This window comes from Primulina eburnea, chromosome 12 (genome assembly GCF_022965805.1).
Source record: "Primulina eburnea isolate SZY01 chromosome 12, ASM2296580v1, whole genome shotgun sequence".
Classification (NCBI taxonomy): Eukaryota; Viridiplantae; Streptophyta; class Magnoliopsida; order Lamiales; family Gesneriaceae; genus Primulina; species Primulina eburnea.
Window position 1 is genome coordinate 21,159,104 of NC_133112.1, and position 72,089 is coordinate 21,231,192.

The 72,089-nt window shown below is 38.9% G+C and overlaps 1 protein-coding gene and 1 long non-coding RNA gene across 3 annotated transcripts; both read left to right on the plus strand.

Moving 5' to 3' along the window:
- The first annotated feature begins 14,340 nt into the window (after positions 1-14,340).
- On the plus strand, positions 14,341-32,891 carry LOC140807777 (uncharacterized). Its single transcript, XR_012112758.1, has 3 exons — positions 14,341-14,364; positions 22,028-22,075; positions 32,703-32,891. It is a non-coding gene; the product is annotated as an uncharacterized lncRNA (long non-coding RNA).
- An 8,965-nt stretch (positions 32,892-41,856) lies between these two features.
- Positions 41,857-46,539, plus strand: LOC140807089 (rab GTPase-activating protein 22-like). Of its 2 annotated transcripts, none has more exons than XM_073163767.1 (5): positions 41,857-42,357; positions 43,743-43,878; positions 44,012-44,061; positions 44,643-44,696; positions 45,251-46,539. In XM_073163767.1, the coding sequence occupies exons 1-5, from the start codon at positions 42,104-42,106 to the stop codon at positions 46,488-46,490; spliced, it is 1,734 nt and encodes a 577-aa protein (XP_073019868.1). In that variant the 5' UTR covers positions 41,857-42,103; the 3' UTR covers positions 46,491-46,539. The 2 variants fall into 2 exon arrangements, with proteins under 2 accessions (XP_073019868.1, XP_073019869.1); XM_073163768.1 differs by having other exon boundaries at positions 42,150-42,636.
- Positions 46,540-72,089: the final 25,550 nt, after the last annotated feature.

Genomic DNA, 72,089 nt, shown 5'->3' on the forward strand with positions numbered 1-72,089 from the left:
TATATATATTTATATATATATATATATATATATATATATATATATATATAAAATCTTCAATTGTCCATAAAATTTGAAGGAAGAACCGAGAGAGTTTCCAGGGAAAGTGTTAAGCTTTTATATACTAGAATTCAATTTGAGAGAAATCCGTCCGTTCGATTTTCTATCCGACTCCAATACCGTGTTTCTATCGACAAGACATTGAGTATTGACAGGTTTCGAATTCGAGACTTTGAATTCGTCATATTGACAGAAAGAAAGGTATAAATCAATGTTAACCGGGAGATCGACTTGAGTCAGATTGGACTTGGGTTTCCCAAAAACCACATACCTTATTTTATTGCATTGATGTTTGCAATTCATGAGATGATATGCTTAGTCTATTGATTTATATCAAAGCGTGTATTGAGTCATAGGCGGAAATGCCTAATCATTGGCGGAGATGCCAAGTATTTGGCGGATATGCCAAGACACTGGATGGTTGGTTTATATCGATGTTTCGTAGGAACAGATCGGCTTCTATTGCAGAGATTCGATATATTGTGCCAATGTCCTAGAACCAGGATCCCTAGATTAGAGATGAGTTGAGTCTGAGATGACGAGTCACTAGTTGATTTACAGATTTTATCGATTCATGTCTTTCATCATTTTGATACATGTTATTGATATCTATTTCATGCTTTTATATCTGTTATATGATTGCATGTATACATTATTTATACTGAGATTATATTCTCACCGGAGTTATCCGGCTGTTGTCGTTTCTGTATGTGTGCATGACAACAGGTGGGACAGGATCAGGGTCAAGAAGAGGATGAGATATTGCAGTTAGCATGGAGATCCGGATCAGAAGCAGATTAGGATTCAGCACTTAATACATAGTAGTTGAACCCTAGTTTGATTTTAATGTAATTGTACAAGACTGGTACTTTTATGTTGATGTTTTTATCAGATTGATTCCATTACGTTCCGCATCGTATTTAAAAAAAATAGACCTTGTTTATCTTAATTGATATAATTATTCCCAAAGATGATTAAGAAATGAATTAGCGTCCGCGTCCCCATAGTTATACATTTCTTTCTGATATGATTTGATTGCCTGTGATTTCGAGGACGAGATCTTATTTTAAAGGGGAGAAATGTAATGCCCGAGAATTTTGTTATTGTAATCTGAAATGATTTATTGATAATTGATGTGATTATAGACGGAAAGGATCAGACCGGGAAAGACGAGCGAAGACATGAATTATGTGCGAGGTAGGCAGCGAACCTCGCACATATGTGTGGCACCGTTGCGCGCATATGCGTGGGTATGGCAGAGGACCTCACGCATATGCGTGGAGGTGGTTCGTGCATATGCGCGAGCTGCCAAGAAGGCGTGCGCTGTCATATGCGCCGAGGAGGGTCGCGCATATGCGCGAGATTTGAAACACAAAGGCTTAGCCACATGGCTTGGACATGCACGAGATATATATAAAACCTCTTCATTCCCTTCATTTCCTTAGCAAGAAATCGAAAGTGCCTCAGAAAGAATTTCTCAAAACCATCGTCGCTTGAAATTGTGATTTTGAAGATCCGTACGTCAGAATTTTGATCTGAGTTCAGTACCGTTCTCCTCTCGTTACAGGCTTCACACAGATGTAAGGTCTCTTATGTTTTGATACGATTTGAAAATATTGAAGGAATCAGACATGATTGATATATTGTGTTCTTGATATATTAGACATCGTATAATCGAATCCGGATTGAAGAACAGATACCGTACGAAGTGGTTATGATTTTTCAGAGTTGATTTGATTGAGATTATACATATTTGATATCATATTATGTTTGTCGATCGATTATGAGTTGAGATTGATATCTGTTGATATTTGTATTGCTGGGTATATTGAGATTGTGCAGTTATGCCGTTGAAACAGACTTAGATTGGGTTTTGATTATATCCAGTATTTATTTGAGTTCTATATTGATATTGTACTCCTCGATATTGTCATTGCCAGATTGAGTATTGACAGGCTTCGAATTCGAGACTTCGACTTCGTCAGACCGAGAAAAGAAAGGTATAAATCAATGTTAACCGGGAGATCGACTCGAGACAGATTGGGCTTGAGTTTCTCAAAAATCACATATTTTATTTCATTGCATTGATGTTTAAAATTTCATGAGATTAATATGCTTAGTCAATTGAGTTATAGAAAAGCGTGTATTGAGTCATGGGCAGAGGTTCCTAGTCTTTGGCGGAGATGCCAAGATACTGGATGTTGGTTTATATCGATGTTGCGTAGGAGCAGATCGGCTTCTATTGCGGAGATTCGGTATATTGTGCCAATGTCCAGAAACCGGGATCCCTAGATTACAGATGAGTCGAGTATGAGATGATGAGTCACGAGTTTATTTACAGTTTTATAACGATTCATGTTTACATATTATGATACATGTTATTGATATATGTTTCATGCTTTTATACATTTTATATGATTGCATGTACACGTTGTTTATACTGGGAATGTATTTCTCACCGGAGTTATCCGGCTGTTGCTGTGTTTGTATGTGTGTATGACAACAGGTGGGACAGGATCGGGGTCAAGAAGAGGATGAGAGAGTATAGTTAGCGTGGAGATTCGGACCCAAAAGTAGAATAGGCTTCAGCACTTGATATATAGTAGTGGAACCCTAGTTTGATTTTAATGTAATTGTATAAGACTAGTACTTTAATACAGATGTTTATATCAGATTTATTTCATTATGTAATATCCAAGCTTGGTGATCGGTATGGTTTAGGATTTCTTATGTTTATTGACTATTTGGGTAAGTTTAAGTATAGTTTTGATGTTAAGGATGACGATTTATGATTTATAGTATTGTTGATGATAGATGTTGTGTAGTTCGATTGTAGCGTCGTTACGATTAAATTCATGATAATTCGTATGTTGAGCCAATTGGTATGAGGCCAATTGGAGTGGTTAGATAAGACATAGAGGTATAGCTTTCTTATTTTGAGTTTTGTTCAAATCATTGTGGAAGGTAAGCCAAAAGTGCCCCGAAATGTGTCGTGTGTTTCGGCGTTCCTCCAGTGACACATGTTGGGAGATTTAGCCTAACTTTTTACTCAGACCTACAAATGATCTGAAATTTTGAGAGGTTCAAGAAAATACATAGAGCTACAATTTCGCAGTTTACCATTTTTCCAAATTATGACGGGAAGAGGCGTTTCGGAGGAGATCTTTGGAGAAGCTGTGCGCAGAGTGGAGAGCGCACCCGCGCTCTAAAAGATGACCGCACCCGCGGTCTACTGTTTCAAATTTTTGGATGAGTTGCCGAAGGCATAGCGCACCCGCGGTGCATGGGCTAGCGCACCCGTGGTCTGTGAACAGTGAAGTCGTGTTTTTGGTGTTTTAAGGTATAAAACAGGTGGAGACTTCATTTTTCCTCATTCTTATCGGTTTCTTCAGAGCAAGGAAGCTAGGGTTCCTTTTCCTTTCATTTCCTTCCTTTGATTCAAGAATTTTGTTAGATTATTGAAGTGAGATCCAGATAGTTTTGGGTTCAAGGAAGCTCAGGTAAGCTTTTGGTCTAGTTTATTCTTAGTTTTTGGTGTTGGAGATGATATGGGTTTGTTGATGGTGTTGGTTTATGGATTAATTGATATGGGTTTTTGATTATTGAGATATTGATGGTATTATATATGGTTTATTGTTGTAGGAATGCAATCAAGGGTTTAAATTGAAGGCGTTCTTGTTGGTTGTAAGTGGAATTTCATTCCTTGTGCTCACATGATAATATATTTATGGTATTTCAGTGGTTTTAATGTGCTATTCCCTTCATTTGATTCATGATTATGTATTGATACACTTAATATATATTGGAGGCATTTTATGTCTCAATTCTGAAAAAGGGAATACAAGATAAAGAGTATGCAAAGTGTTTGATAAAATGCCCAAGAGAGAGTTCAAATGTTTTATGGATTGATAGATACATAGTCAGAGATTACATGCAATTAGTTGATCAACGACCATAGGCTTATATCCCTCAGAGTTATCGATTTATATCGATGGGATATAGGTACAGAGACAGAGATACTATATAGATATCAATTCAATAGAGAAAAGAGAAATATCATCTTATTGTTATGTTATTGCTATGTTATTCATGTTTCTAGAGTTGATGGTATTTATTGATTTCAAAGCCTTGTTTTCAGAGTATGCTATGTATCATTGCTATATAAGAGTTCCACTTGCTGAGTTTTATACTCATTTCAGTTATTCATGTGATGCAGATAAGAGTGACGGACCAGGACGTTGATTGGAGCCGATGTCATATGCATAAGAGAGGGAAGGAAGAAGAGTATTTTGCTAGCACTTTGGCATGATCATTAAAGTGATGTTTTGTCTTTTGTTGCATCATTTGATTGATCATGTATATATATATGCACTTTTGGTTGTAAATATTGAAAATGTGTTTATGTCAAGAGAAGTTTTAAATCATTCCTTCCTATAAGAGTAAAATTTTTAAATTCTGCTGTTATTTTAAGAGATCAGAGTAAGAGGTGTTACATTTAGTGGTATCAGAGCAACGTTCTTCGGACCAATGCATATGACTTCGTCTACTTTCAACAGTCCGGGTATGTCTTCTTCTACATTTATTCATTGTTATCTATTATATGTATTATGTGAGCACATTGTAGGAGTTATGCTTCCTAAGAGAAAGGCATTAGAGGGTGAGGATAGTTTTTCATCTAGAGTTGTCGATGAGTTCGGCAAGTTATTGAAAGAGCAAGCCAAGGTCCATAGTGAGCAGATCCAACAGTTACTCCGTATGCAAGGTACAGGTCAAGGTAGAGGCCAAGTAAGAGACCAAGTGGTTCAAACAGTTGGAACCGATGGGGTATTTATTGCTTTCAAGAGAATGGATCCGCCTGAGTTTGCAGGAGGCACTGATCCATTGGTGGCTGTAGAGTGGATCAAAGCACTTGAGGCGATCTTTGATCATCCACGTATATGGTGGAATGCTACCAAAGTAGGTGTTGATGTTCCGGCAATGAAGTGGCAAGAGTTCACTGATCTCTTCTATGACAAGTACTTTCCAGATGCACTTCAAGCTAGGAAGGTGACTGAATTTTTAGAGCTTCGCCAAGGAGATTTGAATGTTGGTGAGTACATTCTGAAGTTCGAGGAGGGCTGTCTGTTTGCCTTATATATTGCCTCCAATGACAAAGACAAAGGTGCTCATTTCATTAGAGGCCTTCGAGCAGAGATCAGAAGGGACATTAATATGTCGAAGGCTGTGACATTCAAAGAGATTGTGGCTAAGGCTTTGTTGGCGGAACAAGATGAGAAGTACATTGCTAGAGAAAGACAAGCGAGGCAGCAGGCCATTGCTCAGAGAGGCCAGGGTTCGAATCAAAGAGGAAAGGATCGTTTCAAAGGAAAAGGCAAGTTAGAGCCGAGTCCTAAACCACCAGCAGTTCCATTTGATCCCGAGAAGCCATTGTGTCCCAAGTGCAGTAGGCATCATCGGGGAGAGTGCAGGTTTGGTTCTTATACTTGCTACTGATGTGGCACTGCGGGCCATATTGCCAAGGATTGTCCGAGAGGAGCGAATAAAGAGAAGGTGCAGGGTCGCATCTTCACCATGAAAAAGGAAGGTATAAATCCTGATTCTTCTGTGATTTCTAGTACTATCTTAATTTCAGGCAGAGTAGCTACGACATTTATTGATACAGGTGCTACTCATTCTTTTATGTCTGAACTATTTTTCAGATCTTTGGGTATAGTTCCTTCTGCTATTCCCCTCCAGTTTAATGTTGTATTGCCTTCGGGAGATGTGTTGTGCCCGACGTCTATTGTGTATTCATGTTCTGTTCAAATCGATGAGCGGGTGGTTTATGCTGATTTGATTGTTATTCCGATGGTTGCGTTTGATATTGTGCTTGGCATGGATTGGCTATCAACTTACCGTGCAATGATTGATTGCGTTGCCAAGATGGTAAAATTTGCATATGATGGTAATAAGGAAGGTATGCTTGCCAGTTCAGGTACTTCGCTGGTTTTTCCTTTTATTTCGTGCCTTGAGGCTAAGAAGTTGTTGTTTAGAGGTTGTGATGGGTTTTTGGCTTCGATTGTTGATATGGATAGAATTATGAAGTTGAATATTGATGATATTGATGTTGTGAGAGAATTCCCTGATGTATTTGAGGATGATGTGCCGGGTTTACCGCCGAACAGAGATATAGAGTTTGTGATTGATCTAGTTCCGGGTACGGTTCCTATTTCTAAGGCTCCGTATAGAATGGCCCCTACTGAGATGAAAGAGTTGAAGACGCAGTTGCAAGATCTTTTGGATAAAGGTTTCATTCGACCGAGTTCTTTGTCTTGGGGAGCTCCGGTCCTTTTTTGTCAAGAAGAAAGATGGGTCCTTGCGTCTTTGCTTTGATTACAGAGAGATCAACAAGGTGACTATCAAGAATAAATATACGTTGCCACAGATAGATGATTTGTTTGATCAGCTACAGGGGGCTACCGTGTTTTCAAAGATCGATCTACGATCTGGCTACTATCAGTTGAAAGTTAGGGAGTCTGATATCCCTAAGACGGTGTTCCGGACCAGGTACGGTCATTATGAATTTCTTGTGATGTCTTTTGATCTGACCAATGCTCCTTCAGTCTTTATGGATCTTATGAACAAAGTGTTTAAGCCTTATTTGGATAGCTTTGTCTTTGTTTTTATCGATGACATATTGATTTATTCCAAGACCAGAGAGCTTCATTCAGAACACCTCAGAGTTGTTGTTCAGTTGTTGAGAGAGAAGAGGTTGTATGCTAAGTTGAAGAAATGTGAGTTCTGGTTGAAGCAGATTTCTTTCTTAGGCGATATTGTCTCGAAAGATGGTTTAGTTGTTGATCCAGCAAAGATAGAGGCGATACAGAAGTGGCCTATTCCTACCACTGTAACAAAGGTACGCAGTTTTCTTGGTTTGTCGGGTTATTATCGTCGCTTTATTTTAGATTTTTCCAAGATTGCCCTGCCGTTAACCAATTTGACGAGAAAGACTGTGAAGTTTGAGTGGTCCAATGATTGCCAAATTGGATTCCAAGAGTTGAAATATAAGTTGACGACAGCTCCAGTACTTGCATTGCCCAGTGGTACAGAGGAATTTGTTGTTTATACCGATGCGTCAAAGAAGGGTCTTGGTGCAGTGCTGATGCAACATGGAAATTTTATAGCTTATGCTTCTCGTCAATTGAAAGATTATGAGAAGAATTATCCTACGCATGATCTGGAGCTAGCAGCTGTGGTTTTCGCCTTGAAAATCTGGAGACACTATTTATATGGCGAAAAGTGTGAAATTTTCACGGACCACAAGAGTTTAAAGTATTTGTTTTCCCAGAAAGAGCTCAATATGCGGCAGAGACGGTGGTTAGAGCTTGTTAAAGATTATGATGTGACGATTAGTTACCACCCAGGGAAAGCGAATGTTGTAGCAGATGCTTTGAGCCGTAAGTCAAGTTCTTCTTTTAGTTCTATGATTCAGAAGCCATTGTTGTTGGACTTGCAACGAGAGGAGATAGCTTTAGTAGTACCGGGGACCATTGCTCGCTTTTCAGCGTTGGTTATTCGGGCTACATTGACGGACAGGATCCGTAGAGAGCAAGCCAATGATGTACAGTTATCAGAGATGAGAGCTAGAGCAGAGGAGAGGGGTAATTCAGAGTTTGGGATGAATAGAGATGGTTTGATAACATTCAGAGACCTTATATGCATTCCTAATGGTGATGATATTCGGCGAGATATTTTAACAGAGGCACATACTGCGCCATACTCGATACATCCAGGTAGTACCAAGATGTATCATGATCTTCGTAGACTCTATTGGTGGCCAGGTATGAAGAAAGATATTGCCGTGTTTATTTCTCAGTGCCTAACTTGTCAGTAGGTGAAGATTGAGCATCAGAGACCTGCTGGGACATTGCTTTCACTGCCGATTCCTCAATGGAAATGGGAGCATATTACGATGGATTTCGTGACTGGTCTTCCCAGAACGCAGAAAGGTTATAACTCTATTTGGGTTATTGTTCATCGATTGACCAAGTCAGCGCATTTTCTTCCAGTTAAGACAACGTATTCCATGAACCAGTATGCCGAAGAGTATATAGCAGAGATTGTTAGACTTCATGATGTTTCTATGTCGATTGTGTCTGATCGTGACCCTAGATTTACTTCAGAGTTTTGGAAGAGTTTGCACAGAGCTATGGGTTCACGATTAGCGATTATTACAGCTTATCACCCTCAGAGTGACGGTCAATCAGAGAGAGTTATTCAGATTCTAGAGGATATGCTCGGAGCTTGTACTATCGATTATCCTGGTAGCTTGGGATTCCAAATTGCCTCTTGTTGAGTTCACGTACAATAACAGTTACCAAGCGACGATTGGCATGGCACCGTATGAAGCACTTTATTGCAGGAAGTGTAGATCGCCCTTGTATTGGGATGAGATTGGTGAGAGGAAGATGTTGGGTCCAGAGTTGGTCCAACAGACGGCTGATATTGTTGCTTATTCGAGAGAGGATGAAGACAGCACAGTCGAGACAGATGAGTTATGCTGATGTGAGACGAAGGCCGTTGCAGTTTGAGGTTGGTGACCATGTGTTCTTGAAGATTGCACCTCTTAAGGGTGTAATGCGGTTTGGCAAGAAGGGAAAGTTGAGTCCGAGATTTATTGGCCCATTTGAGATTTTGGACAGAGTTGGTGATCGAGCTTACAGGTTAGCCCTACCACCAGATCTTGATAGAGTTCACAATGTTTTTCATGTTTCAATGCTCAGGAAGTATATTGCGAATCCTTCCCATGTTCTTCACCAGAAGCCATTGGATTTGACGCCGAATTTAACGTACCAAGAGATTCCAGTTCAAATTCTGGATCGCAAAGTTTAAGTATCGAGAAACAAAGAGATCGTTATTGTTAAAATCCTTTGGAGGAATCATTTGATTGAAGAAGCCACGTGGGAACCATAGGATGAGATGAAAGAGAAGTATCCTGAGTTGTTTGCACAGTGACGTCAATTTCGGGGACGAAATTCCTCTAAGGAGGGGAGATTGTAATATCCAAGCTTGGTGATCGGTATGGTTTAGGATTTCTTATGTTTATTGACTATTTGGGTAAGTTTAAGTATAGTTTTGATGTTAAGGATGACGATTTATGATTTAGAGTATTGTTGATGATAGATGATGTGTAGTTCGATTGTAGCGTCGTTACGATTAAATTCATGATAATTCGTATGTTGAGCCAATTGGTATGAGGCCAATTGGAGTGGTTAGATAAGACATAGAGGTATAGCTTTCTTATCTTGAGTTTTGTTCAAATCATTGTGGAAGGTAAGCCAAAAGTGCCCCGAAGTGTGTCGTGTGTTTCGACGTTCCTCCAGTGACACATGTTGGGAGATTTAGCATAACCTTTTACTCAGACCTCCAAATGATCTGAAATTTTGAGAGGTTCAAAAAAGACATAGAGCTACAACTTTGTAGTGTACCATTTTTCCAAATTATGACGGGAAGAGGCGTTTCGGAGGCGATCTTTGGAGAAGCTGTGCGCAGAGTGGAGAGCGCACCCGCGGTCTACTGTTTCAAATTTTTGGATGAGTTGCCAAAAGCATAGCGCACCCGCTGTGCATGGGCTAGCGCACCCGCGGTCTGTGAACATTAAAGTCGTGTTTTTGGTGTTTTAAGGTATAAAATAGGTGGAGACTTCATTTTTCCTCATTCTTATCGGTTTCTTCAGAGCAAGGAAGCTAGGGTTCCTTTTCCTTTCATTTCCTTCCTTTGATTCAAGCATTTTGTTGGATTATTGAAGTGAGATCAAGATAGTTTTGGGTTCAAGGAAGCTCAGGTAAGCTTTTGGTCTAGTTTATTCTTAGTTTTTTTGTTGGAGATGATATGGGTTTGTTGATGGTGTTGGTTTATGGATTAATTGATATGGGTTTTTTTATTATTGAGATATTTATGGTATTATATATGGTTTATTGTTGTAGGAATTCAACAAAGGGTTTAAATTGAAGGTGTTCTTGTTGGTTGTAAGTGGAATTTCATTCCTTGTGCTCACATGATAATATATGTATGGTATTTCAATGGTTTTAATGTGCTATTCCCTTCACTTGATTCATGATTATGTATTGATACACTTAATATATATATATATATATATATATATATATATATATATATATATATATATATTGGAGGCATTTTATGTCTCAATTGTGAAAAAGGGAATACAAGAGAAAGATTATGCATAGTGTTTGATAAAATGCCCAACAGAGAGTTCAAATGTTTTATGGATTGATAGATACATAATCAGAGATTGCATACAATTAGTTGATCAACGACCATAGGCTTATATCCCTCAAAGTTATCGATTTATATCGATGGGATATAGGTACACAGACAGAGATACTATATAGATATCAATCCAACAGAGAAAAGAGAAATATCATCTTATTGTTATGTTATTGCTATGTTATTCATGTTTCTAGAGTTGATGGTATTTATTGATTTCAAAGCCTTGTTTTCAGAGTATGCTATGTATCATTGCTATATAAGAGTTCCACTTGCTGAGTTTTATACTCATTTCAGTTATTCATGTGATGCAGATAAGAGTGACGGACCAGGACATTGATTGGAGCCGATGTCATATGCATAAGAGAGGGAAGGAAGAAGAGTATTTTGCTAGCACTTTGGCATGATCATTAAAATGATGTTTTGTCTTTTGTTGCATCATTTGATTGATCATGTATATTTATATATATATATATATATATATATATATATATATATATATATATATTTATATATATATATATATATATATATATATACTTTTGGTTGTAAATATTGAAAATGTGTTTATGTCAAGAGAAGTTTTAAATCATTCCTTCCTATAAGAGTAAAATTTTTAAATTCTGCTATTATTTTAAGAGATCAGAGTAAGAGGTGTTACATATTATGTTTCCACACTTGTATTTAAAATAAAATTAGACACAGTTTATTGAATTAATCCAATTATTCCCAAAGATGATTAAGAAATGAATTAACGTACGGGTCAGCACAAAATCTCTCATCACTCTGAGTGCTATTTCCCTGTTGTCATACTCTTTCCCAAGAGCTGCTAGTTCATTAACCAGGCTGCTGAAACATTCATCAAATTCGTTTAGAGTTTCTCAAGCTTTCATTTTGAGATTCTCGAATTTCTCCATTGCTACAGACAGTTTATTCTCCTTCGTCTGCTCATTTCCTTCATAGATTTGGATGAGTTTCTCCCAAATCTCTTTAGTAGTGGAACACATCTTGATCTTGCTGAAGGTATTATTGTCAAGGGTTTTGTAAAGAATGTCCTTCGCAACCATATGACATCGTTCACCTTTACGTGTCAAGCCTTACCCATCGATGTTGAACCTTAATGGACGGTCGCCATGAGTTCCCTCAATAATATGAGCCGAAATCATGGGAGTTCCACGTATTTCACATCAATATGTCAATGGATGTCATAGCTTTCCGGCACCCAGGGCTCCCCCAATAATATGAGCCGAGCCCTGACCACGGGTAGCGTTCATCATGTACCCATTGTCGAAGGAAGACATGTAAAATATAAACAACTTTATAATTCCTCTTTTTGGGCTTGATATTAATTTTGAATCTTATTCAAAATGAGGGTTTTAAATTTTGAAAGATCTCATCATTAATTTTATTTAAAAGCTCGTCATGTTTGATCGTATGTTTGCCGGATTCATGCAACTTTGTTATTATCATAATAATAACGCACAAACTCATTATTTATAACATATCATGCATATATTATAAACAGCAAACAAAACAAGGATGATCAATCTCCCCAAACTAACGGCCCGTGTGAGCTAAACACGGGCCTAGGTCCAATCCTAGGGAAATGCATGAGATGCAAATGCAACTATTACATAAGCTTCCAATATTTAAATGTCTTCGATCTTCATAATCTTCAACGCCACCATCTTCCAATCTTGATCTTCCACTTTACTAATATTTACAAACAAATATCCATGGCAAATAGAGATACAAAAACCAAGCCCACTTGAAATTTGATAATTATTACAATCATTCAACACAAAATATCCTAGCAAATTGGGCTTGGTCTTTTGATCATCCATTAATGGTGTGTTATATGTGATATTATATATCTTGATCCAATCACTAACCGCCACGATTATAAAATAATTAACAAAGTATACAAACTTTTTTGTTTACTTTCTAATTAATTTATTTATAACCGAATTTCTTGTAAATCACAATTTACTATAAATAATTAAATTCCAACTTCAAATATTTATTTTATGAGATAATATGTACAACTTTTGTTGATTTAAACTTAAGGGCCAAAAAAATCATTTTTCAATAAAAAATATTTTGGCCCATTTAAATTCACAAATTTTGTTAGTCATCTAATAGCCTAACAACTTCAAGGCTCATGACACTTTGATATTCCAAAACACTTTTGGAAACCCTAGTCGTCATCGCCGTCGTCGGATTCCGGCCAACAAGCAAATTTTTTTTTATTATTTTCGGAGGGGGGCTGTTGGGGAAACCCCTCGGCTGCCCGAAATGACCCGCCCCAATTTGGCCTTGAATTCGTTGCAACAAATCATCTCATGCAGTTAGAAATCGACCTCAATATAATATCATATATAAGCTACACAAACTAATATCCATAGCTCTTGATACCACTTGAAAGGGGATCGATTAAGGTGCCCTAAAACCGAGCACCCTAATCCTATAATGTGTAGCAAATACGAAAAACAAGAAATGACATTCATAGGGTGTTTTTAAGATTTTACCTATCAATCTCAAAGATTGATGTTATGGCACCAATTAAGGCGTAAACACCTTAGCTCTTGAATGGAAAGACAATCTACAAGCCCTCTTTGCTTCAAAATTAATCCCACCACTTGCAAGCTAGAACCCCTCTTATTTTGCACTAGAAAAATAAGAGGATATTTCAATGAGAAATATTTTATTTCCTCAACAATTGAAGAAGAAAAATTGGGAGAATATTTGATGAAAATTTCTGCCAAGAGATAGAGAATGAAGGGGAGTATGGGTTGTCTTTGTTGTCCAAAAAGCAAAAGCAAAAAGTTGTATGTGCATGCCATGCCATTAACTAAAAAGTTGCCTCCACCCATTCACCTCCCAAGCATGCAATTCTATTTGGACTTGTAACAATTACAAAGCCCATGGACTTTTATTTAAATGTCTCAAACACATTTGAGACCATTTAACATTTATTTGATTTTACTCAAGCCCACTAGTTTAATAATTATTTCTAATTGGGCTCTACAAGGCCCAATGATGTTTATTTAATCCAACACTTGAATAATTTAATTATTTGGACTTTACTAGGTCCACTAGTGTCTAATTAATTCAACCCTTGAATTAATTTAATTTAGTCCATAATAATGTTTATGAAAATGTAAGGTCCTGAAATTAATTATCCGGTAATTTTGCCATAATTAGAATAATTATTGAGTTGTAAATTAAAATGATTATTTATGCCAAATGATTTTTGTAGGTATGTTAAAAATATGTATCTTAGAATATCGTAGAATTTAACTATATAAAATACATATAGAGTTTATATAACACACGGGAGCAAGATTAATGCAAAACCGGGATTTTATTGGGCATGTGTTACCATTTTTTTTAGTAACTAATATACATATACATACACCCAACTTATCTTTGAGAGAGAGAAGAAGCCAATTTCCCAAACCCATTCCCGTCACCTCCATTCCCGTCACTTTCAACACCTTCATATTGGAGAAGCCATAACTTTCCCGTCCGGCGTCGAAATCTCGAATGGTTTGAGGGGTTTTCTTCCTTACTTCAGTAGCTTCATTTTGAACCACGAATCGCAACTTTTGATGTTCGTTTCAGCCCCAATCGAACCCTGTTTCGGGACTGCTCCTGTTCGAGTTTCTTTTTTGATTTTAGGTGAGCTATTGCTTGGTTTTTCTTGGTTCTTTGGAGTATATTGAGCAAGGATTTGAAGCTTAATCTTACCTTGTTGTTCCTGCGTTTTCCAGCTAGTTTTCAGTTCGGTTTTTGGTCGTGAATAGTGTTTCCGACGTCTTTTCCGGCGAGGAGCAACATTGGACCGCTAGCGACTAGTTATACTTCGATCTTGGTAATTTTGGATCCAATTTCAGATTTTTCGGTGCATAAGTAGGCTTCCCCAAAGTGTAATTTTACTCGTTTCGATTTAATTTCGCTTTGTCGATTTTAATGCATTATATTGACGTATATATTGGGTTTATATTGTAAGTTCGATCGTTGGAGAGCTTTGAGGTATAAATCGAAGAGTTTGTGAATTAGTATCGAGTTAATCGTGTGATTATTTTTGAGAATTACGGTTATTCAGTTGAAATTTCATAATTGTTGAAATTGATTTGGGAATTAAGTTTTAATAATTAAAAATCAATAATTTGGATTAATTTAGTTTCATTGGCGAATTGTGAATTATTCGACCTATTTTTATCATTGTTAGGTCAAGGAGATTAAAGTTGAGCTTGTTGTGATTTTAGAGTTGGTTTAGGTATGTTACAGTTCGGTAACATACGACGGTAAAACATAAATTATGTTTAATTGTCATTTTGTGTTGCACTGATCTTGTTTATGATTTGTTGACTGTTGTAATATTTTAAACGTCTTCGTTGTGATATATGTTTATTATTGTGACATATTATTGGCATTTAGCATCGGGCATACAGTTATGAAACTCATATTGAGCCTATCATTCTTGTTAGCCCATTGTTGATATCCGTTGTTATCTGGCACTGTTGTTTACCTCGGGATCATTGTGTGGCTGATAGGCCTATACACATGAGACCGTAGATGTGATTGAACAATCCCGTGGTTAGTGCAGCCTTTTGAGGTGAGCGTTGGGATTGAGTCATCTAGTTTGTTTTGTTGTGCCATCCTGTTATATCGTATTAGATGTATGGAGGCCGAGTAAGGGGTGTTATTCAGCACAGCTTGGCATACCTCGCATACTTGGCAGGGCAGTTTAGCTGCATGACGATGTAGCTCCCCTGTGTTGTTGCTCGAGCATTATTCCAGTTGTTATCGTACCGTTTGTTGGCTCCTGTTATTCCGGTTATTCGTTGAGCCTTTCATGTATTGTATATTACATTTCATTATATGATTATGCATGATTTATGTTATTGTTGTTATTGTTGAACTGTTTCATACCAGAATCCTAACCTCAGTTGTTTACTGAGGGGGCTGCTGTGGTTGTTTTTGGACACCATGGTAGATCTCCCGAGTCTTTTTGCAGCATCAGGCCGAGTTTCCGCCAGTGAGCTCGGGATTGAGGTTGGATTGCTTGGTTCTGTTCAGTGGAGTCTTCCAGTTAGTCTATATGTATGTCTTGAGTTGTTTCAGTCTTGTATGGTAGTTTATTTGCCGGGGAGATGCCCCATGTAGCTATAGTACTATTTGGTTGTTTTGTGATGTTCTGAGTCGACTCTGTGATATTTATGATCTGGTGAGTATTGGATAAGTTTTAATTTCTGCTTAGTCCTGTCCTGTGCGGCTATAGGTTGTTTAACTTCGGTTTTTGTTTTATTGACTCTAGTTGGAGTATATTTTTATATAAACTGCTGCTTGAGTTTTCGGGATATCTTACTTACGGGGAGGTCATGCCGAAATTTTTCTAAGCCCTGAGGTTCGTTTTAAAGCATTTTAAACAATTTCCGTTGCAGTTTTAAATCAAACCATTATTGTTTGATCATTAATTATCATTAGAGTAAATGGGCATCACATCTTGGTACAGAGCGTAAACTGGGATACGCTCAAACTAGAGTCTAGAACACTTGAGTCTTGGCACTAAAATGGTTGTTGCGCATGTGTATGATAATTGGCAACATACTTATGTGATTATATGATTTTTTTACTTCCATTTTAATTGTTTGGTGTTTTATCGTATAGAATGGATGGAGGTGGAGAAATTCCTGTTGATGAGATTCCTTTAGCTCGAGGTCGAGGTCGAGGTCGTGGTCGAGGTCGTGGACGTGGTAGACTTCGTGTCCGTGTTGTTGATGATACTTTTGTGGATCAAGTTGTTGATCAGTTAGAGAAGCTTAGGATGGATGAGTTAGTTACGCGTTTTCATTCTATGCATCCACCTCGATTTAGTGGTTCGGAGGGAGCTGAGAAAGCTGAGTTATGGATTTCTGAGATTGAGGAATTGTTTGATTTGATTGAGTATCCTCCAGAGTGTCGATTGAGATTAGCTGTGCATCAGTTGAAAGATCGTGCCAAAATGTGGTGGTCTACTACATTGATGACCTTAGATGCTCAGACGATCATTCCATCATGGGATATATTCAAGCTGAAGTTTAAGGAAAGTTACTGTCCTGCATCATTCTACAGTTCTAAGGCTTCTGAGTTTCGTAACCTGAAACAAGGCGATATGTTAGTTGCGGAGTATGCAATTTCTTTTTATGCTATGCTGAGATATGCTCCTCATGTTGCTGCGAGTCAGTTTGCGGTTGTTGAAAGTTTCATTGAAGGATTGAACGATCATCTGCACCTTTTTGTTTCTACCAGTAAGCCAGTGAATTATCTTGAAGCAGTGGAAATAGCAAAAAGGGCTGAAGCTAGCCTTAAGAGGAGTGGCAATCGAGTTCCTACCCAACATCATCAGTCGGGGAGGCAAAAATTCAGTTCATCTGGTTCTGCATCTCTTCGTCCGCGTGGGAAGCAATTTAAGAAGCCTGGTTCTAGTTCTTCGAGTTTAGGGAGTTCAGGGAACCATGGTGGATATCGTTACAGTGGACCTTATTATGATCACTGTGGGGGCAAGCATTCCAGTAATCATAGTGTTGGAGTTCAAGGGGTTTGTAATAATTGTGGTCAGCCGGGTCATTTTCCTCGAGTCTGTCCTAGTAAGACGGGGAAATCAGCCGAGGCAGGTAGTGGAGCTCAAAGAATAGAATACCAGCAGCGTCCCAGTCTTCCCATCAACCTAGTCGCCCTTCGCATCAGAGCAGAGGGCAAGGTGGTCAACAGAATCAGTCATCTGTTCATGTATTTGCTTTGACTGAGGATGAGGCTCAGGCAGCTCCAGGTACTGTCATTACTGGTAACTGTACTCTATGTGGTTTTAGAGCATGAGTGTTGTTTGATACTGGAGCATCTCATTCCTTTGTTTCTCATGCATTCGTTGTTTCGCATTATCTTCGTATCAATAGTATGAATTTCAATCTATCTGTTGCTACTCCGATGAGAAAAATGATTATCACTATTAATGTGTTGTTCCATGTGATTTTGTTTCACGATGAAAACGTTCTATATCTGAATCTCATAGTTCTACCTATGCATGACTTTGATTGTATCGTTGGTATGGATGTTTTGACTGCAAATCGTGCCACTGTTGACTGTTATCGAGGAATAATTCGTTTCAGACATAGCTTTGCTCCTAAATGGAATTTCTATGGTCTTGATTCTCAAGCCAAGATTCCTCTAGTTTCTGCCATTGAGATGAATCGATTGTTAGATTCTGGTCATGAAGGTTTTCTGGTTTATGTTGTGGATCTATTGCAAGATGAGCGACGGATTTCTGATATTCCTGTAGCCTGTGAGTTTCCTGATGTGTTTCCAGAAGAGATTCCTGGTTTTCCACCAGAACGAGAAGTTGAGTACAGTATCGAATTAATGCCAGGAACGGAACCCATATCTCGAGCACCATATCGTTTAGCCCTTGTTGAGCTGAAAAAACTGAAAGAACAATTACAGGATTTGTTGAGTAAAGGTATATTCGTCCGAGTTCTTCACCGTGGGTTGCACCGATTCTATTTGTCAAGAAGAAAGATGGAACGATGTGGATGTGTATTGATTATCAGCAACTGAATATGTTTACCGTCAAGAATAAATATTCACTCCCTAGGATTGATGACTTATTTGATCAGTTGCAAGGTACTTCGGTATATTCTAAGATTGATCTCTGTTTTGGGTACCATCAAGTGCGAGTTAGACAAGAAGATGTGCCGAAAACAGCTTTTCGCACGAGATACAGACACTTCGAATTTTTGGTTATGCCTTTTGGTTTGATCAATGCTCCTGCTGTGTTTATGGACTTGATGAATCGAGTATTTCGTAAATATCTCGATCGTTTTGTGATTGTATTCATCGATGATATTCTTGTTTATTCCAAGTCCGAGGAAGAGCATGCCAAACATTTGAGATTAGTTCTTCGAATTCTTCAAAAGAAGCAGTTGTATGCCAAGCTATCCAAGTGTGAGTTTTGGTTAGATAAAGTGGTATTTCTGGGCCGTGTCATATCTCAACATGGTATTTCTGTCGATCAAAGTAAAGTGGAAGCAGTTCTGAACTGGGCACGACCGACCAATGTGCCAGGGATTCATAGTTCCATGGGTTTAGCTGGTTATTACTGGAGATTTATTGAAAATTTCTCAAATATTGCTAGACCTATCACTCAACTGACTCAGAAAAATCAGATATTCATTTGGTCTGATGAATGTGAGTCAAGTTTTGTCGAGTTGAAGAAAAGATTGACTTCTGCACACCATTCCAAGTGGTTCTGGAGGATTTGTGGTTTGCACCGATGCATCTAATCGAGGTCTAGGTTGTGCTCTGATGCAGCATGGCAGAGTTGTGGCCTATGGTTCTCGTTAGTTGAAATCGCATGAGTCTAAGTATCCTGTTCATAACTTGGAGTTAGCTGCTATCGTTTTTGTTCTCAAGATTTGGAGACATTATTTGTTTGGGGAGTAATTTGTAATCTATTCTGATCACAAAAGCTTGAAGTATTTGTTCTCTCAGTCAGATCTGAATATGAGACAGAGACGTTGGATGGATCTTTGAAAGATTATGATTGTGAGATCCAGTATCATCCGGGAAAAGTGAATGTCATTGCCGATGCTTTGAGTCGTAAGGTTGTTGATGTTAATTTTTCCTCGATTCGTGTTTCTAAGTTACGAGAGGATATTTTCTCCTCTGGTTTGGATTTTCAAATCCAAGTTAATATTGTTTGTGTATAACAGATTTCTGTTGAGCCAGAGTTGATTCAGATTGTAAAGTGAGCTCAGAAAACTGATGATCGAGTTCTGAAATCTTATGAGTTAGTATCTCAAGAACATCAATATGGTTACTCAATTCACTCAGATGATTCTCTTCGGTTGAATGGTAGATTGGTTGTCTCAGATATTTCTGAATTGCGTACATCCATCCTTAAAGAAGCTCATTTTACTCGATATAGTATCCACCCAGGAGGAAGGAAAATGTATCATATTCTACGGCCTCAGTTTTGGTGGAAGAATATGAAAAAGGATGTGGCTGAGTTTGTGTCTCGTTGTATGATATGTCATGAGCCGTCTATCGAATCGTTGCAATTGATGTTCGATCCCGAAGAGAAGGAAAAGATCTTAGAAAAGTGGGGTTTTATGATCCAATGAAGAATCAAACTTATTTAAATGTTCCTGCTATTCTATACTTCCTTGAAAGGGGTGCTCAACCTACAGGAACTGTTCAGAATCTTTTAAAGAAAGCAGAAGGGGTGGATTGTTAGTGTGGACGATTTAGAAGATATAATCGGAGGACATGTATGGTTAGGTTGCAAGTCAAAGCGGAACGAATGAGACCGGAAGGATTATTGCATAGCTTTGAGGTTCCTCAGTGGAACTGGGAGCACGTAGCTATGGATTTTGTCACGCATTTGCCATGTACTTCTTGTCATTTCGATGCCATTTGGGTGATTGTCGATAGATTATCTAAATCGGCACACTTTTTTCCGTATGAGAGGACATATTCGTATAAGAAAATGGCTCGTCTGTATATTGAAAATGTTGTGAGACTTCATGGAGTTCTAGTTGCAATAGTCTCAGATCGTGACCCTAGATTCACATCAAAATTTTGGACTAGTTTCTCAAAAAAGAAATGGGTACACGGCTTGCGATGAGTACTGCTTACCATCCTCAGACTGATGGTCAGACAGAGCGTTCAATCCAGACACTCGAGGATCTGCTTCGAGCTGTAGTCATGGATTGTAAAGACAGTTGGCAAGAACCTTTACCACTAGTAGAATTTTCATATAACAATAGTTTCCAGGTGACTATTGGTATGGCTCCTTTTGAAGCTTTGTATGGCAGGCGATGTCGATCACCTCTTTGTTGGGATGAATTTGGTAAGAAGCAGTTATGCTAACAGACGTCGTAGACCTCTAGAATTTCAAGTTAGAGATTTTGTGTTTCTGAGAATCTCTCCGTTTAGAGGTGTTGTTCGTTTTGACATGAGGGGTAAGTTATCACCTCGTTTCGTTGGTCCCTACGAGATTTTTGAGCGTATTGGGACTTGCGCTTATCGTTTGGATTTGCCCCAGTCATTGTCTGGCATCCACGATGTTTTCCATGTTTCTATGTTGCGTAAGTATGAGCCTGATCCGTCTCATATGATTCAGCCTGATGAGGTTGAAATCGACCCTTCTCTATCTTATACTGAGTATCCTGTTTGTATCTTGGATCGTAAAGATAAAGTTTTACGCAATAAAGTTATTCCACTGGTACGTGTTCAATGGTCGAGGCATGGTGTAGAAGAATCAACGTGGGAAACAGAAGAGAAGATGAGAGCATCTTATCCATATCTGTTTGATAATTAGTAATGTATTGTTGGTTTTGTATCGTGTGTAAGATGTGTGTGTATAACAGAAATTTCGAGGACAAAATTTGTTTTAAGGGGTGGAGAAATGTAAGGTCCTGAAATTAATTATCCGGTAATTTTGGCATAATTAGAATAATTATTGAGTTGTAAATTAAAATAATTATTTATGCCAAATAATTTTTGTAGGTGTGTTAAAAATATGTATTTTAGAATATCGGAGAATTTAACGATATAAAATACATATAGAGTTTAAATAACACACGGGAGCAAGATTAATGCAAAACCGGGATTTTATTGGGCATGTGTTACTATTTTTTTTAGTAACTAATATACATATACATACACACAACTTATCTTTGAGAGAGAGAAGAAGCCAATTTCCCAGGTTTATTTCACCCTACCTTGTGAGGCACTGCCCCCATGAGGTGATCAAAGGTCCAGATTTAAACACACATACACCCCATGAAGTGATCAAAGGCCCAGATTTAATCACCATGTAAAATCAATGGCTGAGATCCTGTGAGGACACTGTCCCCACAGGTAGCATCTACTCTACCAATTTCCCAAACCCATTCCCGTCACCTCCATTTTCGTCACTTTCAACACCTTCATATTGGAGAAGCCATAACTTTCCCGCCCAGCGTCGAAATCTCGAACGGTTTGAGGGGTTTTCTTCCTTACTTCAGTAGCTTCGTTTTGAACCATGAATTGCAACTTTTGATGCTCGTTTCAACCCCAATCGAACCCTGTTTTGGGACTGCTCCTGTTCGAGTTTCTTGTTCGATTTAAGGTGAGCTATTGCTTGGTTTTTCTTGGTTCTTTGGAGTATATTGAGCAAGGATTTGAAGCTTAAATCTTACCTTGTTGTTCCTACGTTTTCCAGCTAGTTTTCAGTTTGGTTTTTGGTCGTGAATAGTGTTTTCCGACGAGTAGCAACATTGGACTGCTAGAGAGTAGTTATACTTCGATCTTGATAATTTTGGTTCCAATTCCAGATTTTTCGGTGCATAAGTAGGCTGCCCCGAAGTGTAATTTTACTCGTTTCGATTTAATTTCGCTTTGTCGATTTTAATGCATTATATTGACGTATATATTGGGTTTATATTGTAAGTTCGATTGTTGGAGAGCTTTGAGGTTTAAATCGAAGAGTTTGTGAATTAGTATCGAGTTAATCGTGTGACTATTTTGGATAATTATGGTTATTTAGTTGAAATTTCAGAATTTTTTAAATTGATTTGGAAATTAAGTTTTGATAATTAAAAATCAATAAGTTGGATTAATTTAATTTTATTGGCGAATTGTGAATTATTCGACATGTTTTTATCATTGTTAGGTCGAGGAGATTAAAGTTGAGCTTGTTGTGATTTTAGATTTGGTTTAGGTATGTTACAGTTCGGTAACATACGACGGTAAATCATAAATTATGTTTAATTGTCATTTTGTGTTGCACTGATCTTGTTTATGATTTGTTGACTGTTGTAATATGTTAAATGTCTTCGTTGTGATATATGTTTATTACATATTATTGGCATTTATCATCGGGCATACAGTTATGACATTCATGTTGAGCCTATCGTTCTTGTTAGCCCATTGTTGATATCCGTTGTTATCTGGCACTGTTGTTTATCTCGAGATCATTGTGTGGCTGATAGGCCTATACACATGAGACAGTAGATGTGATTGAACAATCTCGTGGTTGTGCAGCCTTTTGAGGTGAGCGCTGGGATTGTGTCATATAGTTCGTATTTTTGTGCCATCCTGTTATATCGTATCAACTGTATGGAGGCCGAGTAAGGGGTGTTATTCAGCACAGCTTGGCATACCTCGCATACTTGGCAGGGCGGTTTAGTTGCATGACAATGTAGCTCCCCTGTGTTGTTGCTCGAGCATTATTCCAGTTGTTATCGTACCGTTTGTTGGCTCCTGTTATTCCGGTTATTCTTTGAGCCTTTCATGCATTGCATATTGTTAGAGTAGGTGCCCGTCGAGCCAAGTGTTGGCCGAGTGTTCACAATGAAACTGTGACACCCTGACCCGTAACATTAAAATAATACAGCGAAAATAAAATTTTCTTTAAAATATGGAAGGAGTTTCAAAATACATTTCATAAAAATGTTTACAAAATAAATACATGATCATTCAAATGATATACCAAATGCAAAACAATCATTTCTATGATCATGTCCCAAAATGATACAAAATAATCTTCCTTCCAACGGTGTATGCATATGACCCCCATCCACGATCACTGTCCTGGTCGGTCACTCTTATCTGCATCACATGAAAATAACTGAAATGAGTATAAAACTCAGCAAGTGGAACTCTACATAGCAATGATACATAGTATACTCTGTAAAACATGACTTTGAAATCATAAATACCATCAACTCTGAAACATGAATACTGTAGCAATAACTGTAGCAATAGATAGCAATACGATGGTATTTTCTCTTTTTTATGGTTGGATTGATATCAATAGTATCTCTGTCTGTGGTTGCAAATATCCCATCGATATAAATCGATAACTGTGAGGGATAAAAGCCTATGGTCGTTGATCAACTAATTGCATGCAATGCTCTGACTATGATTCAATCAATCCAATAAAACATTTGAATTCTCAATAGCATTTAAACAATCGCTTTGGAAACTATATCTTTTCTCTTGTATTCCCTTTTCAATAAATGAGACATACAATGCCTCCAATATATATACGATCGAATCAATACATAACTATGGTTTAAATGAAGGGAATATCACTTTGAAACCTTTGAAATACAATACATATAACAATCATGTGAGCAAAAGGATGAAATTCCACTTACAAACCAAAAGAACGCCTCCAACTAAACTCTTGGTACACCACCTACAACAATAATCCATAAATAACACCAATATCAAGTCTATATCCACAAACTCAAGTCAAATAATCCATTAAACCAACAATAACAACAACCTATAACATCTCATCTCCAAAAACCATGATAGAACTCAACCAAAAACTTACCTAAGCTTCCTTATACCACGTAGAACGTCGATCTCAAGTCGAAAATCCAAACAAATCCAATAATCAAAGGTAGGAAGCAAAAGAAAATGGAGAAACCCCTTGGAAAATAGAGAGGAAATCGGAAATGAAGGGGAAGATGAGGATAAGGTATGGCCAACAACTCCAAAAAGTAACTTAAAAACTCGCCCATACCTATACCGCGGGTGCGCTAAGCTCACGGCACAACAAATAAATTCCATGCACGATGATCGCGGGTGCGGTGGCGCAATTACCGCGGGTGCGGTCTCCACCGCGGGCGCGGTCCTTGCACTGCCGCGGGTGCGGTGATGCCACGGCCTTCCAAATCCAAAATGATGAATAGTACACCGCGGGGGCACTCCTCTAAGAGCGCGGGTGCACTCAAGCCACGGCAATGAACAGTACTAAATCAACAAAAATCGATCCGAAACGCTGAAACGAACAATCAACACCAACTAACACCTCAATAAAACAATAACCAATAATACTATGGCCCAAAACACAACTCTAAACATCTAATCACATAACCCAAATAAACATACAAAACTTAAACCGTACCGTACACCGGGCTCGGCTATTACAATCTCCCCTCCTTAGAGGAATTTCGTCCGCGAAATTGACGTCACTGCACGAACAACTCAGGATACTTCTCTCTCATCTCATCCTCTGGTTCCCACGTAGCCTCCTCGATCAAATGGTTCCTCCAAAGGACTTTAACGATGCCGATCTCTTTGTTCCTCAATACTCTAACTGTGCGATCCAGAATCTGAATCGGAATCTCTTGGTAAGTCAAATTCGGCGTCAAGTCCAATGGCTCATGGTGAAGAACATGGGAAGGATCTGCAATATACTTCCTGAGCATCGAAACATGAAACACATTGTGGACTCTATCAAGATCGGGCGGTAGGGCTAATCTGTAGGCTCTGTCACCAACTCTGTCCAATATCTCAAAAGGGCCAATAAATCTCGGACTCAACTTGCCCTTCTTACCAAATCTCATCACACCCTTGAGGGGTGCAATCTTAAGGAACACGTGATCGCCAACCTCGAACTGCAAAGGTCTACGACGAACATCTGCATAGCTCTTCTGTCTCGACTGAGCAGTCTTCATCCTCTCACGGATAACTGCAACAACATCGGCTGTCTGCTGGACCAACTCGGGACCCAACATCTTCCTCTCACCAACCTCATCCCAAAACAAAGGAGATCTGCACTTCCTGCCATAAAGTGCCTCATACGGTGCCATCCCAATCGACGCCTAGTAGCTATTGTTGTACGTGAACTCCACAAGTGGCAATTTAGAATCCCAGCTACGAGAATAATCAATAGTACAAGCTCTGAGCATATCCTCAAGAATCTGAATGACTCTCTCTGACTGACCGTCGCTCTGAGGGTGATAAGTTGTACTGAACGCTAACCGTGATCCCATAGCTCTGTGCAGACTCTTCCAAAACTCTGAAGTAAATCTGGGGTCACGATCAGACACAATCAACACAGGCACACCATGAAGTCTAACAATCTCTGCAATATAATCCTCGGCATACTGATTCATGGAGTACGCCGTCTTGACTGGGAGAAAGTGCGCTGACTTGGTCAATCGATCAACGATGATCCAAATGGAATTATAACCTCTCTGAACTCTGGGAAGACCAGTCACGAAATCCATCGTAATGTGCTCCCACTTCCACTGAGGAATCGGCAATGATAGCAATGTCCCAGCAGGTCTCTGGTGCTCAATCTTCACCTGCTGACAAGTAAGGCACTGAGAAATGAACAAAGCAATATCTTTCTTCATACCTGGCCACCAATAGAGTCGACGAAGATCCTGATACATCTTCGTACTGCCTGGATGAATCGAATATGGCGCGGTATGAGCCTCTGTCAGAATGTCTAGTCGAATATCGTCGCCAATAGGAACACAAATACGGCCTCTAAAAGTCACCAAACCATCTCCATTCGAACCAAACTCTGAGTTACCCCTCTCCTCAGCTCTAGCTCTCAACTCTGCCAACTGCAAATCAGTCGCCTGCTCTCTACGGATCCTGTCCGTCAATGTAGCCCGAATAACCAACGCTGAAAGACGAGCAATGGTACCTGGAATTACCAGATCAATCTCCTCTCTCTGCAAATCCATCAACAATGGCCTCTGAATCAAAGAACTCAATGAAGCACTCGACTTACGGCTCAAAGCATCGGCCACAACATTCGCTTTCCCTGGGTGGTAACTAATCGTCACATCATAATCTTTGACAAGCTCTAACCACCTCCTCTGTCGCATATTGAGCTCTTTCTGGGAAAACAGATACTTCAAACTCTTGTGGTCTGTGAAGATCTCACACTTTTCGCCATACAAGTAATGTCTCCAAATCTTCAGGGCAAAAACCACAGCTGCTAGCTCCAAATCGTGCGTCGAATAATTCTTCTCATAGTCTTTCAACTGGCGAGAAGCATAGGCAATGACCTTACCTCGCTGCATCAGCACTGCACCAAGGCCTCTCTTCGACGCATCGGTATAGACAACAAAATCCTCAGAACCACTGGGCAATGAAAGAACAGGAGCTGTCGTCAATCTATCCTTCAACTCCTGAAATGCACTCTGGCAATCAAAAGACCACTCGAACTTCACAGTCTTCCTCGTCAGATTGGACAATGGCAGGGCAATCTTGGAAAAATCTGAAATGAAACGAAGATAGTAACCCGCCAAACCAAGGAAACTGCGTACCTCTGAAACAGAAGTAGGAATAGGCCAATTCTGAATCGCCTCTATCTTCAATGGATCAACAGCAATGCCATCCCTCGAAACAACATGGCCTAGGAAAGAAATCTGATCCAGCCAAAACTCACACTTCTTCAATTTGGCAAACAACCTCTTCTCTCGCAACAACTGAAGCACAACTCTGAGATGCTCTGCATGAAGCTCTCTGGTCTTGGAATAGATCAAGATATCATCGATAAATACAATGACGAAGCTATCCAGATAAGGCTTGAACACACGGTTCATCAGATCCATGAAGACTGACGGGGCATTGGTCAGACCAAACGACATCACGAGAAACTCATAGTGACCGTACCTGGTCCGGAACACTGTCTTAGGGATATCAGACTCCCTAACCTTCAACTGATAGTAGCCAGACCGAAAATCAATCTTCGAGAAGACAGTGGCGCCATGAAGCTGATCAAACAAATCATCTATCCGTGGCAACGGATACTTGTTCTTGACAGTCACTTTGTTGAGCTCTCTGTAGTCGATACACAGACGCAAAGAACCATCCTTCTTCTTGACAAAAAGAACCGGAGCTCCCCAAGGCGAAGAACTCGGTCGAATGAAACCCTTGTCCACTAGATCCTGCAATTGCGCCTTCAACTCCTTCATCTCAGTAGGAGCCATCCTGTACGGAGCCTTAGAAATAGGAACCGTACCTGGAGCTAAATCGATCGAAAACTCAACATCCCTATCCGGCGGCAAACCCGGAACATCATCCTCAAACACATCAGCAAACTCCCTCACAACATCGATATCATCTATATTCAACTTAATCAGTCTTTCCACATCCACAATAGAAGCCAGAAACACATCAACTTCTCAGCCTCAAGACAAGAAATAAAAGGAAGGACCAGCGAAGTACCTGAGCTGGCGAGAACTCCTCCCTGGCCATCATCTGCAAAAGTCACCTTCTTAGCAACACAATCGATAACTGCACGGTAAGTCGAAAGCCAATCCATTCCAAGAATAACATCAAAGGCAACCATAGGGATAACAATCAAATCAGCGAAGACAACTCGCTCCCCAATACGAATAGGGCACGCAAACACAATCGATGTCGGGCACAAGACATCTCCCGAAGGCAAAACAACACTAAGCTGGAGGGGAAGAATATAAGGAACTATACCCAAAGATCTCAAAAACAATTCAGACATAAAAGAATGAGTAGCACCAATATCTATCAAAGTCGTAGCTACTCTACCTGAAATCAAAATAGTACTAGAGATCAATGAAGAATCATGATTAATACCTTCCTTCGTCATCGTAAAGATACGACCCTGCACCTTCCCTTGGTTAGCTCCTCGGGGACAATCTCTGGCAACGTGGACTGCTGTGCCACAACGATAGCAAGAATGAGTGCCAAGTCTACACTCTCCTCGATGATGCTTGCCACACTTAGGACACAGTGGCTTCTCGGGATCAACTGAAACGGGCGGTGGTCTAGGACTCGACTCCATCTTGCCCTTGCCCTTGAAACGATCCCTGCCCCTCTGATTCGAGCCCTGGTTTCTCTGAGCAACAGCTTGATGCCTCTCCTGCCTCTCTCTGGTGATATCCTTCTCATCCTACTCGGCCAACAATTCCTTGGATACGATCTCCTTGAAAGTCACGGCCTTGGACATGTTGATATCACGACGAATCTCAGCTCTAAGGCCTCGAATGAAGTGAGCGCCTTTATCTTTGTCATTGGAAGCAATGTACGGAGCAAAAAGGCAACCCTCCTCGAACTTCAGAATATACTGACCGACATCCATGCTACCCTGACGAAGCTCCAAGAACTCCGTAACCTTCCTCGCTCGAAGTGCATCGGGAAAGTACTTGTCTTAGAACAAGTCCGTGAACTCTTACCACTTCAATGTCGCAACAGTCACACTAACCTTGGTCGCATTCCACCAAATGCGGGCAGCCTTAACCAACATGAAAATAGCACAACTGATCCTGTCTTTGTCCTCGTACTGGAGATGATCGAAGATCGCCTCTAAAGCCTTGACCCACTCGACAGCAACTAAAGGATCGGTGCTACCTGCGAATTCCGGTGGATCCATCCTCTTGAAAGCAGAAAAGACGGCATCAGTGCCAACAGCCTGAGCAACCTGACCTCTCACTTGGCCTCTACCCTGTCCAGTTCCTTGCAAACGAATGAGCTGCTGAATCTGCTCGCTATGCACCTTATCCTGCTCCTTAAGCAACTTGCCGAACTCGTCGACAACTCTAGAGGAAGAACTATCCTCACCCTCTACTGCTTTCCTCTTAGGTGGCATACTCTACAATGTGCTCACAAGACACCAATCAATATATAACAATGAATAGATAGATGCAAAGAAAACATACCCGGACAGTTGAAAGTAGACGAAGTCATATGCATTGGTCCGAAGAACACCGCTCTGATACCACTAAATGTGACACCCTGACCCGTAACATTAAAATAATACAGTGGAAATAAAATTTTCTTTAAAATATGGAAGGAGTTTCAAAATACATTTCATAAAAATGTTTACAAAATAAATACATAATCATTCAAATGATATACCAAATGCAAAACAATCATTTCTATGATCATGTCCCAAAATGATACAAAATAATCTTCCTTCCAACGGTGTATGCATATGACCCCCATCCACGATCACTGTCCTGATCGGTCACTCTTATCTGCATCACATGAAAATAACTGAAATGAGTATAAAACTCAGCAAGTGGAACTCTACATAGCAATGATACATAGTATACTCTGTAAAACATGACTTTGAAATCATAAATACCATCAACTCTGAAACATGAATACTGTAGCAATAACTGTAGCAATAGAAAGCAATACGATGGTATTTTCTCTTTTCTATGGTTGGATTGATATCAATAGTATCTCTGTCTGTAGTTGCAAATATCCCATCGATATAAATCGATAACTGTGAGGGATAAAAGCCTATGGTCGTTGATCAACTAATTGCATGCAATGCTCTGACTATGATTCAATCAATCCAATAAAACATTTGAATTCTCAATAGCATTTAAACAATCGCTTTGGAAACTATATCTTTTCTCTTGTATTCCCTTTTCAATAAATGAGACATACAATGCCTCCAATATATATACGATCGAATCAATACATAACTATGGTTTAAATGAAGGGAATATCACTTTGAAACCTTTGAAATACAATACATATAACAATCATGTGAGCAAAAGGATGAAATTCCACTTACAAACCAAAAGAACACCTCCAACTAAACTCTTGGTACACCACCTACAACAATAATCCATAAATAACACCAATATCAAGTCTATATCCACAAACTCAAGTCAAATAATCCATTAAACCAACAATAACAACAACCTATAACATCTCATCTCCAAAAACCATGATAGAACTCAACCAAAAACTTACCTAAGCTTCCTTATACCACGTAGAACGTCGATCTCAAGTCGAAAATCCAAACAAATCCAAGAATCAAAGGTAGGAAGCAAAAGAAAATGGAGAAAACCCTTGGAAAATAGAGAGGAAATCGGAAATGAAGGGGAAGATGAGGATAAGGTATGGCCAACAACTCCAAAAAGTAACTTAAAAACTCGCCCATACCTATACCGCGGGTGCGCTGCCACAAGCACCGCGGGTGCGCTAAGCTCACGGCACAACAAATAAATTCCATGCACGATGACCGCGGGTGCGGTGCTGCAATTACCGCGGGTGCGGTCTCCACCGTGGGCGCGGTCCTTGCACTGCCGCGGGTGCGGTGATGCCACGGCCTTCCAAATCCAAAATGATGAATAGTACACCGCGGGGGCACTCTTCTAAGAGCGCGGGTGCACTCAAGCCACGGCAATGAACAATACTAAATCAACAAAAATCGATCCGAAACGCTGAAACGAACAATCAACACCAACTAACACCTCAATAAAACAATAACCAATAATACTATGACCCAAAACACAACTCTAAACATCTAATCACATAACCCAAATAAACATACAAAACTTAAACCGTACCGTACACCGGGCTCGGCTATTACAGAAACTCTATGTATAAGCAATCTTTATTTAAGTAATATTTGAAATTATTATTTTGGCACATCTTTATCTGTATACACATGCTAGTTGCATAGATAAAGCCCTTGAATATACAAATAGTAGAAAGAATATGAGATGCTCATATAATGAGTATCATGAAACTCATATTTGTAATACTGTATATTCTAAATGGTTCCTAGTCGATTCAGCCGCCACTAAGAAGGATATAGGCCGCTCGAGTTAGAGACTAGTATCTGCGATGTGAGTACCATGTTTCATTGGTAGGGGACATTGTGATGTCCGAGCATGCAGATAGGTGCTCCTGGTAGAGTGCACTGAACAACCCTCCATTAAAGGACTTTCCAAGTGGTTCTCACTTATCGAGTGGAAACGTCCTAGTTTATGGTTGTACACCATTAGTCCTTATGACCCAGGACAACATTGAGACTCTATGTGCTAGCATTTCACTTTAACTTGTTTACCGACTCTTATGGGGTCATCAGGTGGCAAGGTTGGGTGTCATGTCGAAACATATAGGAGTCGATGCATTGTAGTCGGGGATTCACCGCTTACCTCGGGTATGGATATCCTATGTGTTATCATGTGTATGTAGGTTGAAATCTCTGGCCAGAGTATGGTGGTAATTATGAAAGGGGTTTCATAGATTACACCATCTATGCAACTACGACATGACACATAGTATCGATTCATTGACAACTCTCGATATACCAATGGTTGTCGAATCGTTCGGGATATATGAGTTGAAGGGACCGTACTGTACGCTAACCATAATTGAATGGTTCTTGCAGGCACTATCATTTGATACCTAGGGAATCATGTAAGCGATGTTGCTAGGCGTTTAACATGGTTGGTTGGGTACTATCAGACTTGAGTTCTGACGTTTTTATTATCAAGGGGTTGATAAGTAAGAATGGAGAAATTGGGGTATGCTCATATAAGGACATGTTTAGTCCAAATCACATGGAGATGTGAACCAACGGCTAGTTGTATGAATGAACCATTGAGGGCCACATAAGTGCTGGCTTTCTAGATCCCGTTGAGAAGTAAAAATAGTTCAATGTGTTGAACGGCTTATAAAAGAATAAAAGCGTAAGGAAAATTAGAAGTATGACTTCTATAAAGGAGAAACTAGTTCAATGTGTTGAACGACTTATAAATGAGTTTATAAGTGTAAGGAAAAATAGAAGTATGACTTCTATGAGAGAAATGTAAATTTTAATTTATGGAAGTGTTCCTAAATTAAAAGTTGGCCAAGTGAATAATGTATTTGAAAATTGTGATTTTCATAAACATTATTATGGACTAAATTAAATTAATTCAAGTGTTGAATTAATTAAACACTAGTGGACCTAGTAGAGTCCAAATAATTAAATTAATTCAAGTGTTGAATTAATTAAATCTTATTGAGGGTAGAGCTCAATTTAAATTAATTATTTAACTAGTGGGACTTGGGTAAATTCAAGTAATGTTTAATTAGTCTCGAATGTGTTTGAGATAATTAAATTTAGTCCATGGTTTTTAATTTGTTAAAAACCATATAATATATATGCATGCATGGGAGGTGAAGGGTTGGAGACAAATTTTTCAAATATCAAGGCTTGGCATGCTACTTTTGTCTCTACTGTTTGCAAGACCAAGACAAGTCTCCCTCCCCCCCATTCTCACATAGCAATGGCCGAAATCCTCTCTAATTCTCTCCAAGTTTTTTCTCTCGTTTTCTTCTTCAAGTGTTGAGGAATGAAAAATACTTCTCTTTGAAAAATGCTCTAATTTTTCTAGTGCAAAATTAGAGTGGTTCTAGCTAGTTTGTGGTGGGCTTAATATTTGAGCAAGGTGGGCTCAAAGGAAGCTGGAAGATTGTCTTGTCATTGAAGAGCTTAGTTGTATATCAACTAAGTTGGAGCCATCATCAATCTTTTAAGATTGATAGGTACATTTCTAAACACACTATGAATGTCATTTTTGTGTTTTATTGTATTTGCTACACATTTCATGAGGTGGCCGAAATTTTCTACAAAAAAATAAAATTTTTGGACTTTCGTTGCGCTTCCGGTCACCGTAACCGATCCCCTTTCACATATTACATTTCATTATATGATTATGCATGATTTATGTTATTGTTGAACTGTTTCATACCAGAATCCTAACCTCAGTTGTTTACTGGGGGGCTGTTGTGGTTGCTTTTGGGTATCATGGTAGATCTCCCGAGTCGTTTTGCAGCATTAGGCCGAGGTTCCGCCAGTGGAGCTCGGGATTGAGGTTGGATTGCTTGGTTCTGTTCAGTGGAGTCTCCCAGTTAATCTATATGTATGTCTTGAGTTGTTTCAGTCTTGTATGGTAGTTTATTTTCCGGGGAGATGCCCCGTGTAGCTATAGTAGTATTTAGTTGTTTTGTGATGTTCTGAGTCGACTCTGTGATATTTACGATCTGGTGAGTATTGGGTAAGTTTTTGTTAGAGTAGGTGCCCGTCGAGCCAAGTGTTGGCCGAGTGTTCACAATGAAACTCTATGTATAAGCAGTCTTTATTTTAATAATATTTGAAATTATTACTTTGGCAAATCTTTATCTGTATACCCATGCTAGCTGCATAGATAAAGCCCTTGAATATACAAATAGTAGAAAGAATATGAGATGCTCATATAATGAGTATCATGAAACTCATATTTGTAATACTGTATATTCTAAACGGTTCCTAGTCGATTCAGCCGCCACTAAGAAGGATATAGGCCGCTCGAGTTAGAGACTAGTATCTGCGATGTGAGTACCATGTTTCGTTGGTAGGGGACATTGTGATGTCCGAACATGCAGATAGGTGCTCCTGGTAGAGTGCACTGAACAACCCTCCATAAAAGGACTTTCCAAGTGGTTCTCACTTATCGAGTGGAAAAGTCCTGGTTTATGGTTGTACAGAATTAGTCCTTATGACCCGAGACAACATTGAGACTCTATGTGCTAGAATTACACTTTGACTTGTTTACCGACTCTCATGGGGTCATCAGGTGGCAAGGTTGGGTGTTATGTCGAAACACATAGGAGTCGATGCATTGTAGTCGGGGATTCACCGCTTACCTTCGGGTATGGATATCCTATGTGTTATCATGTGTATGTAGATCGAAATCTCTGGCCAGAGTATGGTTGTAATTATGAAAGGGGTTTCATAGATTACACCATCGATGCAACTACAACATGACACATAGTATCGATTCATTGACAACTCTCGATAAACCAATGGTTGTCGAATCGATCGGGATATATGAGTTGAAGGGACCGTACTGTACGCTAACCATAATTGAATGGTTCTTGCAGGCACTATCATTTGATACCTAGGGAATCATGTAAGCGATGCTGCTAGGCGTTTAACATGATTGGTTGGGTACTATCAGACTTGAGTTCTGACGTTCTTATTATCAAGGTGTTGATAAATAAGAATGGAGCAATTGGGGTATGCTCGTATAAGGACATGTTTAGTCCGAATCACATGGAGATGTGAACCCACGGCTAGTTGTATCAATGAACCATTGAGGGCCACACAAGTACTAGCTTTGTAAATCCCGATGAGAAGTAAAAATAGTTCAATGTGTTGAACGGCTTATAAAGGAGTTTATAAGCGTAAGGAAAATTAGAAGTATGACTTCTATAAAGGAGAAAATAGTTCAATGTGTTGAACGACTTATAAATGAGTTTATAAGTGCAAAGAAAAATAGAAGTATGACTTCTATGAGGGAAATGTAAATTTTGATTTATGGAAGTGTTCCTAAATTAAAATTTGGCCAAGAGAATAATGTATTTGAAAATTGTGATTTTCATAAACATTATTATGGACTAAATTAAATTAATTCAAGTGTTGAATTAATTAAACACTAGTGGGCCTAGTAGAGCCCAAATAATTAAATTAATTCAAGTGTTGGATTAATTAAATAATGTTGAGTCTTGTAGAGCTCAATTAAAATAATTATTTAAACTAGTGGGACTTGAGTGAATTCAAGTAATGTTTAATTAGTCTCAAATATGTTTGAGATAATTAAATTTAGTCCAAAGTTTTTAATTTGATTAAAAACTATATTATATGCATGCATGGGAGGTGAAGGGTTGGAGATTACTTTTTATTAAAATATTGGCATGGCATGCCACTTTATGGATCAACTTTTTGCAACCCCAAGAGAACTCATCCTCCCTCATTCTTGCACCTCCATGGCCGAAACTTCTCTCATTATTCTCTCCATTTTTCCTTCCTTTTGTGTTCTTCAATTTGTTGGAGAAAACACTATCTTCTCTTTGAAAAATCCTCACATTTTTCTAGTGCAAAATGTGAGGGGATCTACCTAGTTGGTGGTGGGCTTGATTGGAAGAAAGGAGTCCAAAAGAAAGGTGGAGCTTGTAGATTGTCTACCTTCAAGAGCTAAGGTGTTTACACCTTAGTTGGAGCCATAAAATCAATCCTTGTGATTGATAGGTAATTTTCTCAACACCCTATGCTTGAAAGTTGAGATTTTTGTATATGTTTGCACAACTAGTACATGGTGTTCAATTTTAAAAAAAAAAAAATTTTATACCAAAATTTCGGTTTTCATGTTTTGAAAACACTTTTGTGCTTCCGTTGCGATTTTGAACACCGTATATCGATCCCTTTCAGTTTTAATTTCTGCTTAGTCCTGGCCAGTGCGGCTATAGGTTGTTTAACTTCGATTTTTGTTGTATTGACTCTAGTTGGAGTATATTTTGATATAAACTGCTGCTTGAGTTTTCGGGATGTCCTACTTACGGGGAGGTCATGCCAATATTTTTCTAGGCCCTGAGATTCGTTTTAAAGCATTTTAAACCTTTTTCGGCTGCAGTTTTAAATCAGACCATTATTGTTTGATCATTAATTGTCATTAGAGTAAATGGACCTCACAGAAAATCACAATTTTCAAATACATTATTTGTTTGGCCAACTTTTAATTTAGAAACACTTCCTAAAATAAAAAGTTACATTCTCATTATAGAAGTCTCACTTATAAATTTCTTTACGCTTATAAACTCCTTTATAAGCCGTTCAACACATTGAACTATTATAATTCTCAACGGGATCTAGAAAGCTAGTACTTGTGTGGCCCTCAATGGTTCATTGATACAACTAGCCGTGGGTTCACATCTCCATGTTATTCGGACTAAACATGTCCTTATATGAGTATACCCCAATTGCTCCATTCTTACTTATCATGTAGTGACCCGTTCCAGAATCACCTACTAATCAGAACTTAAGCATGCAAAATTAACATTTAAAACTGAATCAGGTAAACAGCGGAAAAACAGTAATACAACCCAATCGAATCTGTAAGTACAAAATACTTAAACAACTAGATCGAACTAAATACCAAGAACAAATACCAACAACTACAGGTCAACCTCTGCCAGCTCCCTGTAAAGAGGCATCGGTGTAAACACTGAAACCACCAGATCCAGACGGTAAAGCCAAAACAGGCGCAGATGTCAAACGTCTGCGAAGTTCCCAGAAACTCTCTTCGCACTCTGATGTCCACTCAAACGAAACATCTTTCCGAGTGAGCTGAGTGAGTGGCTTAGCAATCTGAGAGAAGTTGGCAATGAAACGGCGATAATACCCAGCCAATCCCAGAAAACTGCGGATCTCGGCTACTGTCGTCGGACGCGACCAGTTCAATACCGCTTCCACCTTGCTTGGGTCAACTGAAACTCCCTCGCAAACCACTGGAATGTCACTGATACCGACACTATCTGCGGACGAATCAATAGCATAGATAAGGTAGCCTTCCCCGCCCGACTCTAAAGCACGACAGGCTTTCAGAGCAGAAACCACGGGCATCGGGGGTCGCGCTCCCTCTCCATAGAAAAACCAACTGTCGCCCTCACCTGGACGAAAATGCACAAACTTCTGATAACAGTCCACAGTAGCTCTAAACACAGTCAGCACATCTATTCCCAGAATGCAATCAAAATCCTCCATCACAAGAATCATCAAATTAGCAGTTAAAATATTACCCTCAAACTCTAGAGGACAACCCAAAACTAGACGTTTAGCTAGTACCGAATGACCCATCGGCGTGGAAACAGATACCACAACGTCCAAAGAAGTGAAAGGTAACTTATGACGCTTATCAAACCTCGCAGATATGAATGAATGCGATGCACCAGTATCAACGAGAACGTAAGCAGGTAATCCACATAATAAAAACACACCTGCGATAACTCTCTCGTTCTCCTCAGCCGCCTGATCCTGGTTAAGAGCAAAGACCTGCCCTTGAGTACGCGGTCGGAGGTTAGAACCCTGAGTAGACTGTCCCTGCTGTGGCCTCTGATGAACTGAAGCCTGAGAACCAGATCCTGATCCTCCGCCCGTCTGTGGACAATCTCTCTTCATGTGGCCCAACTCACCGCACTTGTAACAAGCACCCGCAACCTTGCGACAACGCTCCGTCGGATGATCCTTCCCGCAGTGCTGACACGGGCCCCTCTTCTTCCCAAAATGGTGAACTCCTCCAGATCCAGAGGAAGAAGAAGTAGATCCAGCCTTCTTGAATGCTTGGGCGCGGGGACCCAAAGAACTAGTAGGACGAGCAGACTGCATGGCTCGACCTCTCAGCAAACTGCCCTCAGCCTGGCGACAACGATTCACAAGGCCCTCATACGATGTCGGATCATCGCAGACAACAACCCGATCATAAATCTCCTGATTGAGGCCCTGAAGAAAATGGTTATACTTGGCACTAGCATTGTCACTGACATGCGGAACATATGGAAGCAACTCAAAGAACTTCTGCTGATACTCATCAACAGACAAACTTCCCTGCTTCAGATTGATCAGCTCAATCGCCTTGGTCTGCAGAAGAGCTGGCGGAAAGTAAAGCAACATGAAAGCGGCTCGGAAATCGGCCCAAAGAACTCGACCCTGTCGCTGAACTATCGGTGCAGAGGTAGACCTCCACCACATGCGCGCACCACTCTCCAGCAAGAAATCAAGGGTATCAATCTGCTGCTCCGCCGAGCACTGAAAAGTCTTGAAGCAGCTCTCCATCCTCTCGAGCCAGTTCTCCGCAACATCCGGGGTCTCACCGCCTGAAAGAGGTTTCGGCCCCATCTGCAAGAACCGATGCATACTAAAACTCCGAGGCTCATCACGACGGTGTTGACGACGTTCTCGATACTCTCGACGACGCTCCCGATCGTCGCGGTCTCCCCAGCGTCCAATGCTGCCATGACTACTAGCATCGTCGTCAAAACCAGACATTCTAGCTACAAAAGTTACCAGAGATTAAACCCAAAAGAACAATTCTAAATCCCAAAATCTTAATGCATGCTCTGATACCATAAATGTAGTGACCCGTTCCAGAATCACCTACTAATCAGAACTTAAGCATGCAAAATTAACATTTAAAACTGAATCAGGTAAACAGCAGAAAAACAGTAATACAACCCAATCGAAACTGTAAGTACAAAATACTTAAACAACCAGATCGAACTAAATACCAAGAACAAATACCAACAACTACAGGTCAACCTCTGCCAGCTCCCTGTCCACTGCCTCCTGGACCGTCCAACCTGAGACCTGCCCCATCGAATAGGGTGTCCAAAACAGAGATAAACCGAGGACGTGAGCATAAAACGCTCAGCACCGAAAGCATGAGTATACAAGACTATGACATGCATGTATGCAAAATGTACTGGATACCAGGATCTGGGTATATCGAAAATACTGCTCAGGTAAATGACGTCAAGGTATGTAGCACTCTGCGCCGTCGCACCAGGAGGTGGCTCCCATACCAAAATAAACCTGTGGATATACCGGTGACCTGACCACCGTCGGCCAACGGGGTCCAACCATCCACAACAAACGAGGGCTGAGCACCCTCTCAACAGGCTATCTCAAAGATAATCAGGCTCAACATGATTATGCAAATGCCGCATAATAAACCATGCATCATTATGACAGATAATAATGCAACATATAAACATGCAACACATAGTAAAGCATACTCAATCCTGCTATCTCGGATAGTACTTTCGTACCTCAAACCAGTAGATCCTAGCAATCAGCCCTAGAATCAAGCCTACAATCCAAGTGATACCATATCACTAAACCACATCTAAAAGCCTTAACTAGACTAATAGATACTCCCAAATCTCAAAGGGAACCCAGAACTATACCTGCGTCCGTAGTCAGCCCACTGATGCCGCTAGCCCCCAACTAGAGCACAGCTCCGCTACAAAACCAGTAGCTCCCCGCTAGTGCCCGAACCTCGGGAAAAGACTATAAACCCATCAGAAACGACTAAAACGCTCTGGAACTCTCGGAATTGGCGAGTGAAAAGTGAAGCCTCGCGCTTCTATTTATAGACAACGATCGGACGATCCGATCCACTTCGGACGCTCCGATCCGGTACACTTCGGACGATCCGATCCACTTCGGACGATCCGAACATTGCATGTCTTCCACGTGTCCAGCCACCTGTCTTCGGACGATCCGAACCCTGATCGGACGATCCGAACTCTGACATGACATGACTCGTCTGACTCCGAACAGAACGGACGATCTGAACCCACTTCGGACGATCCGAACCAACTTCGGACGATCCGAACCCGGTTCGGTCCTTCCGATCCCACCGAAATACAATTAATCCAATAATTAACTCAAATTAGGCATCGGGATACTACATATCAACTCCTTGATAATAAGAACGTCAGAACTCAAGTCTGATAGTACCCAACTAATCATGTTAAACGCCTAGCAGCATCGCTTACATGATTCCCTAGGTATCAAATGATAGTGCCTGCAAGAACCATTCAATTATGGTTAGCATACAGTACGGTCCCTTCAACTCATATATCCCAACCGATTCGACAACCATTGGTATATCGAGAGTTGTCAATGAATTGATGTTATGTGTCATGTCGTAGTTGCATCGATGACGTAATCTAAAAAACCCCTTTCTTAATTACCACCATACTCTGATCAGATATTTCAAACTACATATACATGAGATCACATAGGATATCCATACCCGAAGGTAAGCGGTGAATCCCCGACTACAATGTATCGACTCCTATATGTTTCGACTAAACACCCAACCTTGCCACCTGATGACCCCATGAGAGTCGGTAAACAAGTCAAAGTGCAATGCTAGCATACAGAGTCTCAATGTTGTCTTGGGTCATAAGACTATAAACTAGGACGTTTCCACTCGATAAGTGAGAACCACTTGGAAAGTCCTTTATGGAGGGTTGTTCAGTGCACTCTACAAGGAGCACCTATCTGCATGTTCGGACATCACAATGTCCCCTACCAATGAAACATGGTACTCACATCGCAGATACTGTCTCGAACTCGAGCGGCCTATATCCTTCTTAGTGGCGACTGAATCGACTAGGAACCTTTTAGAATATACAGTATTACAAATATGAGTTTCATGATACTCATTATATGAGCATCTCATATTCTTTCTACTATTTGTATATTCAAGGACTTTATCTATGCAACATGCATGGGTATACAGATAAAGAAGTGTCAAAATAATAATTTCAAATATTATTAAAATATAGATTGTTTATACATAGAGTTTCATTGTGAACACTCCACCAACACTTGGGTCGACGTGCACCTACTCTAACAAGAGTCTTATGTCATATGTATCTTGATATATCCCAAAATCCTATAATAGGTATCAATCAATCCAAAGATCAGTTTTGGACTCGTATCGAAGAAGTTTACAACATCAGCAAACCAAACAATCTACAAGTACGCAACAAAAGATCATTGCAGTGTCGCATGAGAAATATACTCCATGAAGTTGGAAAAGTAAGGGGATGCATTCGTCAAATTGAAACTCTCCGCCTAAGTGGCGCATCAGAAGAGAATATTGTAAGTATTTCTTATTCAACTATTTATTAAATTACAAGTTTAATTTCTTATAAGATAATTGTTGGATATTTTTCGTACAGTTAAATCGAGAAAAAGATTTGTTCATACAAGATGCTGATTTTAGTAAAGGCTTGAAATATGATCATGTGTGGTGTATTATGAAAGATATGGAGAAATTCTCGAGTGACATCAATCCAATGAGCGCACCAGCAAGAATGCATGTCACAAGTTTGAACTCGTCACAATCAGATAGCTAGACACCAAATACTCCAATATCAGGTTCTCCTGGATTACCTCTGTTTTCAATTAATTTAAGTAGTGATGAAAATGCAGGCGACACTTCATCCCAGCGACCTCTTGGTATTAAAAAATCTAAACTAAAGAAAAAAAGGGACGAAAATGTGTTGGAATTGATATCTACAATGAAAGAAGGGCATCGCGATCTTATAAATGTATTACAAAAAAGATCCACTGAACTTCAACAAAGTTATTTAATGAAACTCCTAGCATTGCAAAATGAGCAGCTCAAATTAGAAAATCAAAAAAAAAATATTTAAACTAGACGAAAACAAATAGCATTAGCAACCCTTCAAGAGGAGAATAAAATTTTGTAAATGGATTTAAGCACAATAGGTGATCCTAAATGCGCGAAATTTTACGAAAGGAACGAGCCAAAATTTTGAAAAAAAGAAATGAAGAACATGGACAGCAAGAAAATGACACATTTGGGAAATATTTTGGTGATTTTGGAGGATCAGGATCTAATTTAGGAGATTATTAATCATCTAACTTTTTTGTCATTTTTATGTTTTTATTCGCATTGTTATCTTTGTAATTTTCAATTATGTATTATCTTCGAATTTGTGTTCCAATTATGTATTATATTTGTATTTCAAGTGGGTATTGTAATTAAAAATTCAAAATTTTGCTGTTGGTTTTTCGGATATTTTATCAATTATATATTTACGAGAGTTAAAAATGTCAAAAATAAAATAAAAAATTAGAAATATTATGATGATTTAGTTTGTTTATCTTTTATTATATTTGTTTTTAAATTATATGAATTCGAACTTGTATTTTTATTTTAACTATGTACTTCAATGTTTAAATATTATTCAATAAATTTGTGTGTTAGATGTTTAATTATAAAATTATTGTAAAATATATTTATAAATTTATATAATTAAATATTTTATTATAATATTATTTAAATATATCTAATTATTATATTAATAAAATAATATAACATTATTATAATTTATAATTAAACAAAACAAAAAAAAAAAAGAAAAATGTTCAGCGCGAATTTGGCGCAGAGGAAATGGAAAATAACGCAGCTCTATTGGAGATGAACCCTGCACCAAAATTACGCAAAACATAGGGTTGGAGATGCCCTTAGAATCCATACTATTATAAATAAACAATACTTATGGTCGCCGCTTGCAAAAACATGAAATTAATTATTAATAAAAAAAATAAAAACTACAGACAGTACGACGTCGTGTGACTGATAATCAGGGCCTTCCACTTGCCCTTGTTCCTAGCATCCAAACCCTACAGTCCACAGGATGGATGGCCTCGTAAACTTCGTAAGCTCAAAAGGAAAGTATTTCTATGAGAAGAAAATGATGGAGGAAATTGGATTGATTCGGGATCCATTGAAGTGAAGAAGGCGAAGCAAAGTTAGTTCAAAACCTTCATCGCAGTTTTTTTCCCGCTTGGTTAATGGTGGATAATCAACTAGGCTTGTCGCGGCATCCCTGGAGAAAAATTGTGGTTCCGAATCTCCGTTCCATGCTCTCCGGAGGCTCTGCGGCGGTTGGAGCGATTGGTGGCAGTATCGGTCAGCTTAGGAGAGCTGTGTTCACCGGCGGTGACGGCGGATTCTGGATGGACGGGACTGCCAATGGCTTCGTAACTTTCGCCGTCACGGCGTTAGCGGGTCTTGTGTTGGCCGCCGCCGTGTTCTACACCACTAGGTAAAAAGCGGAAAAAAGAAAAACTGAAATCCGGTGTAGAAACTGCTAGGGAGAGTAATTTATTTCACAAGTAGGAAAGATAAAGAAAGGTTTATAGATGAGAGCTGTTAGACGAAGTCAGATTTCTTCATCTTCAAAATCTTCGCCACAATCATCATCCTCAAATTCGTCATTGTCTTCACCGTCATCTTCATCGTGGAACCATTTGAGATCCGTTCTATTCGTAGTAGCTTCATCCTCACCGGCTAATTGTTCTTCTTCTTCTTCCTCTTCTGATCGGTTAGCCTTTCTATTTCTCTAAGAATACTTCCTATATATATATATATATATATATATATATATATAAAAATCTATCGGTACACATTTCGCCTTATTTAAGTTGAGATCCTGAGGTTAATTCTATTTTTTGGACAAATCTTTATCAGTTCACCCTTTTCTCCTGATCAATCTATTAACCCTTTGTGGCCGGAGCCAGTTTGGATAGTGTTTTTTGTTCTCGATTTTGTGTTTGAGTCAAATAGGACGAGTGACTTTGAAATCGACTCGCTCGCAGTCAAAGATGTGTTCCAGACTTTGATTATATGTACATGTTGTGTAGTTTTTCTGCTTAAAAGCGCGAGGGGGCTCGTATGAATAGGAAAACCAAGTGATGCCGACCCTAAGAATTTTGTCTTTACATATCTGTTTCAGCTTTTGTGTTGCTTAATATAACAGGGAAGTAATTGTATTGGTTTGTTTCTAGTCTGAAAGGCTGTTTTGCCCGACCTCCACCTTCTCAGTTTCGTCATTTATGTCAAGTTCTGGCCTTTCCAAATTGCCATGTATCAGTTGAATTAGATGAAATATTTATGTAATGTTAGCTCATTCTTGAGACGTGAATCAAGTTTTTTTTTGGTAAATACTCACAATAGGATCTTAAAGTTGGGAATTAGGTTCTCTAGATTTTTTGTGAATATTCACAATTTCCCTTTTAATGTGATAATAATTTAAGTAAAAGGTGTTGCCGTGTTGTCTTTATATTGTTTGAATAAAAATCTCAAGGATGGTGTAGAGTAGTTGTCATTTTAAAATGAAACGAAAATCATGTTTTTGGTTTGGGTGATTGAACATTAGCACACATCTTATTGCTTGCTGAAGCCTATCCTAGACACCTGTATTTGAGTTGGTGGCCAAATAATCTCTTGTAGGTTTTGACATTTTGAAGATGCTATTTGGGGAAAAAATACCTCCAGTCGGAAGTTGCTAGAATGTGTGCTGAAGTAGTTTTCTCCTTTTATATCATGTTGTAGAAAACTGTATTCCCATGATTGTGACTCTTCTAATTTTGTGAGCATAGTTTATCGGTTATTTTCAACTAAATAGTTTCGTTTTATTATCCTTTGCAGCGGTCGTCTCAAATCCCCATGGTATCGAAGAAAAAGAAAACATGTACTCTTACCTCATCAGTGGAGAAATTTGTTCACTCCAGAAGGAAAACTTCGTGACAATGGAATTAAACTTCTGAAGAAAGTTCGCAGTGGAGTAAATTTCACTCTTATGTACCTTCAAGTTTTCTTGGCTTTCATGTTACTTTAATTGTCTTCTCTATGGAGTGACCGAATAATTGTGGCTGGAAAAAATTGTTTGAATGGATTTGTTTTACTGTATTCTATAGGGTGTTGATCCAAGTATACGGGCAGACGTTTGGCCATTTCTTCTTGGCGTGTAAGTTAATGTATCTTTTGGAATATGAGTCTGAATGTAATTTATGTGCTTAACTTTGCGTTCGGAATTGTGATAGAATTTTCCTGTAGACGCTAAAGCATTTTTGACGTGGATGTCATCGCAAAATTCTTCCAACAAGAGCATTGTAACATTTCTGATTTTCAACCTTGCTTGCAACAGACTAATTACTGTCATTACTAATAATTATTGTCCCTCCATAAGTTCCTCTTCTTTCTGACCTCCATTCTTATCTCCTCCTGCATTCATTTTTACTATTTAGATGTTCGATTTACAGGCAAATATATTTGATTTATATATTCATTCTAGTGGCCAAAACCCTATTTGTAATGTCGCAAACAATATATAATTTTTTTTAACATTTTGATTCCTTGAGAAAACTTTCTTGTATTGAGCAAAACTTTGTATGCTAGCAATGCATAGTAGATACATTTTAATCTTCAGTTGAACCATTTTCTCTGATCATGTATGTGGTCTCTGCTTTCCTTTATAACTTGTTTGAAAAAGTCCGTTCAAAGATAAATTTCTTGTTTTTCCTGACTTGTTTTCTTTTGTTATGGCAGATATGACCTATCCAGTTCCAAAGAAGAAAGAGACGTCACTAGAACACAAAAAAGGTACTGTCTCAAACTTAGGCTATGTTTATTTCCATTTTCTAAAAACGTTTCATTCTTCCGAAATGCAAAACATATATTACATTCTTTATTACAATTTTTCAAAAATACATTTTAATCTCCATATAGGATTATTACTTCTAATTCGACATCCCATTATTCCTTTAAAAAATATTATATCATCTTTTATTCAATATATTATGTTAAATTTTTAAACGTGTTGTGTCATGTACCAATAAAATAACTCAATGCATATAATGTGACATCGCCAACCTCACAAATTCTTACATAATATGGTATTTGTGGTTAAAAAAAATATCTAAAAACATGAAACTAAACATATAAATCAGATTCTATTATATAATCTCCCAAAACTCATTTTTCCAAAACAACAAAAAACTTTGCCCAACATTATCTTAGTTCCATTCTTCCCCATCGCAATCCCTCTCGATAGAGTATACCTACTATTAGCATAGTTGTGTGCTTTTATTTTTGGTTATTTGATGTTCTTGTTGCTAACTTATCCCACATTGGTATGTATTGTCATCCGCATGCAGAAAGGAATATGAGAACTTACGAAGACAATGTCTCCAATATCTTAAACAAAACAAAAAACTTCTAAAGCAAAACGGAAGTGGTGAAACTAGCAATGGAGAAGGTGGATGTCACACTGAACACATAGATTCTCCTGTTTCCGAAGATGTTGCGAGTGCCAGAGAATCCCTTTCTAGCGAGGAAGGGTTCCCACATAATGAGGAATCCGAACAGACTCCTGGAACGAAGATGGATGCATATACTGGTTCTAAACCAATGGAAGATTCGAATCTCTCCTCTGAGTCTGAATCCTCAGACTCCGACTCTTCAGATGATCCTGAAGTGAGTCAAACTTTCAATTTAACAGAAAGCATGGTGGAGAATGATAGTGACATGCCATCAAAGGAGGACTTGTCTCCCTCGAAAATGGAAGTTCAGTCAAAACTTCACAGTTCAGAAGATTTTTCCACCTGGCAACGAATTATCCGCCTTGATGCAATTCGAGCTAATGGTGAATGGATTTCATATTCCCCAGCTTTGGCAAGTGTATCAGATATCAAAGCACGTAGTTCGGCTGAGGTTGTGGGATTGAAGGATTATGATCATCTCGATCCTGCCAGAATCCTCCATGCTTCCCGTTTAGTTGCCATTCTTGAAGCCTATGCACTGTATGACCCTGAAATTGGGTACTGCCAGGGAATGAGTGACCTACTTTCTCCCATAATCTCGGTGATAGCAGACGACCACATAGCTTTTTGGTGTTTTGTGGGTTTCATGAAGAAGGCCCGTCACAATTTCAGGCTCGATGAACTGGGAATCAGAAGGCAGCTGGGCATTGTTTCTAAAATCATCAAATACAAGGACTCGCATCTTTACAGGCACTTGGAGAAACTTCAGGCTGAGGATTGCTTTTTCGTGTACAGAATGGTGGTCGTACTTTTCCGAAGGGAACTAACTTTTGAGCAAACTATGTGCCTTTGGGAGGTGATGTGGGCTGATCAGGCTGCAATTAGGGCCGGAATTGGGAAATTAGCGTGGAGTAGAATAAGGCAACGCGCCCCACCAACCGACGACCTCTTGCTTTACGCGATTGCAGCTTCTGTGTTACAAAGGAGGAAACAGATCATAGAGAAGTATAGCAGTATGGATGAGATTTTGAGGGAGTGCAACGCGATGGCTGGGCACCTCGATGTATGGAAGCTACTCGATGATGCACATGATTTGGTCGTAACACTTAATGACAAAATGGCGACTTCTTTATGATACAGTAATGGGATAAGAGTTGGTCATCTAATTTGTTCCTTTCAGCTATCGCCGGCATATTATGTAAAAAAAAAACGTCCCTATTTTCTCTTTGAATGCAAATTCGTGACAGAAAGAAATGTCTTTACAAGGTGTGTATTTTAGGCATCTCTAACCTCAGCATCAAAATAGGGAGTTACCTTATTTTGCAAAATAGCGGAGGTTCATTTCCCTCTTCACCGTCCCTCTGCGCCAAATTATTATTATTTTTTAATTATTAATATTTATATTAAAAATTTAAATATTATTAATATAATAATATGATATTATTATTTAATAATTAGATATATTTTAAAAAAGAAAAAAAATTAAAATAAAATTAAAATTTTGAAAAAAAGGAAGAGTTAGTTGAGCTCTTCACCTCGACCCACTTGGGTCGAGCTCTTCATACTTGGGTCGAGTTCGACTCAGGTATGAAGAGTGGGTCAAGCTCGACCCACCTCGAGTACTTGACCTAATTTTTTAAGACTGTAGAGTAGTCTGAAACCAAGGATTTATTTTTTATCTCAAACAACTCTCTTTCCTCTATTTAAAAAAGTCATATCGCTTTTATTCAATTAAATTTTAAATAGATCATATTTTTTTCTTTGAAAGTTCTATTCCGTGTCGTTTCGTCGATCCGTGTCGTTCCAAACTTATTTACCAGTCAAAACTCATATATCAGTCTATCTCGCACAAAGAATTGCTCCTCTAGCTCATTGTACTATTGGAACAAAAGAATATGACACATGATATTATTTAGCTTATAGTATTTCCGAAATAGTCAACGATTGTGCAAACTATCCATAATCCGCGTGGTCCAAAGAATCAGTATTTTGCAATGAAACAAGAGTTATGCAGGAAAGATGTGAAGCGTGCATTTGGCATTCTTCAATCACGATTTGCGATTGTGGCATCTCCAGCACGTGGTTGGAAGAAAAATCATTTGAATGATATGAAAAAAAAACATGTATTATAATGCACAATATGATAATCGAAGATGAACATGATCTTAGTTCACCAATTCAAGATCCTAGGGAAGCAACTGTTGGATCTCGGTTTTCTACACGCCCAAACGCAGCGGAAGTTTAAAAATTTTATTTTTTATTTTGACAATCAAAATATGTTTGGACGCTCGTATGATTTTAACTAAAACATTCATAGGGTGTTAAAAGTTATACCTTTGGTGAATAAATCACGTGGCTCCAACTACTCCGGTATTAGCGGACGTAGCTCTTGTTGTAAATCCCTACGAACATTCTTCGATCTCCGAATTAGGTCCACGACCAGATTATTTGTTCCTCTTCTAACTTGCACTAGAAAATTAGAAGAATTTTTGCGTAGAGATAGAACACGAAAAATCGACTCAACACCCAAGCCGAATTTTTCTTTTCCCTTTTGAAAGAATTTTCGAGAGGAGCCCTTGTTTGATATTAGAAGAGCCGAAAGTTTACTTGAATCTTGCCAAAAAAAATTTTTGGATGCATTCACGTAAAATAAGGATCAAATCCTTATAATTATGTCTAATCTTCAATTTAATTAATTAATGAGATAATTAAATCAATTTAAAGATTCTACAAATATTTTCATGACAAATCATGAAACTCTCGGATGCAATCTTCGTGAACCACAAAATAGGAATAGTGGAGGCTAGGTCAATATATATATTTATTTCCTTAAACACAATAATCTTGACCTAAATTTCATAATTAACCTTAATAGGCTTGATTAATTAATTAGGCTAGTCACACTAGTTTAATCCATTAATCAAGGCCTATTAATAACTTTAATTATTTAATATGTTGGACTTGTACTCCTACAAGCCCATTAAACATATTATCTACCATATTTAATTTATTAATTAATCAACTCAACTCTTGAGCTTAATGAATTAAATACATTATAAATTCAACATTTGAATTTATTATTTAAATTATAAATTCAACTCCTTGAATTTATATCACCTCCAAAATTTAATATTTAATAAACCCAACATTTGAGTTTAATAAATTAAATTCTCAAATTTCATAAATTCAACTCCTTGAATTTATTCTCTCCAAATTTCATAAACTCAACTTCTTGAATTTACTATCTTATAAATTCAACTCCTTGAATTTATTTTCTCAAAATTTAATTATCATAAATTCAACTCCTTGAATTTACTATATCATAATATAAATTCAACTCTTTGAATTTATTCTCTCAACAGGAACAAACAATCCAGTGCTTGTGTGACCCTCAATGGTTCAGGGATACAGTTAGCCGTGGGTTCACAACTCTTTGTGATTCAGGACATAATCCTTTATTCGGGCTTACCCTAGTTAGCCCCATTCTTTTCACCAACACCTTGATCAAGAATGCCAGAACTCATTTCTGATTACACCCATCGGATCATGGTAAGAGCGTCTAGTAGCATCGCCCCATGATCCCCTAGGTATCACTGATAGTGCCTGCAAGAACCAGTAGATTATGATTAATGTACAGTACGGTCCCTTCATCTCATATATCCCGATCGAATCTGCAACCATTGGTTCATCGAGGGTTGCATATTAATTCGATAACTATGTGATAACTATAATAGTGGCATCGCGTGTACTATTTGGAGAACTCCTTCTCCAACGTACATCTCGTACTCTGGCCAGAGATTCCAGCACTATTATTTCATTAGATCACATAGGATATCCACACCCGTAGGTGAGCGGTGAATCCCCGACTACAATGCACTGGCTCCTATATGTGTCGCAATTGTACCCAACCTCGCCACCTGATGACTCTCCTGGAGCCGGTAAACGAGTCAAAGCACAGCCCTAGCATATAGAGCCTCAGTGTTGTCCCGGGTCGTAAGGACTAATGGTGTACAATCATAACCACGGACTTATCCTCTCGATGAATGATAACCACTTGAAAAGTCCGAGGGAGGGTTGTTCGGTATAATCATCATATGACTACCCATCTGTATGTTTGGACATCTCTATGCCCTTACCAAGAAACGCAGTACACAACATCACATATGCTAGTCTCGAGCTCAAGCGACCTTTATCCATGTTTTAGGCGGCTGAATCGACTAGGAACGAATTTAGAATATGCAGTGTTTACAAATGAGTTTCAACATCGAATTACGATTCATTTGTATTAAAGCATAATCAAGGACTTTATCTATGCTGCTTGCATGGGTATACAGATAAAGTATTACGAAACCATTAAAAGTTAAATTATATTAAAATAAAGATTGTTTATTTCACTTGAGTCAATAAAATCCCTAGCCAACCGTTGGCATGCAGGGCATCTACTCTAACAATCTCCCACTTGCCCTAGAGCCAACTACCCTTAACTCCATTGCTTCGCGATGCTTTTCAAACAATGGTCCTGGCAAGGGCTTTGTAAGTGGATCAGCAACATTATCTGCAGAGGAGACTCTTTCGACTGATGTCTCCTCTTCCCACAATCTCCCGTATGATGTGGAACTTCCTCAGTATATGTTTGGATCGCTGATGAGACCTTGGTTCCTTTGCTTGCGCAATGGCATCAGTGTTGTCACAGTACAACGGGACTGGATCAACTCTATTAGGAATAATGCTCAACTCTTGGACAAAATTCCTCATCCAAACTACCACTTTGGGCTGCATCAGATGCAGCAATGTATTCAGCTTCAGTGGTGGAATCCGCAACGGTGTCTTGCTTGGAACCTTTCCAAGAGACAGCCGCACCATATAGCATGAATACAAAACTAGAGGTCGATTTCGAATCATCTACGTCACATTGGAAGCTAGAATCAGTGTAGCCTTCCAATTTCAATTCTCCACCCCATAGACCATGAACAAGTTCTTAGTCCTTCTCAAGTACTTAAGAATATCTTTCACGGCCTTCCAATGCATTGGATCAGGGTTTGCCTGATATCTGCTTGTAACACTTAGAGCGCAAACAACATCAGGACGTGTCTATATCACACCATACATGATACTACCAATGGCCGACGTATATGGAATACATGTCATCATCTCTATCTCTTCATCAGTTTTGGGACACATAGCTTTAGATAGAGTAATACCATGACAAATTGGTAAGTATCTTCTCTTGGACTCTTCCATAGAGAATCGTTTAATAATGGTATCGATATAGGTGGCTCGGGTGAGTCCGAGCATCCTCTTTGATCTATCTCTATAGATTTGTATTCTCAATACGTAGGATGCTTCACCCATGTCTTTCATGGAGAATATACTTGCTAACCATACTTTAGTTGATTGCAATAATCCTACATCATTCCCAATGAGCAGGATATCATCAACATAAAGTACCAGGAATGTCACTGCACTCCCACTAACTTTCTTGTACACGCATGGTTCCTCAGGATTCTTAGCAAAACCAAACTCTTTGATAGTGCTATCAAATCTGAGGTTCCAACTCCTTGACATCTGCTTGAGACCATATATTGATCTCTGAAGTTTGCATACCTTATGCTCACTTCCTACTGATAATACCTTCCCATCCGCCCCAAGCTTTCTTTTGCAGATCCATTTGCATCCTATGGGAACAATTCCCTGAGGTTGATCCATCAATGTCTAGACTTGGTTTGAATACATAGAGTACATTTCTGACTGCATGGCTTCAAGCCATTTGGTTGAATCAGTATCAGATATTTCTTCTTTGAAATTCATTTGATCACATCCAACACAAGGCTCATCATGGCCTTGTTAATGAAGAAGTGTATATCTGGCAGGTGGTCTAATAACCCTATCAGACCTTCTAGGAGCTTGTACTTCAACTACTGGTTCTAGGGGATTAGGTTCAACTTCTAAAGTTGAGGGAGTATCTTGAATTTCTTCAAGTTCTATCATATTGCCTTTTCTATCTAATAGAAACTCCCTTTCTAAAAAGGTGGCATTTCTTGAAACAAACATTTTTGCTTCATTTGGATGATAGAAATAATATCCAACAGAATTCTTTGGATATCCTACAAAGTAACACAAAGTGGATCTACTATCCAATTTGTCTCCCATTGTCTGCTTCACATAAGCAGGACATCCCCATATTCTCATGTAAGAATACTTGGGAGGTTTCCCCATCCATATCTCATATGGTGTTGTATCCACTGCTTTAGTTTAAACATTATTCAACAACATTGCCGCAGTTTCAAGCGCAAAGCCTCAAAACGATGTAAGCAATTCAGTGAATCTCATCATTGATCGAACCATGTCCAACAAGGTTCGCTTACAATATTCAGAAACACCATTCAATTTTGGTGTTGCTGGTGGAGTCCACTGTAAGAGAATCACATTCTCTTTTAGATAACCCAAAAATTCAGCACTCAAGTATTCTCTACTTCGATCAGATCGAAATGCCTTAATACTTCTTTCTAACTGATTTTCTACTTCAGATCTGAATTCTTCGAACCTTTCAAATGCTTCAGATTTGTATTTTATCAAATAAACACACCCATACCTCGAATGGTCATCAGTAAAGGTAATGAAGTAGGATTGCCCATATTTTGTGCTAACACTTAGCGGGCCACAAACGTCTGTGTGGATCAAATCCAATAGACCATGCGCACGTTCCACGTTTCCATCGAATGGAGTCTTGGTCATTTTTCTTTTCAGACATGACTCACGGGTAAGTATAGAATTTATGTCTGACAAGTCAAACATGCATTCTCCCACTAGCTTGTGCATCCTTCTTTGAGAAATGTGACCTAGTCTAGCGTGCCATATTTGTGCGGGATTTGGATCATCTAACTTTCTTTTGTTTGTTGTTGAAATCCTGTTTACTTGGACATTCATTCATCATTTCCAGAACATTTCTGGCGCATATAACTTCTTATGTCCGGACTTCTTGCAGTGAAATATGTTCTGACTTATCGGGCTTTGTAGGCCTTTTAAGTGTCTTTCGGAGTTTGTCTCTTATTGGGTTTTTCTTGTGAGGGGCAGAACATTTCTTTCCCTTACATTGCGGGCCACTTTTGTTCATGTCAACAAGCCCAACTAGGAAACAACATTTTCCTATTTTATTATGACTTCATAAGTCATAAGCATGTTGAATAGCTCTTCAAGGCTATCATCAATTTTATTCAAATTGAAGTTCAACATAAACCCGTCAAATGAGAAAGAGAATGACAACAAATTGATTGTCATGAAGTAACTTGTTAGGAATCACCTATTTCAGGCCCACCACTTTCTCATTAAACCCAATCATATATACACCACGCTCATGGACCAAAGTCCCATCTTGCATTCGTGTAGTAATGAGCTTTTAAAAGTGGTGTGCATCACTGTACGAGTTTCATGCACCATGCAACTCTTGCACGTGCATTCGAATGGCAACAGCAATCAAAATTTCCTCAAACTGTCCCTACAGTTCATTTGACATAGAAGCGAGCACATCACACTTTAGCTTGCACACTATGGTCCCACCATCTTGCATGCATTGTCAGTTCAACAAGACTGACATTAGTGTGTATGTCATTTTCTCCGAATTTAGAACAAATTTTCCAACCAGTCTTGAAAATTAGATTCGGTTAGCTTGTTAATAACAGAAATGTATTACGTGACGAAATCGAAAATATACTGATACGGAAACAGAATAATGATTGCTGATTATTTTAAAATAATTTTAAGATATAAAATATGGATTGCATTTTATAAATCTCCCTCCCACTATTTTGACATTTCCACCACCCTCTGATGAAAAAAGGAAATCGTATTTCCTTAGTGGGCACGTAGAGTCCAATTAGCCAATTATAATCCCGAATAATATCAGCCAATTATAATTTCTAAAAGGTAGAATCCAATTGCATCCCTATGCAACCTCCGCGCGTTTTGCCTCACGTTTAATAAGGACCCAATAATATGACGCCGTTTATTTTTGCGTGTCAAACCAACCCATCAATATTGAATTGTAGTAGACGGTCGCCATGAGTTCCCCCAATAATATGAGCCGAAGTCATGAGAGTTCCACTCAATTCACATCATATGTCCGGTGGAAGTCACAGCTTTCCGGCGTACAGGCCTCCCCAATAATATGAGCCAGACACTGTCCGCGGGTAGCGATCAACATGCAACCACAGTTGATGGAAGGCAAGAAAAAATTAAACTCTTTTAATTTTTACTTTTTCGGTTTGATATAAATTTTGAATCATATTCAAAATGAGGGATTTTAATTTTAAAATTGTCTCATCATTTTAATTTAAAAATCGCGTGCCACGAGTTTGTAAGTTTGCCGGATTCATGCAACTATATTATATAATAATATACATACATGCATACTACTATATATCACATATATCATAATATAACATTCAACAATAAATAAGGATGATCGATCGCCAACACTATTAGATCCATGTGAGCCATACATGGATCCAGGTCCAAACCTAGGTGAATGCAGGGATGCAAATGCAACTATTACAAGAGCTTCCAATATTTTACATGTCTTCATCTCGTTCATCGGGCCCACCATCTTCCAGTCTTGATCTCCCACTATTTCTAATAATTACATTTAAATAGCCATGGCACATAAGGGATACATCTCATGGGGGTGGGAACGGGCCATAAACCAGGCCCACTTTAATAATATCAAATATTAAAAACGATAAAAACAGTAAAATATCCTAACATACACCTAACACATTGGTCAAGGCTCTCGATCATCCTTCATGCATTTAATATCGAATATTAACATCAATTTAATTAAACGATTTAATTAATTGATAAATCATATATCTAATAATTATATTACTAACCACCACAATTATTAAAGAATTTAATAAATTAAATAAACTAATTTATTTAATTTCCAATTAAATCAATAATAATTGATTTCTTGTAAAAACTCATTTTTACCATAAATAATTAAAATCATATTCTAATTATTTACTTCACAAGAAAATTATTAATTTTCCAAAAATTAAATTTTCAAAATAAAAATTGAACCAATTTTCAAAAATATCAATTTTGCCCAAAAATTTGAAAAATCAGAAAATCGCACCTTAGGCCCAAACAATTCAAGCCCATTATTCAGCGCGCTTCCCGAGACGCTCCCGGGCAGCCGCCCGCGCTCCCCGCCAGCTGCCCGAACGTTTCGGGCAGTGGCGGCAGCCTCCTGTGCGCTTCCAGCGCACAGGCGCGCGCGACGCCGCCCGCAGCGTGCGGACGCTCCGCACGCCGCGCGGCGCTGCGCCTCTGCGCGCAGGGCGCTGCGCGCCTCTGCGCGCCGCCCTGCGCGCGATCTGCCCGGAACTGTTCCGGGCAGATCCGAAAAATAAATTTTTTTTTTTTTAATTTCGAAAATCTGAAAATAAATTTTCGTGGTGCAAAATTTTCTGAAAAATTTTCTTGTGTGGTTAGAAATAAATTATTCAATATCTCAACCACACGATTTAGAAAAAAACCTGGCTCTGATACCACTGTTGGATCTCGGTTTTCTACACGCCCAAACGCAGCGGAAGTTTAAAAATTTTATTTTTTATTTTGACAATCAAAATATGTTTGGACGCTCGTATGATTTTAACTAAAACATTCATAGGGTGTTAAAAGTTATACCTTTGGTGAATAAATCACGTGGCTCCAACTACTCCGGTATTAGCGGACGTAGCTCTTGTTGTAAATCCCTACGAACATTCTTCGATCTCCGAATTAGGTCCACGACCAGATTATTTGTTCCTCTTCTAACTTGCACTAGAAAATTAGAAGAATTTTTGCGTAGAGATAGAACACGAAAAATCGACTCAACACCCAAGCCGAATTTTTCTTTTCCCTTTTGAAAGAATTTTCGAGAGGAGCCCTTGTTTGATATTAGAAGAGCCGAAAGTTTACTTGAATCTTGCCAAAAAAAATTTTTGGATGCATTCACGTAAAATAAGGATCAAATCCTTATAATTATGTCTAATCTTCAATTTAATTAATTAATGAGATAATTAAATCAATTTAAAGATTCTACAAATATTTTCATGACAAATCATGAAACTCTCGGATGCAATCTTCGTGAACCACAAAATAGGAATAGTGGAGGCTAGGTCAATATATATATTTATTTCCTTAAACACAATAATCTTGACCTAAATTTCATAATTAACCTTAATAGGCTTGATTAATTAATTAGGCTAGTCACACTAGTTTAATCCATTAATCAAGGCCTATTAATAACTTTAATTATTTAATATGTTGGACTTGTACTCCTACAAGCCCATTAAACATATTATCTACCATATTTAATTTATTAATTAATCAACTCAACTCTTGAGCTTAATGAATTAAATACATTATAAATTCAACATTTGAATTTATTATTTAAATTATAAATTCAACTCCTTGAATTTATATCACCTCCAAAATTTAATATTTAATAAACCCAACATTTGAGTTTAATAAATTAAATTCTCAAATTTCATAAATTCAACTCCTTGAATTTATTCTCTCCAAATTTCATAAACTCAACTTCTTGAATTTACTATCTTATAAATTCAACTCCTTGAATTTATTTTCTCAAAATTTAATTATCATAAATTCAACTCCTTGAATTTACTATATCATAATATAAATTCAACTCTTTGAATTTATTCTCTCAACAGGAACAAACAATCCAGTGCTTGTGTGACCCTCAATGGTTCAGGGATACAGCTAGCCGTGGGTTCACAACTCTTTGTGATTCAGGACATAATCCTTTATTCGGGCTTACCCTAGTTAGCCCCATTCTTTTCACCAACACCTTGATCAAGAATGCCAGAACTCATTTCTGATTACACCCATCGGATCATGGTAAGAGCGTCTAGTAGCATCGCCCCATGATCCCCTAGGTATCACTGATAGTGCCTGCAAGAACCAGTAGATTATGATTAATGTACAGTACGGTCCCTTCATCTCATATATCCCGATCGAATCTGCAACCATTGGTTCATCGAGGGTTGCATATTAATTCGATAACTATGTGATAACTATAATAGTGGCATCGCGTGTACTATTTGGAGAACTCCTTCTCCAACGTACATCTCGTACTCTGGCCAGAGATTCCAGCACTATTATTTCATTAGATCACATAGGATATCCACACCCGTAGGTGAGCGGTGAATCCCCGACTACAATGCACTGGCTCCTATATGTGTCGCAATTGTACCCAACCTCGCCACCTGATGACTCTCCTGGAGCCGGTAAACGAGTCAAAGCACAGCCCTAGCATATAGAGCCTCAGTGTTGTCTCGGGTCGTAAGGACTAATGGTGTACAATCATAACCACGGACTTATCCTCTCGATGAATGATAACCACTTGAAAAGTCCGAGGGAGGGTTGTTCGGTATAATCATCATATGACTACCCATCTGTATGTTTGGACATCTCTATGCCCTTACCAAGAAACGCAGTACACAACATCACAGATGCTAGTCTCGAGCTCAAGCGACCTTTATCCATGTTTTAGGCGGCTGAATCGACTAGGAACGAATTTAGAATATGCAGTGTTTACAAATGAGTTTCAACATCGAATTACGATTCATTTGTATTAAAGCATAATCAAGGACTTTATCTATGCTGCTTGCATGGGTATACAGATAAAGTATTACGAAACCATTAAAAGTTAAATTATATTAAAATAAAGATTGTTTATTTCACTTGAGTCAATAAAATCCCTAGCCAACCGTTGGCATGCAGGGCATCTACTCTAACAGCAACGACTCCAATGGTAAAAATGACTGTCAATAGTATTTCAGATTTCGCGAATTTCTCACTCGATATAAGAAAAATAAAAGACAAAGACACTCATTATATATTACGAAATGCTTTAATTAATAATTTATAGGATGAATATGATCGTTCAAATATTTGCAGTTGTATTTGTAATATTTTATTTAATATAATGTCAGTTATTAATTTTATTTCACAAATTTTAATTATTTATATTTCAATTCATATAATATAGATTTTAATAATATATTTAAAATAATGAAATTAATCATTTTATAATATTATCGTAATTATTAATAATATAACATTAATTATATCAAATATAAAATATAATTATAATTATATCACTAAATTAAAAAAAAAATTAATAAATAATAAGAAAAAAATTAAATAAATCAAATAAAAAATAATATTTTGGGTAAAATTTTAAGTAGATGAGTTAGAAATGTATATTATATTTAGTGTAGAAATTATATTATTTTAAAATAGAGATTTGATTTGGAGATGATCTGGTTGTGAAGTTCTATTGCTCCAAAAAGGTGAAATCGCTCACCTTAGGCGCCCTCATCCCCAGCCCGACAGGAATGTGAGAGGAGGTAAATCATGGTGACTCAGTCAACCAGCAGCAGCTAGACCTTATGCTACGCTGCGCACAAGGAGCTCCCCCTCATTGGAGGGAATTTAACTCCCACACTGCCGCTTGCGAGACTCGATCCCTGGTCATTGCTTCAAGATTTACTGCTGTTGACCAACTGAGCTAAGCCCATACGGGCGGTTGTGAAGTTCTATGTCAAAGGCTGTGGAGGCACTTGTACGACCGGGGGAGATTTCCATCTTGAAATATATTTTGTTTTTATACAAATGCAGCTTCCATGCGGCCAAAGATGCGGCTAATCCAAATACCGACAGTTTCACTATTTGACTTGGCTCGTGGACAATGCCTACTTTCTGATTGAATCAGAGTTCTAAAAAGCACTTAGCCGTCTTAATTTCTTTAAATTATTATTTTTTATTTTTATTTTAAGATATTAAATCATTGATATAGATGAATAAGACTAATAAAAAAATAAGATGATGTTTCTTATTTTAGGATATTAATTCAGTATTTAATTAAGTCGATTTTTTTAAAGAAATTGAAAACGAAAAGAATAATAAAAATTAAAAATCAAAGCCCTAACCGCCTAGCACTTTTCTTGGACGGTAGGCTACCGCTTAATGCATACGCCCATTTTTGGAACATTGGATTGAATTTAGTACTCTGAAATACGGTGGACCATTTTTTCAATCTAACATGGACACTTAATAATTCTGTTGTAATAGCCGAACCCGGTGTACGGTACGATTTAAGTTTCGTATGTTCATTTGGGTTATTTGATTAGAGGTTTAGAGTTGTGTTTATGGGCTATAGTATGTTTAGTATATTGTTCTTGAGGTGTTAGTTGTTGTTGGTTGTTCGTTTCAGAGTTCCGGATCGATTTTAGTTGCACTGGAGGTGATCTTGGCCGTGACATAGTGCACCCGCGGTAGTGCAAGGAGTGCACCCGCGGTCGACTGTTCCAGTTTTTGTGTTGGAGGGCCGTAGCATCACCGCACCCGCGGTGATGCAGGGACCGCACCCGCGGTGTGTAGCGCACCCGCGGTGCTTGCAGAGCCGCACCCGCGGTGTCTGTGGTTCAGGAATTTTGTGGACTGCCGAGAGCTCAGCGCACCCGCGGCCTTTGTGTTGGCGCACCCGCGGTGATGTACAGTAGAGGTATGGTCGAGATTTATAGTACTTTTTTGATGGATTTGACTTCATTCTTTCCTCTTTTCATTTCGAAATCCTTTCATTTCTTAGGGTTTTCTTCATTTCTTTCACTTCCTATCTTCGATTCAAGCGTTTATTTGGCGATTCTACTTGAGATCAACGTTCTCCGTGGTGCTAGGAAGCTTAGGTAAGTTTTTGGTGCGATTCTTTTAAGGTTTCGAGTTGAGAGTTGTGTTGGGTTTGTTATTCTTGTGGATTTATGGATTATTAGCTTGGTTTCTTGGATTTGGAGTTGATATTGGTGTTATATTTGGATTATTGTTGTAGGTGGTGATCAAGAACTAAGTTTGTGGTGTTCTTATGGGTTGTAAGTGAAATTCCTCCCTTTTTGCTCACATGAGGTTATATGTATTGTGTTTAAAAGGTTTTATGTGATATTCCCTTCCATTTGAACTATTGTATGTATTGATTCAATTGTTATATTTATTGGGGTATTTGTTGTCTCATATATATTGAAAAAGGGAATACAAGAGAAATATAGAGTTTCAAAGTTCATGTTTAAATGTCAGAGAATTCAAATGTTTCCGGATTGATAAATACATAGTCAGAGATTGCATGCAATATTAGTTGATCAACGCCCATAGGCTTTTATCCCTCAGAGTTATCGGTATTTATATCGATTTGGGATACGAGCAACCCACAGACAGAGATACTATTGATATCAATCCCCATAGTAACGATAAATACCATCTCATTGCTATTGCTATTGCTATTGATATGATATTCATGTTCAGAGTTTACAGTCCAGAGTTGATGGTATTTATGATTTCAAAGCTATGTTTTACAGAGTATATTGTATCATTGCTATGTAAGAGTTCCACTTGCTGAGATTTATTCTCATTTCAGTTATTTCATGTGATGCAGATCAGAGTGGTGGCCCGGGACGTTGACTGCGAGACAGGGGTCATATGCATACACCGATGGAAGGATGATTTTGATGGCATGATCATAGGAATGATGTTTTGTTTTTGTTATGTCACTTAAATGATCATGTATTTATTTTGGATGTAAATATTTAAAGAAGTGTATTTTGAAACTCCTTCCATATTTAAAGTAAAATTTTTAATTTCCGCTGCGTATTTTTAATGTTACGGGATAGAGGTGTCACATTTAGTGATGTCTCTACTTTGAAGTGGTCTGAGTTTACCGATATTTTCTATGACAAGTACTTCCCTGACGCACTTCGAGCGAGGAAGGTGACAGAGTTCTTGGAGCTTCGACAGGGGATCTTGGATGTTGGCGAGTACATTCTGAAGTTCGAGGAGGGTTGCCTATTTGCTCCTTACATCGCATCCAATGACAGAGATAAAGGCGCTCATTTCATACGAGGCCTTAGAGCAGAGATTCGACGAGATATCAACATGTCCAAGGCTGTTACTTTCAAGGAGATCGTGTCCAAGGCATTGTTGGCTGAGTAGGACGAGAAGGACATTGCCCGGGAGAGGCAAGCGAGACATCAGGCTTTTACTCAGAGAGGCCAGGGTTCGAGTCAGAGGGGCAGAGATCGGTTCAAAGGGAAAGGCAAGGTAGACTCGAGTCCTAGACCACCGTCAGTTCCAGTTGTTTCATCTGATCCAGAGAGACCTCTATGTCCTAAGTGTGGTAGATCTCATCGTGGAGAGTGCAGATTTGGCACTAATACTTGTTATCGTTGTGGCACGACATGCCACATTGCCAAAGATTGTCCTAAGGGAGCTAGCCAGGAGAAGGTGCAGGGTCGCATCTTTGCGATGACGAAGGAAGGTATTAATCATGATTCTTCTGTGATCTCTAGTTCTATTTTAATTTCAGGCAGGGTAGCTACTACTTTGATTGATACTGGTGCTACTCATTCTTTTATGTCTGAATTGTTTTTGAGATCTTTGGGTATAGTTCCTTCTGTTTTTCCCCTCCAGTTCAATGTTGTTTTGCCTTCGGGAGATGTCTTGTGCCCGACATCGATTGTGTATGCATGCCCTGTTCGTATTGTCGAGTGTGAGGTCTTTGCTGATTTGATTGTCATCCCGATGGTTGCCTTTGATGTTATTCTTGGCATGGATTGGCTATCGACTTATCGTGCAGTGATTGATTGCGTTGCTAAGACGGTGACTTTTGCAGATGATAGCCAGAGGGGAGGTATGCTCGCCAGTGCAGGTACTTCGCTGGTCCTTCCTTTTATTTCATGTCTTGAGGCTGAGAAGATTATTGTGTAGAGGTTGCGATGGGTTTCTTGCTTCTATTGTGGATGTGGATGGTATGGTTAAGTTGAATATTGATGATATTGATGTTGTGAGGGAGTTTGCCGATGTGTTTGAGGATGATGTTCCGGGTTTGCCGCCGGACAGAGATGTGGAGTTCGTTATTGATCTAGCTCCAGGTACGGTTCCTATTTCTAAGGCTCCGTACAGGATGGCCCCTACCGAGATGACAGAGTTGAAGACGCAGTTGCAGGATCTTTTGGATAAGGGTTTTATTCGTCCGAGTTCTTCGCCTTGGGGAGCTCCGGTTCTATTTGTTAAAAAGAAGGATGGGTCGTTGCGGCTGTGTATCGACTACAGGGAGCTTAACAAAGTGACTGTCAAGAACAAGTATCCGTTGCCACGGATAGATGATCTGTTTGATCAGCTTCATGGTGCTACAGTATTTTCGAAGATTGATCTTCGGTCTGGCTATTATCAGTTGAAGGTTAGGGAGTCTGATATCCCTAAGACGGCGTTCAGGACCAGGTATGGTCACTATGAGTTTCTCGTGATGTCTTTTGGTCTGACCAATGCCCCTTCAGTTTTCATGGATCTGATGAACCGAGTGTTCAAGCCATATTTGGATAGTTTCGTCATTGTTTTCATCGATGATATCCTGATCTATTCCAAGACCAGAGAGCTTCATTCAGAGCATCTCAGAGTTGTGCTTCAGTTGTTGAGAGAGAGGAGGCTGTTTGCTAAGTTGAAGAAGTGTGAGTTTTGGTTGGATCAGATTTCTTTTCTAGGCCATGTCGTTTCGAAGGATGGTATTGCTGTTGATCCAGCGAAGATTGAGGCGATTCAGAAGTGTCCTATTCCTACTACTGTTTCAGAGGTTCGCAGTTTCCTTGGTTTGGCGGATTACTATCGTCGTTTCATCTCAGATTTTTCCAAGATTGCCCTGCCATTGTCCAATCTGACGAGGAAGACTGTGAAGTTCGAGTGGTCCATTAATTGCCAGAGTGCATTTCAGGAGTTGAAGGATAGATTGACGACAGCTCCTATTCTTTCATTGCCCAGTGGTTCAGAGGATTTTGTTGTCTTTACCGATGCGTCGAAGAAGGGTCTTGGTGCAGTGCTGATGCAGCGAGGCAAGGTCATTGCCTATGCTTCTCGTCAGTTGAAGGATTACGAGAGGAATTATCCGACGCATGATTTAGAGCTGGCAGCTGTGGTTTTCGCCCTGAAGATTTGGAGACATTACTTGTATGGCGAAAAGTGTGAGATCTTCACAGACCACAAGAGTTTGAAGTACTTGTTTTCTCAGCGAGAGCTCAACATGCGGCAGAGGAGGTGGTTAGAGCTTGTCAAAGATTATGATGTGACGATTAGTTATCACCCAGGGAAGGCGAATGTTGTGGCTGATGCGTTGAGTCGTAAGTCGAGTTCTTCCTTGAGTTCTTTGCTTCAGAGACCGTTGTTGATGGATTTGCAGAGAGAGGAGATTTCATTGGTGGTTCCGGGGACCATTGCTCGTCTTTCAGCGTTGGTCATTCGGGCTACATTGACGGACAGGATCCGTAGAGAGCAGACTGACGATGTTCAGTTGACAGAGTTGAGAGCTAGAGCAGAGGAGAGAGGGAATTCAGAGTTTGGGCTGAATGGAGATGGTTTGGTGACTTTCAGAGGCCGTATTTGTGTTCCTGCTGGTGATGATATTCGGCGTGACATTCTGACAGAGGCTCATACCGCACCATATTCGATTCATCCAGGCAGTACGAAGATGTATCAGGATCTTCGTCGACTCTATTGGTGGCCAGGTATGAAGAAAGATGTTGCTTTGTTCATTTCTCAGTGCCTTGCTTGTCAGCAGGTGAAGATCGAGCATCAGAGACCTGCTGGGACATTGCTATCATTGCCGATTCCTCAGTGGAAGTGGGAGCATATTACTATGGATTTCGTGACTGGTCTTCCCAGAGTGCAGAAAGGATTCAATTCTATTTGGGTTATCGTTGATCGATTGACCAAGTCAGCGCACTTTCTTCCAGTCAAGACGACGTATTCCATGAATCAGTATGCCGAGGATTATATCGCAGAGATTGTTAGACTTCATGGTGTGCCTGTGTCGATTGTGTCTGATCGTGACCCCAGGTTTACTTCAGAGTTTTGGAAGAGTTTGCACAGAGCTATGGGTTCGCGGTTAGCGTTTAGTACAGCTTATCACCCTCAGAGCGACGGTCAGTCAGAGAGAGTCATTCAGATTCTTAAGGATATGCTCAGAGCTTGTACTATCGATTATCCAGGTAGCTGGGATTCTATGTTGCCTTTGGTTGAGTTCACTTATAATAATAGCTACCAGGCGACGATTGGCATGACACCGTATGAGGCACTTTATGGCAGGAAGTGCAGGTCTCCCTTGTATTGGGATGAGGTTGGTGAGAGGAAGATGTTGGGACCAGAGTTGGTCCAACAGACTGCTGATGTTGTTGCTGTGATCCGAGAGAGGATGAAGACTGCGCAGTCCAGACAGAAGAGCTATGCAGATGTTCGTCGTAGACCTTTGCAGTTCGAGGTTGGCGACCACGTGTTTCTGAAGATAGCACCTCTCAAGGGTGTGATGAGGTTTGGTAAGAAGGGCAAGCTGAGTCCGAGGTTTATTGGTCCATTTGTGATATTGGACAGAGTTGGTGATCGAGCCTACAGATTAGCCCTACCACCAGATCTTGACAGAGTTCATAACGTGTTTCACGTATCGATGCTCAGGAAGTACATTGCGAATCCTTCCCATGTTCTTCACCATGAGCCATTGGACTTGACGCCGAATTTGACGTACCAAGAGATTCCGATTCAGATTCTGGGTCGCACAGTCAGAGTATTGAGGAACAAAGAGATCGGCATCGTTAAAGTCCTTTGGAGGAATCATTTGGTAGAGGAGGCTACGTGGGAACCAGAGGTAGAGATGAGAGAGAAGTATCCTGAGTTGTTCGAGCAGTGATGTCAATTTCGCGGTCGAAATTCCTCTAAGGAGGGAAGATTGTAATAGCCGAACCCGGTGTACGGTACGATTTAAGTTTTGTATGTTCATTTGGGTTATTTGATTAGAGGTTTAGAGTTGTGTTTATGGGCTATAGTATGTTTAGTATATTGTTCTTGAGGTGTTAGTTGTTGTTGGTTGTTCGTTTCAGAGTTCCGGATCGATTTTAGTTGCATTGGAGGTGATCTTGGCCGTGACCATAGTGCACCCGCGGTAGTGCAAGGAGTGCACCTGCGGTCGACTGTTCCAGTTTTTGTGTTGGAGGGCCGTAGCATCACCGCGGGTAGACCGCACCCGCGGTGTGTAGCGCACCCGCGGTGCTTGCAGCGCCGCACCCGCGGTGTCTGTGGTTCAGGAGTTTTGTGGACTGCCGAGAGCTCAGCGCACCCGCGGCCTTTGTGTTGGCGCACCCGCGGTGATGTACAGTAGAGGTATGGTCGAGATTTATAGTACCTTTTTGATGGATTTGACTTCATTCTTTCCTCTTTTCATTTCAAAATCCTCTCATTTCTTAGGGTTTTCTTCATTTCTTTCACTTCCTATCTTCGATTCAAGCGTTTATTTGGCGATTCGACTTGAGATCAACGTTCTCCGTGGTGCTAGGAAGCTTAGGTAAGTTTTTGGTGCGATTCTTTTAAGGTTTCGAGTTGAGAGTTGTGTTGGGTTTGTTATTCTTGTGGATTTATGGATTATTAGCTTGGTTTCTTGGATTTGGAGTTGATATTGGTGTTATATTTGGATTATTGTTGTAGGTGGTGATCAAGAACTAAGTTTGTGGTGTTCTTGTGGGTTGTAAGTGGAATTCCTCCCTTTTTGCTCACATGAGGTTATATGTATTGTGTTTAAAAGGTTTTATGTGATATTCCCTTCCATTTGAACTATTGTATGTATTGATTCAATTGTTATATTTATTGGGGCATTTGTTGTCTCATATATATTGAAAAAGGGAATACAAGAGAAATATAGAGTTTCAAAGTTCATGTTTAAATGTCAGAGAATTCAAATGTTTCCGGATTGATAAATACATAGTCAGAGATTGCATGCAATATTAGTTGATCAACGCCCATAGTGTAACGCCCTGAAAATTTAAAGTTCACGCAAACCATGTGCATGCAATTATTAAATTCTCTTGTATTTTAATTAAATGTTTTTATCGCACGAATTATTTATGTGGTGCATTTTGACATATTTAAAATATATTTTCTGCATAGTTGCATTAAACTGTATTTGCAAAAGGGTATTCAAGTGACGACCGAGGAGCGGAGACCAAAGGCTGAAAATTTTTTATTAAATAATTAATTTTAATTATTTAATTTAAGGGTGATAATTTTCTCATATTTTTGAAATCAAAGAAATTGTGAAGTGATTTAATATGCCGGGACTAAATTTTTATCGGTGTTGGATTTTCAACTAAAATTCGATCTTTTAAGCAGTCCGGCTATTTAATTCACTAAATATCTTTATGAAAACGTCTTTTCTAAAATTTATGAGTTTAATTAATGCCTAGCTTGCACTAGTGGGCTTAATTATGAGTTAATAGGCCCCAAGCCTATTAATTAAACTTGTTTAGTATACAAAAAGGAATTAAAAACCCTAAGCTAAGCACACAATTGTCACGCCGCTCAAATTTACTAAAACAAGAGCTTTCCTCGGCGGTACCAGCAGGCTTCGGCCGTGAGAAGCAACAACTTTTCTTTCAAAGTTTTGAGGGAAACTAGCCTCGGATCTTTCCGTTCTTCGTCGTCGTCGGTATTTCGTGCGTTTACGACGCAAAGGCACGCCAATATCTTCCTTTTCTCATCCATTACATCATAGTATTTATTTAAATTATGGATGCACGAGGAACATGAAACTTTATTTCGGAAAATTCGGTTTTTACGTATACATGCTACGAACTAACGTTTTCTTGTGTCGATTCATGTCTTGCATGTTTTAGGGGGCTGCCATGATGTCTAAGCATGTTTCAGTAAAGCTTTTATAGGAATTGAAGTCCCACGCACCCACATAACTCACGGCTAAGACAACAGGAAATAAGAACAAGCAGAAACCGAGAATTTCTGTCAAGGAGTTTGGGGTGATCGGGTTTCATGAGGGAGAGGCTGGCATGGTCTTGGCTTGAGCAAGGGCTCGGCCAGGGGATGTATTGGGTCAGGGTAGAGTCCTAGCCACGCTAGGACTCGAGCCAAGAGGGCTGGGTTGAGTCCTAGCAAGCTAGGACTCCCACCCGAGTAGTGGAAGGGAAATAGCGCAGGTTCTGATATGGCTGAGATAATGGGGCTCGCGGCTGGCCTGGGGGCGAGCCAGGTGGGTCCTTTAGGGTCTAAGGAGGGTGGTCCATGGTTGGGGCAGGAGCTGGAGTGACTGTAGTCACTGCTGGCACAAGCAAGCAGGTAAAACGTGAGAGAAGCAAGTTACGCGCGGTGCTGCCTTCTGATCCAGGTGGCTCACGCGAGGGTTCAGGGGCTGGGCTAGGTCTGGGCTTGGTCTGGGCGTGGTCCAGGGAAGGTTAGGGTCATGGGTGGTCGTTGGTTAAGGGCTGGTAGAAGTCCTAGACTAGGTAGGAGTATATACGGTTCATGGGAGGTTCACACAAGTCCAGAACTTTGGGCCGATTTCCAGCAAGCTTTAAGTCGGGCCAGGGCTTGTTTCTCGGGCTGGGCTTACACAGTAGGGTCCCTAGACGGGTTGGCTAACTTTTGGTTCGAGGTGGCTCGGGCGTGGCTCGAGTAAATTAGGAGATGGCTCGGTGCGTTCGATAAGGTGTCAAAACGAAAATTAAAAAAGCTAAATTTGATTCCATGGGTTCACGGGTGCGGTTCATGACTTGGAAAGGTAGAATAAATCTTAAAAATGCTTTGTTTAAAATTTGGGGTCAAAATAATGAGTTTTGGTATTTATTCGGGATTTAATCGCCGCATGAAACGCTAACAAACGAATTAAGCGAAAAGTCTAGTTTTATGCTTCATAAAATCATGAAAAATTATATTTAAGCTTAAATAATTATTATAAGTCCAAATTTCTAATTTGGGAATTTTATGCTAAGGTTTGGGTTAATTCGGGATTTAAACGCATTAATGCGTCACGTTTCAAGATTAAATTAAAAAGTGCTCGATTTAAGCCAAATAAAAATATGAGAAAATTATATGTAAGCTTAAATAATTATTCAAGACATGTTGAAGTCAAGAAATCAAGGAAAAAGTCAGAAACGTAAAATGTCACGACTAGGGGTAAAACAGTCATTTTTACACCTAAAAATTAGTAAAGGTCATGGCAGTGCCCTAAATGCTGTTTTTATGATATTATGTTCATGTTTAAATGTTTACGAGATGTTCATGATTTATTTATGATTTATTTTAAATGTCCATGAAATTTTATGATTAAAGTTGACATTTAAAATACATGGTGCATGCTTGGTTTCAAAAGAAAATATATTCATGCATGATTTTATACGGTGATGAAAACATGGAAACATTGATGAAAGTGAAGTAATTGTGACTATGAGGAATTCAGGATTTGAGGTTATGATCAAGAATAGGCCAAGGCTCAGTTGACGATCTTGTGTCGCTGATGTCCCCGCCGCCCAGTACTGTGGTTTCATGTAGATGGTACCATCGTCATGTCATGTCATGTCATGTCACGTCAGGAAAGTCACAATTAACGATCTGGATTCAATCAAGAAAAAGATAATGTTACGTTCATGAAAAGAATTACGTCATGTTATTATATCATGTTATCATGTCATGTTATGATCAAGGAAAAAGGTAAAGGTTCAGGTTCATGATTATGCATTTCATGAAAATATTTACGAAAATGTTCATGCTCAAGTTTATGCATTTTCATGAAATGATATTTTAAGTACAAGTATTTTCACTGTTGCATGTGATTTTATATCTATTACTCGTTACAAAGATTTGGTGTGTTGAGTCTTTAGACTCACTAGGTGTGATGGATGCAGGTGAGGTTGAGGGAGGGCTTGACGCATGGGATGACTGGACTGAAGGTGCACACAACCCGAGGACCAACGCTTCTACTATTTCTCCGCACTCATGATTATGGATTATGATTTCACGTTAAAAGATTTTTAAAACCATTTATTTATGCTTTAGAGTGGTTTTGGAGAGGAAAATGTGTTTCACGATTATTGCTATTTAGGTTTGGTAACTCATGCGATTATTTTATTTTATGACGATTGCAATTGATTTTTAAATGCTAGCTAGCGAATGTTCTAGATCATGGACAAAATATTTTTATTAAAATATTTTTCAAGGACCGAAAAAAAAAAAGAAAAAAATTAGTACATTTTAAACACAAGAACATGGGACGTTTCAGTTGGTATCAGAGCCTTGGTCCTGTAAAGGGTTGTGCCACCATCAGCGCCGGAAAGATCAGTCGTCAAGCCTCAAATTTGTAAGTTTACATGCTTTATATGATTTCATGATATTACCTGCATAAGTACATGAATTAATTGTTTACGTCACATGTTTAATAAGTTTATGAGGATATATGAATTATATGTTTACGTAACATGTTTATTAGCTCTATGAGGATACATGATTTATATGCTTTAGAATTTTTTATTTGTGTTACGTTATGAAATGAAAAAATTATGTTATTTTAACGCATGTTGGTTTGTTGTGGAATTGGACGACTTTGATTTTTGGATTTTAGTATCGACGTTCTATTTTTGGGCTATAAGTTAATCGTGAATATTATGAATGCCTTTGGGAATCTTAGATTTTCTAAGAAAATATTTAGGATTCATGGTTATTAGTTGAATTAATTTTTGGGAATTAGACATAAGGAATAATTACTCGAGGATTACAACGACTTTGGGAATAAGAAAATAGATAAATTGGGATTTTAAGTTTATGAAAAGTAAGATTGGTTATGGAAATTTATTTTTGGACAATTAAGTTTAAAATTATCGAAAACTATGTTATGGGAAATTGCAGAAGAAAATTAAGAACGCCTAAAATTTATGGGTTAATCGTAAGATTTTCGAAATTAAGGACCAATTAGGATAATTTTTGGGGAAATTAAGAATTAATTTTGAGATTTTTAAGAAATTTGGGAACTAGTTTAGCAATAAGTGATAAATTAATGGGTTATATGGTAAGAATTTTGAGGATTTAGACTTTTATGAATATTCGGAAACTTGGGTTTTCTTGGTTTTAGCATTATAAGAAATTTTTCAAGGATTTTTAAGGGTGAAACAATATTAGGCTTGAAAGTTTAAGCGTTATCGGATGCGTTTGGGATTTTAAGATGAAAATTTGATAAGTTGATGAATATTTTGGGTATAAAATAAGAAAATAGTATACGATAAGTTTGGTTATCCAAATTTTAATGTTGGGAATCGTAAGAAAAATCTAAATTCGAGGTTGTAATTGTAATAACACTAAATATTTGGGTCGTTTTAAGTTACAATTTGAAAATAAGGATTTAGAAGGTAAAATTAATTGGGATCAAGGGGACGTAAGAACATTCTGGAACTTAAATTTGATCAGAGTAGCGCAGCGGAAGCGTGGATTTTTGGGACACTAGAACTAAGTCTAAACTTTAGGTTATTAAGGATAAGCGAATTTCGAGGACGAAATTCAATTTAAGGGGGGGAGATTGTAACGCCCCGAAAATTTAAAGTTCATGCAAACCATGTGCATGCAATTATTAAATTCTCTTGTATTTTAATTAAATGTTTTTATCGCACGAATTATTTATGTGGTGCATTTTGACATATTTAAAATATATTTTCTGCATAGTTGCATTAAACTGTATTTGCAAAAGGGTATTCAAGTGACGACCGATGAGCGGAGACCAAAGGCTGAAAAATGTTTTATTAAATAATTAATTTTAATTATTTAATTTAAGGGTGATAATTTTCTCATATTTTTGAAATCAAAGAAATTGTGAAGTGATTTAATATGCCGGGACTAAATTTTTATCGGTGTTGGATTTTCAACTAAAATTCGATCTTTTAAGCAGTCCGGCTATTTAATTCACTAAATATCTTTATGAAAACGTCTTTTCTAAAATTTATGAGTTTAATTAATGCCTAGCTTGCACTAGTGGGCTTAATTATGAGTTAATAGGCCCCAAGCCTATTAATTAAACTTGTTTAGTATACAAAAAGGAATTAAAAACCCTAAGCTAAGCACACAATTGTCACGCCGCTCAAATTTACTAAAACAAGAGCTTTCCTCGGCGGTACCAGCAGGCTTCGGCCGTGAGAAGCAACAACTTTTCTTTCAAAGTTTTGAGGGAAACTAGCCTCGGATCTTTCCGTTCTTCGTCGTCGTTGGTATTTCGTGCGTTTACGACGCAAAGGCCAATATCTTCCTTTTCTCATCCATTACATCATAGTATTTATTTAAATTAAGGATGCACGAGGAACATGAAACTTTATTTCGGAAAATTCGGTTTTTACGTATACATGCTACGAACTAACGTTTTCTTGTGTCGATTCATGTCTTGCATGTTTTAGGGGGCTGCCATGATGTCTAAGCATGTTTCAGTAAAGCTTTTATAGGAATTGAAGTCCCACACACCCACATAACTCACGGCTAAGACAACAGGAAATAAGAACAAGCAGAAACCGAGAATTTCTGTCAAGGAGTTTGGGGTGATCGGGTTTCATGAGGGAGAGGCTGGCATGGTCTTGGCTTGAGCAAGGGCTCGGCCAGGGGATGTATTGGGTCAGGGTAGAGTCCTAGCCACGCTAGGACTCGAGCCAAGAGGGCTGGGTTGAGTCCTAGCAAGCTAGGACTCCCACCCGAGTAGTGGAAGGGAAATAGCGCAGGTTCTGATATGGCTGAGATCAGGGGGCTCGCAGCTGGCCTGGGGGCGAGCCAGGTGGGTCCTTTAGGGTCTAAGGAGGGTGGTCCATGGTTGGGGCAGGAGCTGGAGTGACTGTAGTCACTGCTGGCACAAGCAAGCAGGTAAAACGTGAGAGAAGCAAGTTACGCGCGGTGCTGCCTTCTGATCCAGGTGGCTCACGCGAGGGTTCAGGGGCTGGGCTAGGTCTGGGCTTGGTCTGGGCGTGGTCCAGGGAAGGTTAGGGTCATGGGTGGTCGTTGGTTAAGGGCTGGTAGAAGTCCTAGACTAGGTAGGAGTATATACGGTTCATGGGAGGTTCACACAAGTCCAGAACTTTGGGCCGATTTCCAGCAAGCTTTAAGTCGGGCCAGGGCTTGTTTCTCGGGCTGGGCTTACACAGTAGGGTCCCTAGACGGGTTGGCTAACTTTTGGTTCGAGGTGGCTCGGGCGTGGCTCGAGTAAATTAGGAGATGGCTCGGTGCGTTCGATAAGGTGTCAAAACGAAAATTAAAAAAGCTAAATTTGATTCCATGGGTTCACGGGTGCGGTTCATGACTTGGAAAGGTAGAATAAATCTTAAAAATGCTTTGTTTAAAATTTGGGGTCAAAATAATGAGTTTTGGTATTTATTCGGGATTTAATCGCCGCATGAAACGCTAACGAACGAATTAAGCGAAAAGTCTAGTTTTATGCTTCATAAAATCATAAAAAATTATATTTAAGCTTAAATAATTATTATAAGTCCAAATTTCTAATTTGGGAATTTTATGCGAAGGTTTGGGTTAATTCGGGATTTAAACGCATTAATGCGTCACGTTTCAAGATTAAATTAAAAAGTCCTCGATTTAAGCCAAATAAAAATATGAGAAAATTATATGTAAGCTTAAATAATTATTCAAGACATGTTGAAGTCAATAAATCAAGGAAAAAGTCAGAAACGTAAAATGTCACGACTAGGGGTAAAACAGTCATTTTTACACCTAAAAATTAGTAAAGGTCATGGCAGTGCCCTAAATGCTGTTTTTATGATATTATGTTCATGTTTAAATGTTTACGAGATGTTCATGATTTATTTATGATTTATTTTAAATGTCCATGAAATTT

Excerpts from the sequence above, each read along its gene's own strand:
- LOC140807089 (XM_073163767.1), top strand. The coding sequence starts at position 42,104 with ATGGTGGATAATCAACTAGGCTTGTCGCGGCATCCCTGGAGAAAAATT. Across the intron at positions 43,879-44,011 it reads TGAAGAAAGTTCGCAGTGGA|GGTGTTGATCCAAGTATACG; the intron begins GTAAATTTCACT and ends TGTATTCTATAG. Across the intron at positions 44,062-44,642 it reads TGGCCATTTCTTCTTGGCGT|ATATGACCTATCCAGTTCCA; the intron begins GTAAGTTAATGT and ends TTGTTATGGCAG.